The sequence below is a fragment of the Nicotiana tomentosiformis genome, chromosome 10, assembly GCF_000390325.3.
Source record: "Nicotiana tomentosiformis chromosome 10, ASM39032v3, whole genome shotgun sequence".
Lineage (NCBI taxonomy): Eukaryota > Viridiplantae > Streptophyta > Magnoliopsida > Solanales > Solanaceae > Nicotiana > Nicotiana tomentosiformis.
In genome coordinates, this window is record NC_090821.1 from 70743394 (window position 1) to 70804341 (window position 60948).

Genomic DNA, 60948 nt, shown 5'->3' on the forward strand with positions numbered 1-60948 from the left:
ATAGTGTAAGCACGTGCAAAGTCTGCTATCACACTTCAAATCGGAAATAACGCAGAATTAGTAACTATCCCGTTTATTTAGGGAATCATCTTCTTTGTAACCTCAAGTATAGCCCAGATAGTTCTCAACAAAAGTACGAATACGGGAAACGTTATGACTTTACGCTTAACAGTCAACTTTAGGCATATAATAGCCTAAGCATTCTTCCGAGTATGAATGCTTGCTCTAATGACCGCAAATGGGATCAAACCTCACATATATGCGCACTCATAGCGCATAGCTATCACAAATAATTAACACAACTAGTGTCTCCACCGAGTTTTAAATAAAATAGTCACCTCAAATAGGTCGCAACTCCGAAATAATATACTTCTGAGAACTCCCAGTCTCCAAATTCATCGAACACATAAATCATCATAACTGATCCCAACTCCAACACTAAAATGACTAACACATCTTCCATTCACGATAATCCCATGAGGAATACTTTCATAATTCTTCTGTGCCATATAGCAATAATTTGAATAGCAGCAGTCTATCAACCAGGTGAGTACAGCAATACCGATAAACATCCGTAAGTCAAAACATAACGTGCCTTCTGAAATGTGCACTCTTATCAGGAATTACAGAGCAGTTATAACATTCATCGAAATATTTAAAACCGACCATGCTGTTCAACATTCGTTACCTTCTCTTCAAGACTGAACAATCACCTTGTACATGTAAATCCTAATCCCGCACACCACACCACATCTATTATGCCATCATGTGACAAGCACAAGAATCACATTATCAACTCTGAGTCACCAGCAAATTACATACCTGGTTAGTTAGAAAACTTCCTCTTGCTTCCTTCTAGGAGGAAATCATAATACACAATACGTTTCCCACACTAGTAGAAAATATCCGGTTCAAACCATGGTAGAAACCATCAAGAACACTTTGAAATCCATTTGCACATAACCAAGTTATTAGAACTAAATTTCTCTAACTCGACCAAACCACGTAGGTCACCAAAACCCTAGGGTATTGCCACGAAACACTCGTAAGGCCTCATCATAAGACATCTTAACTTAGAACCACACCGCCCTAAGGCTCATAAGCCGTTGTATTCCTTCTTAAGCACCATATAAGTACCACCACCAAGACACCCACTCTGAAGAGACCTCATGTGAACTTAAAATTATTCTTTTACTTTTCTTATACTAAAATGTAGAATCCATAGTCATACAGAATTACCGCGAGTCCCGATACCATCAAACGCAAATCTCAGATTCTATCCATACACAAGTCAGAAAAAGTTTTCAATTGCTATATATAAATCTCGGACCCATTAGAACCTTCTCAGGAGTCACCCACTAGGCTCAAAATTGAATTGCACCGCCTAAACAGGCCAAAAGACACATGCCCCATTAGCACAACATCACTCAAAGAAATAACCATGCCTTAACACCACTGGCCAAATTCATATTCCATGCGCACTACATTCTTCGCATTTACAACTTAATCATTCCATGATTTTTCATATTTTCGTAAGTGCATTATATCCCGTATTCAGGAAATTTCCTTGCTCGAGTCATCCTCGATCTCAGCCTCTGTAGTCATAACTGCTCCACAAGTATGTCTCGGACCAAAACTTAATTTAACCTATAACCATGAAATCGAATTGTCAATAGTAGGCTCCCCCACTTGGGTCAAAACCATAGATCAAGACATTCAGTAATTCACAATACCCATATTCAATTACTGCCATAACACCATAGTGAGATTTAACTAAATTCTTCCTAAGCTCCTGCATCACAACCTATATGGTACCTCAAATCGTCTACTAAGCTCGTCTTCATTCTCGTGACGGTCAGATCAACTTTCTTGACCAATTCAAATTCAAATCCCAATACATCTGTCTTACTGGTAGAAAAGAAGATTCTCCACACAACATTATAAAGACCCCACCTCTGTAGTTTATTTCGCAGGTGATAACCTGCATGTTTAGCCTCAAACTGGCATCTTTCTATACCCTATTTACTGCCACAACTCCTACGTAATCACTTAACCTTCATGAGTTTGAACTCATCAACAAGAAACGAAAATTTAATTTGTTCCACAATTACACCACGTAAAAGATGCTTCAACACATTCATAACTCGAGACTCTATGTCAAATCTAGCCAGAAGTCAAATACCCAATAGTCCCTTTTTACATCCCTCTTTCCCGTCACTTTCAAAACATCTGAATACATCACGCGGTCACAATAAAATCATCATATGGTCACCCAGATCGAGCTACAAATTCTACTCATAGGGACACTACCGGACATATGAGTCCAATTGTACAAGTTCACACAACTGAAACTACCGAGCCTAAGCTGTGATCTAACCATGGCCTCAAGTCCTCCAGACTGGCCCATCACCAAAACACAGAATACACATCTCACATATCATCCCTGAAATCACAAGTCGGCGATACACAGCTGATACCGAGCGCTCATGTGCGCATACGAATGCGTGGGAGGAATTTAAAGAGTTATACTTCAAACTGAATCAATTCCGCACGATAAAGAAAGAAAGATGGGAAATTATCCTTGTAGCCATGTTCAGCCTCTCGAAGATAGGTATGGACGTCATCATACCGATCCGCAAGACTCTACTAGACACTTGCTCATGATTTGTAGAACCTATGAACCTAGTGCTCTGATACCACCTTGTCACGACCCAAAATCCAACTAGTCGTGATGGCACCTAACTCAACCCGTTAGGTAAGCCAATTACCAACTATCTGATTCCAATGAAATTAATGAGGCAATTAATTAAAAGAAAATATCAAAAACTAATACTTTTCACCAAGAACTGGTAGTACAAATCATGAGCTTCTAAGAATAGAGTTTACAAAGTTGGTATGAAATAAATACATCATCTGTTTGAGAAGTACATAAACAGAGTTTTATGAATCTAAGGCTACCATGAACAAGAGGCAGCTACAACCGGAACGTAGATACATCTTCAAATCCAGCTTCCATCGAACACAGCAACATCAGCAGCCAACATCTGCACGTAAGGTACAGAAGTGCAGGATCAGTACAACCGACCCCATGTACTAAATAAGTAACAAACCTAACCTTAGGTTGAAAGCAGTGGCGAGCTTTTACCAAGGTCGGGTCCAAAACCAATAGTCCACAACAATATCCAGAAAACAAATCTCATAACAACAGAATTGAGGCAGCACAATGAATAACTCAATAATAAAGTGCTCAGTTCGTTCACAGTTTCGGAAAAATAAACATTTTTCTTTTCAAATATAATAGTAAAACTCAATTCTTTTCACTAAAATCACCAAAATATGAGTAAGTCTAAAAATTGTGATTTTCCCAAAATCCTTTTAATAATAAATGGGATGTTTCATTTTCTTTCCAAATAACCCGTATAAAACAATTGCATCACTATGCCCATCTGTCAACATGTGTGAGAAATCATGAATGATGTGATATTGTACAGCATGAGAAAAATCCATCTTTATGTCTGTATTTCATGTGTGCATGTCAATGCGATGCAACTGAGTGATAAAATCATATGCATACTCTCAGAGTATCATTTCACTCAGTTCTCCCAATCACTCAGTCCTCACAGTCACTCAGTCCTCACAATCACTCATGCCTCACAGTCACTCAATCCTCTCAAATCACTCGGCACTCGCGGTCGGCACTAGCACTCAGTAGGTACCTGCGGGGGGGTGTACAGACTCCGGAGGGGCTCCTTCAGCCCAAGCGCTATATCAAGTCAATCATGGCATAAATCAATAAATATATTGCGGCGTGCAACCCGATCCATAAATATCCTCACAATTAAGCCCTCGGCCTCACTCAGTCATCAACCTCTCCAGTCTCTCGGTCTCTCAGAAATCACGATAAGCAGCCCAACAATAATGATATGATGCATCAACAATAAATAAGAGAGACTGAGGTATGATATGAAATGAATAAACATGACTGGGTGAAAAATTACAATTTGAACATATTATTCAACCACAAAAATGACCCCAATGGGTACCAACAATAACAACATATGCCTAAGCATGATTTTTAATACGAGTCTCAGCTCAATTTTCTCTAACATGTAGAGAATGTACGGATATCAACAGATTATTCAACTATACAGTCCCATGGAATTTGACCAAGTCACAATTCCTACGGTGCACGCCCGCACGCCCACACGCCCGTCACCTAACATGTGTGTCACCTCCAAACAATTCACATAATACGTATATTCAGGGTTCATACCCTCAGCTCCAAGATTAGAAGAGTTACTTACCTCGAACAAGCTGAATCCAATGTCGAGCAATCTAAACAATGCTTCCAGATATTCCATTTTGCGCATAACTACTTCCGAACGGCTTGAATCTAGTCACAATTAATTTGATTCAGTCAACCCAAATTATAGGAATTTATTCCATATCAAAATACTAATCTTTCTACAAAAATTTGAATTTACACTCAAATATCGCCCATGGGGCCCACATCTCGGAACCCGATGAAAGTTACAAAATATTAACGCCCATCCAACCATGAGTCCAACCATATAAATTTCACCAAGTTCCGACATCAACTGGACCCTCAAATCTTCAATTAAAATCATTGAAGATTTTTACCATTTTCTACCCAATCTTTACCCATTTGAACTCAATAATCTTTCCATAAACTTTATTAATATGTATAAATAATACTATTACACCCAAAAAGTATACTCTTAATCACCCATCTTTACCCAAACTTGAAATTGAAGACTAGGGGTTAGAACCTTACCTTTTGGGTGAAGATCTTGTGATATTTCCTTGTTGGATTTCAAAGCTTGAACAAGATCTTGATGAACAAAGCACTTGAGCTTCTTCCTCTCTCTCGAACACTCTCCCTTCTCTCTAAAAATGTTAGATTTTTGCTCCAAAATGAGTCCCAAAGCCTATTTATCAAAATGGGGTCGGGTTATAAAAATAAAAAAATTAACCCTCCGAAAGCAGGTCTGCGATTGCATAATGGACCGCATAATGTGTATGTGGGTCGCAAAAATTGGTGTCCATAACTGGGTTATTCTGATCCATTCTGCGACCAGTTTGCGGTCGCATAACCACTTCTGCGATCGCATAATGGTCGCAGAATCTCATTTTCCATCATTTGGTAATTTGGTCATAACTTCTTGTAGGAAAGTCCAAATGACGAACGGTTTGAAGAATTAGAATCTAGACTCAAAGATCTTTCATTTGTTAGGTAATACACTATATAATACTTCGTATCATGATATTTATGCTCATTTGAAGTTAGGTCTTATGCGAACTCACTTGACTTTAGTCTATTATGAAATTTCCAACTTCTACATTCGATGCCGAAACCTATATAATCAAGTCCGATTGACCTCAAATTTTGCACACAAGTCATAAATGACATAACAGACCTATTTCAATTTCCGGAATCGGATTCCGACCCCAATATCAAAAAGTCAACCCCCCGGTCAAACTTTCCAAAAATTTAACTTTCGCCATTTAAAGCCTAATTCTACTACGGACCTCTAAATAATTTTCCGAACACACTCCTAAGTCCAAAATCACCATACGGAGCTATTGGAATCATCAAAACTCTATTCTGGGGCCGTTTACACATAAGTCAACATCCGGTCACTATTTTAACTTAAGTTTTCAATTATGAGACTAAGTGTCTCATTTCACTCCGAAATCCTTCCGGATCCGAACCAACTAACCCGTTAAGTCATAAATAAACTGTAAGGCATAAATTGAGCAGTAAATGGGGGAACATGGCTGTAATACTTAAAATGACCGGTCGGGTCATTATAGTATTCGTTCGCGCAAACGAATACAACTAAGACGAAATACAAAAATACAGAAAAATAAAAGGCTATTGTAAAGAGTCGAACTCAGGACTTCCGCTAACTAAATCGGTGCTCTAACCAACTAAGTTACGAGAGCTTGTTTCTCTTTTGTTTCAGTTAAAATTGATTTGGTGAACATGCACTAAAAGCTAGTAATGGTTGTAGATAGCGATGATATTGACCAGCCATGATAGTTGTGATGTGGTGATGGTTAGCAATGGTGGCTGATGGTGATAATTGGTTGAGATGGTTGGTGCTGGTAGTGCTAACTTTTCATTGTTAAGCCTCAAATAGTTACAAAGTTAAATGAGTATACATGATAAATGTATATGAAAGACGTATGCATATCTTTTTCATTATTTTGGTGTAAACACTAGGTAAAATAATATAAGCTTCCCGCTTATACTATTTAGAGGAATTTTCATAAATCACTATAGTTTAGAGCCTAGTCTCTAAGACTAGGTAAGCTGATTTTCATTACATTTCGAAGCCATTTTTTTTTAATATGAATTGAATAGGTAATCAAAACCAACAGTGGGACAAATATGAATATAACAACCTCCCAAGACTGGTAGTACTGAATCACGAACTCTAACTGAATATATGAAATGATCTCAAGGATCGAATACTCAATACCGTTTGAGTAATAATTAACAGTACAATAAAATGAAAAGACTTCAAGGGATTACGACGACCAAGTAGCTCTACCTTGAATCCTTGCGATCACACTTTAACTCTGTCCGAGTCCGATAGCTCCAATACCTCGCTCTGCACAAAAATGTGCAGAAATGTAGTATGAGTACACCACGGTCAGTACCCAGTAAGTATCAAGACTAACCTCAGTGGAGTAGAGACGAGGTACAATCAAGACACTCACTAGTCTAATAGCCTATGCAATACGATATACAAAATAATAGGAAACAAATAACAATAAGTGCAACAAGAACACCATTAATAACGCTCAACAATTTATAAATATAAGTACACCATATTAAATCAAGTATTTCAAATAAATATCTTTCACATATAATTCTTCCGAATAAATCTCTTTCAAATATAATTCCTTCAAATAAATATCCTTCAAGATATAATTCCTTCAAATAAATATACTTCCTTTAATTAAATCTCTCTCAAATATAATTTCTTCAAATAAATACCTTTCGAATGTAATTTTTTCAAATAAATCTTTTTGAATAAAATCCTTCCAAATAAACATTTTGAATATAATTCTTTCAATTAAAAAGTCACCATGTGACACTTAATTTCATAATCATACAACTACGGTGTCTCAGCCCATTCTCATATTTTTCATAAACACGGGTCTCAGTCCACTTTCATATTTTCACGGCACTTCGTGCCTATAATTAAATCATCATATTTTCCCGACATCTCGTGTCCTCATTTCATATCACAACTGCACGGATAATTCACATGCCAATATCATCATTATTTACTCACGACACCTCGTGCCCACATTTCATATCATAATCCGCCTGGCAATGGCCACATACCCCAATTTCAACATAAATCAAACTATTACCAATTTACCAACAACAAGACCAATTGCACAAGATATAAAAATAAACACAATGAAAATCACAACATCACATAAAAATTTCCAACGCAACAACCCCACATCATCACATATCATCCCTGACAATAGCCACCCTTATCTCTCATATAGCCACCCTTATCACTTCTATAATAGCCTCCCTTATCCCTCCGCCCTGATAATATCAATAGCCACATTTATCGCTCTTATAGCCACCCTTATCGCTCCGCCCAGACAATACCCCAACACACATAACAACAGTGAAATGCCTCTTGTATGCCCACATAATATCAACAGTGAGATGTCATCCTTATATCCTCAAAATGATAACTCAATTAACACAATAATTTACACGGAATATTATCACGACAACGTAACAAAAATCAACTCATATCACAATTTGCACAATGGCCACAACCAATTCCAAGGATATAACAAAATCAATTAATTTCACAACAAATAGCCAAAGGCTTCACACAATATATATAAAACCTCAAAAATAATCAACAGAGATAGAAAAATAATCAACATAGGGCACACCTTCATTAATCCAAATTTTGATAATTATATTAATACTTCTTCTTAAGCTTGCTTAATTAATTATTTGCATAGGGAAAATTCATAATGAAATCAAATTCCAAGAAATATCAAACCATCAAACTCACGGAAATAACATAACTATACAAGTAATAATTACATCGAATTGTCATATAAAAACAAGTTCAATAATTATGATTTGAGGCATGACAATTAGATGATTAAATATATACCAACAATTATTCAACTTACTACACAATACGCCCAAGACTTTAACTCAATAAATTTTGCACATATAAGCCTGAGTACGTACTCATCACCTCGCGTACACGGCATTTCACATTTCACAAATGGCACATAAGACTCGATGCCTAAGGGGTAATTCCCCAACTTGAGGTTAAGCAAGACACTTACCTTTTTGAAGTTAGACCGATATTCCAAAATAGCCCTCTTTCTTGAATTGACCTCAGGACAGCTCAAATCTATCCAAATTAGTTGTATAACTTCATTAAAATTCATCGGAAATAATTCTGGATAATAAAACGTCGACTAAAATATTTATTCAACAAAGTCAACAAAAGTCAATATGGGGCCCACCTATTGGAAGCCGACATAATTTTTACGAAATTCGAACACCCATTCCGATACGAGTTCAACCATACCGATTTTATCAAATTCCGATAATAACTCGATCTTCAAATCTTAAATTTTCATTTTTGGAAGATTTTGCAAAAATCTTGATTTTTCTTCCATAAATTCATGGATTCATGATGTAAATGAGTATGAAATCATGAAATATAATCAATATAGGATAAGGAACACTTACCCCAATGTTTTACCGTGAAAATCGCCCAAGAACCGTGCTCCAAAAATCTAAAATGAAATGAAGGAAATGATCATTTTTTGTCCTTAAGTTTCTGCCCATCCGTCACTAAAAGTCCATTTTCCGTCACTAAAAGTCCACACCAAAATTTGCTTGCACCAGCCTTCATTCAATCGATCATAACTTTATGTACAAATGTCTTAATAATAATAATAAATGGTTTAACTTTCAGGAAACTGGAATCAAAAGACTACAACTTTCATGTTTTGATAATTTTTTGATTCCTTATGAATTGCGAGATATAAGCTTCCAAAGTCGGCTCCACGCATCAGAAATTTCTGGTGAAACTGCTCTACAAGTATTCATTCAATACATCATAACTTTCTGTACAAATATCCAAATAATGAATGGTTTAACTTTCTGGAAACTATATTCAAAGGGCTACAATTTTGACATTTAAAATTTTTTTAGATTACTTATATATTGCGAGATATAAACTTCCAAAGCTGGCTCCACACACCAGAAATTTCTCGCGAACAACTCTGCAACTGAAATTTCCAGCAACACTCTTTGTCCAAAATCCATTCCGTTTACCTTCCGAAATCTACCCAAGGCCCTCGGGACCTTAACCAATTATACCAACATGTCCCAAAATACAATACGAATTTAGTCGAGCCTTCAAACCACATCAAACAACATCGAAACGACGAATCGCACCTCAAATCAAAATCTATGAACTTTGAACTTTCAAATTCTATATCTTGTGCCGAAACACATCACATCAATTCGGAATGACTTCACATTTTGCACACAAGTCATAAATGACATAATGTACCTATTCTAATTTCCAAAATCGGATTCCGACCTCGATATCAAAAAGTCAACCCCCCGGTCAAACTTTCCAAAAATTTAACTTTCGGCATTTTAAGCCTAATTCCCCTACGGGCCTCCAAATAATTTTTCGGACACGCTCCTAAGTCCAAAATCACCATACGGAGCTATTGACATCATCAAAATTCCATTCCATAGTCGTTTGCTCAAAAGTCAACTCTCTGGTCAACTCTTTCCATTTAAGCTTCTAATTAAGGATTGTTTCTTTTAATTAATTCTGAATCTTTCGAAAAAATCAAACTCGACCACACCCGCAGGTCATAATACTTATTACGAAGTTGCTCGAGACCTTAAATTGCTGAACGGGGCATTAATTCTTAAAACGACAAGTTAGATCATTACATTCTCCACCTCTTAAACAAACGTTCGTCCTCGAACGTGCTAAGAATTATTCTGAGGTTACCAAATTGATGATTTTACTTTTATACATATACTTACGGTTGATCCCACGTTACTGTATTTGATATAAGCCCGACAATATCATCTCAATTGATATTATTTCTTTAATTTACACTTATAAGCCTTAAAACCAATTTCTTATACTCCAAACATTTTCAGAAGGCCTCATTTTCACATCAACGCACGGTATTAGTCTCAACTGGCTATAGTCACTCGTGTCTACACACACATCAACTTTCTTGATAGTGTTGAAGTATTTCAAAATTATTTCGGGGGTGTTACATTTCCCCCCCCTCCCCGCTTAGGATCATTCGCCCTCAAATACATAGCATAACTTATCTCTTCTTTTGCACGTCTCAATCCTCCAAATTTTTACTAACTCCCAAAATTTTCAGAAATTTCGGCAGAGTCTTCCCTGTAAATGGGTCTATCCATATGCCCGAGTAACACCAAAATAACTTCTAATAATACATCTACAACCCAACAAAGCACCACAATATATATATCAATAACACTAATCTCAGCATTACATGCACCACGTTATCATAATGATATCAGTACATGAAGCACATCATATATATGCCCATCACCACATCTCTGGTCTTAATAGTTGTTCATAATCGATTAAAACATCGCCGATTTGTAATGACCCGACCGGTCATTTTGAGAATTTAAGTCCCATCCGTCGGCATAAGGCCTGAGCAGCTTCGTATTATGTGCCATGACTTGCGTGCGTGGTTGAATTCAATTATCGGGTGATTCGAAGTGAATTGGGACACTTAGTCCCTAAATGAGAGCTTAAGTCTTACAATTTGGACCGTAGTCGGCACTGTGTGAAAATGGATCTGGAATAGAATTTCGTCGACTCTATTAGTTCCGTTGAGTGATTTTGAGCTTAGGAGCACGTCCGGAATGTGTTTTGGAGGTCTGTAGTAGATTTAGGCTTGAATTGGAGAAAGTTAGATTTTCGGCAATTTTAGCCGATAGTGGAAATTTTGATATCGAGCTCGGAATGGATTTTCGAAAGTGGTTGTAGGTTCGTAGTGTCATTTGTGACCTGTGTGCAAAATTTGAGTTCATTCGGACGTGGTTTGATAGGTTTCGGCATCGGTTGTAGGAATTTGAAGTTTCAAGTTCTTTAAGTTTGAATTGGAAGGTGATTCTTGATTTTAGTGTTAGTTAATGTGATTTGAGGGCTCGACTAAGTTCGTATGGTGTTTTCGTATTGGTTGGTATATTTGGTTGAGGTCCCGAGGGGCTCGGGTGAGTTTCGAGTGCTTAACGGATCAAAAGTTGGATTTGTGTTGCTGCTGAAGTCTTCAGGCATCTGTCATTTTTGCACCTGTGGTGGAGAGACCGCAGGTGCGTGATCGCACGAGCGGCGAGACGAGCGCAGAAGAAGATTTGGGATGTGTGGTCAGAGGTCGCAGGTGCGAAGGGAAATGTCGCATCTGCGATGCCCGCAGATGCGCTAAAGACACACAGGCACGAAGGAGATCGCAGAAACGGACAATAGTCCGCAGGCACGCACTCGCAGGTGCGGCCCTTTTTCCGCAGAAGCGGACCCAGCCCTCTTAAGTCGTTTCCGCACTTACAAAGGAAATTTCACAGGTGCGGCATCGCAGGTGCAACCCAAGGTCCGCAGATGCGAAATAACTGGGCAGAAAAGGGGCAGATTCGAGGGTTTGTAGTTCACTTCACAAATTTGATTGAGAGCTTGGTAGAAGGCGGAATTTGGAGAGATTTTTGGAGAAAGTTTTTGGGTAATGATTCTTAACTCCCTTATGGTTATATTCCCCTAATCTATGCTAGAAATCATCGTTTAAATTCGGATTTGGGGTGAAAATTTGAGAAACGTTCTTAGGCCAAATTTTGGGGTTTTGATCGAGATTTTGGTGTCGGATTTTAGTAAATTTGATATGGTTAGACTCGTGAGTGAATGAGCTTTCGGATTTTATGACTTTGACTCGATTCTGAGAAGTAGGCCCCACGGGCAATTTTGAGTTAATTTCAGAATTTTCATTAAAATGTTGATTTCGTTAATTAGATGAGTCCATTATTGTTGTAATTATGATATGTAATTGCTTTTGGCTAGATTTGGGCCATTCAGAGCCGGATATTCGTGTAAAGGGCATTCTTACGGATTGATCGAGCTTTACTCGAGGTAAGTATCTTGCCTAACCTTGTGTGGGGGACTTTCCCTTAGGATTTGAGTCTTCTATGTTGATTGTAGTCCGTGTACATGAGGTGACGAGTGCGTGCACAGAATTATTTGTGGAAAGTTGGCCTTTTTGGATTCTTAGGTCCTTGTATTCATTGAATATGCAGTTGTTCTTATTACGATTATATATCAAAATTTCTAGATTCACGCCTACCTGCTTAATTAGAATCAATTGCTTCATGATCCACTATTATTGTTACTTGATTCATATGTGCCTTAATTGAAAATTGTTATCTCTTTTATAGCCATGCTATCTTTTCATAACTGCTTATCTTTATTTGGAATTAATATTATTTCATCCTATAATTGTTCAGTCTTAATTGAGGTTATGATTATTTTTCCGATGCTTATCCTTAATTGAATTGTCGAATATCCTTCGTAATTTCCTCAACCTTAAAAGAAGTTTAGATATCCTATATCTTAGTCGACTTGTTTTATTTGGAATTATTTGATTTGTGTTAGCTTCACTGTTGTTGAAGTGTATATTGTGGGATCGTTGCTACACATTAGTTTTCCCTTTTGTTGAGATGTTCTCTTTACGCCTAGCAATTTTACTGTGGTTATTCCTTGTGAATTGGTTCTACCGCTTCTTTGTGAATTAAAGTTCTTGAGTTGATTTACTTGTCGTACTTTGTATTATTGTCATTGTTGCTGTTGTACTTGTTGTGGTGATGCACGAGGTTTCTGTCGTGCGGTTGTTATTATTGTGATGCACGAAGTTTTTTCCGTGTGGTTGTTATTATGGGGTTGCATGAGGTTTTTGCCGTGCTATTGATACCATTGATATTTGCACATGCGGTGTAACAAGGCGGGATATGTATATATATATATATATATATATATATATATATATATATATATATATATATATATATATGGATTACGCATGTGGCGAGACAAGGTGGGAACATTATTATGCACGTGTGGCGAGACAAGGCGGGAATTTATGTTACTATTGCACACGTGGCGAGACAAGGTGGGTTGTGTCAGGGATTGATTTGTGATGATTTGTGGCCTGGAGGCATTCTTGTTGTTGATATTTGTGTAGTGGTTGTGAGCTTATCTTGTGAAAGCTGAGAGACAATATTCTACGTGTTGTCCGTTCTTTTTCCTTATGCTTATTTGCTGATATGGACTATGGTAGGACACTTGCACAAGCATACACATAGTTAAGCACTCTTATCGGATAAGAGGTGTTCTTGATATTGTTGAGCATAGATGCTCACCCTTGTTTACTTGCCTTCTATGTGAGATTGGCTTTATTGGCACGTGAGTTGTCAATGCGGTTATGAGGTGTTATGAGGGCACAGAATGCCAAGTGTTAGGGTTCAGGTATTGAGACCCGTGAATTGTGATTTGTCCGAGGTTTGGTACCTCGTGGAGTTATTGACTAAGACTTGATGTAAAAGCGGTTGTAGTTGCTGAGTTATTACTTGTCCTTGCTGTATTTGTGATTCCGGATTTAGGTTGTGTGCCATTCACTTTTCTATGTCATTTTTATGGTATTCCGCTGATACTTGTTGTTTCCTTTCTTATTGCCATTACGGTATTGTGAGCCATATTGCATAGTCTTTATGTAGACATCATATTTCTGTTGTTCATATATTTATACATGTTCAGTTTATTAGACCAGTGGGTGTCTTGACTGTTACTCGTCACTACTCCATCGAGGTTAGTCTTGATACTTACTAGGCACCGCTGTGGTGTGCTCATTCTACACTTCTGCACATTTTTTTGTGCATATCCAGGTATTTTGTTCGTTAGTAGCCGTGCTGGTCGTTGCTATGGAGACTCAAGGTAAACCTGCTGATGCGTTCGCAGGCTTCGTAGTCACCTTCAAGTTTTTGTTTTGCACAGTTTATTCTTATTTGTGGACAGCTGTATTTAGAAGTTTTCTAGCAAACACCCTGTAGAGCTTATGACTTATACTACCGGTTTAGGAAATTATAAATTTTAAGAGATTTCTATTTCAAATTGTTAGATGCTATTTAAATAATGTTGTTGTTTTAATAAATGTTAGGCTTACCTAGTCCCTAAGACTAGGTGCCATCACGATACCCAAACAGAGGGAAAATTTGGGTCGTGACAGTTGGTAACAGAGCTCTAGATTCATATGTGCTACGAGTCATAAGCGAGTTTAGTAGCGTTTTGCGGATCGGTACAAAGACGTTTGTACCTATCTTCGAGAGGCTACAGAACTATTAGGACAATCTCACTTCTTTCATTCCTATCGTGCAAGCTTATTGATCTCGGAGTTTGAACTTTTATCATTCTATTCTCTCACAGATGGTGAGGACACGAGCTACAATTATAGAAGACGTCACTCCCGGAGCAAGTATCGCTAGAGGCAGAGGCAGAGGCCAACGAGGAGTAAGTGTCGCAGCCAGAGTACCTACCAGAGTAGCAGTTGAGGATCCGCCAGTAGTTCTAGTTAGGGAGCAGGTACCGGAGGCGCCTGTTATTACCCCCGAACTTCAGGAGATCTTAGCACAGTTCCTGAGTATGTTTGGTACATTGGCTCAGGCGGGGTTGATTCTGGTTGCACCAGCTACTTCACAGACCGAGGGAGGAACCCAGACTCCCGCAGCCCACACCCCAAAAGCAGGGAGTTCATGTTGGTCAGGTTCCAGGTGTCATGGCGACACAGCCTGTGGTTCCAGTTCAGCCCGTGGTCAGGGCAACAACATCTGAGGAAGAGTAGCTTAGACTTGCAAGGTTCAAGAAATATGACCCTCCTACATTCAGTGGTTTGGCTTCAGAGAGTGCACAAGGTTTTTTGGAAGAGTGTCACAACATTCTCCGTATTATGGGTATTGTGGAGACGAGCGGGGTTGCTTTTACTACGTTCCAGCTCAGTGGAGCGACTTATAAGTGGTGGCGAGTATATGAGTTGGGTAGCCCAGCCGAGTTAGCTTCACTTACATGGGTTCAGTTTTCAGAGATGTTCCTGAGAGAGTTTGTACCTTAGTCCCTTCGAGATACATTGTGCGTGGAGTTTGAGTAGCTGCGCCAGGGCACTATGTCAATGTCAGAGTATGCCGTGAGATTCAGTGATTTGGCCAGGCATGCGCCTGCTTTGGTCGCCACAGTTAGAGAGCGTGTCCGCAGATTCATTGAGGGACTGAGGCATGATATTTGGTTCAGCATGGCTCGGGAGTTAGAGTCAGATATTTCGTTTCAGCATGTGGTAGGGATCGCTCGCCGTGTAGAGGACATGTGGGATCAGGAGAGAGAGGACATGCGGGGCCATGAGAGAGAGTACATGCGAGATCAGGAGAGAGAGGACAGGGAGGTGATGAGGCATCCTAGACCGGAGAGATCTACTGGTCCTTATTTGGAGGCAGGGTACGACATGGTAGAGGTTTTGTGGGTTAGCTAGTTCAATTTGCACTTCAGGCTTCACACAGTGTTTCAGGTGCTCATGGGTCTCAGAGTACCCGTACCGCACAGTTCCCACAGCCACGTCAGCAGAGAGGTTTCTTCGAGTGTGGAGATACCAGCCACAGGGTGAGAGATTATCCTAGACTCCGGACAGGTGTGTCACAACGGAGTATTCAGGCGAGTAGAGGGCGCTCAAGAGGGGAAGGCCCGGCCCGTTGATATGTTTTATATAGTAGGATTGAGTCCACTACACTAGATGATGTCATACATGTATGCTTTTGATTTGTTACAAAGGGGCACTATTCATATTTTGATTCGGTTCTACTTATCGGGGCGAGTTCCCCTATTTGTTGTCCCACCTATGGGTGAGTTCATGACTTAGTATTATGTTTAGGTGTTTACCCCTATTGGGATAATCTATGAGTGGTAACCCGTGTCTATCATTTATTTATATTCATTATCGAAAGTTTCGAGACTAGAAGTGAATTCATGTTGTCCATTATGGAAGGTTTGATGTGATTCCTGAGTAAATTGGTTACGATTTGTGATTTGATACTCTACAGGGGTGAGGGTTTAGTAAGTGTTGTGATTTTATTGGCAGAATTAAATTAGTGAAAGATTTCCATTGGTATGATGTGTATTCAACTTGTGATTCAGAGTTGAGGGTGAGACCCTCGCGATTCCATGTGATTTGATATGTTTGAACCGGGCTGAGTACCGCGGTGGAAGTTATATCAGGATGGGACCCTTGTGATTGTTCATATTCTTTAATTCTTTCCTTGTTATATTGTTTTGTAGGTTAGTATTGATAGAGAGTTGTGCATGTCGGGCTTGTTTGGTAATTTTCTTATGTGTTTCTCTTTTCATATTCAGTCAATTTCGTTTGGTGCTTCTTGAGTTTTAGCTTGCGGGGTGTGTGCCCGGTGGTGTTAGTTGTGACTTGTTGATTCAGGTGTATAGTTAAGAGATCTTCGTGTTTCTTGCATCGTTGTCAGTGTTGTGAAGGTTTGAACATGGTTCTAATGGATATGGGGCTAATTACCGGTGATGGTTTTGATTGCGGGCAACTATGTGATCAGAAATGTTATTATGGGCCTATATGTGGTGCGTCTTGTTGTGTGGTCGTACCTTGTGGATGTAGGCATGAGTTGTTACAGCTGGTTGAGACTGATACCGGTTATGGATTTAGAATCGGGTCTTTTGAAGATAAATGAAAGGTGAGAATTTTGACTCTAAAGCTTATCGGTGTTGGCAGAAAAGATAAATTACAGTTGAGATGGTGTCGTCAGGCTTATGTAGAATGGGGTGACATGGGGTCACCCACGGGTGTATGTTGGGTATGTACTTTCAGTGATTTCAAGACTTCGAGGCGATGCTTAGCACGTTCGAGGACGAACGTTTGTTTAAGAGGGGAAGGATGTAACGACCCGGCCGGTCGTTTTGAGAATTTAAGTCCCATCCGGGGGTATAAGGCCCTAATCAGCTTCGTATTATGTGCCTTGACTTGCATGGGTGATTGAATTCAATTATCGGGTGATTCGAAGTGAATTGGGACACTTAGTCCCTAAATAAGAGCTTAAGTCTTAGAATTTGAACCGTAGTCGGAACTATGTGAAGACGGATCCGGAATGGAATTTCGTCGACTCTGTTAGCTCCGTTGAGTGATTTTGAGCTTAGGAGCGCGTCCGGAATGTGTTTTGGAGGTCTGTAGTAGATTTAGGCTTGAATTGGCAAAAGTTAGATTTTCGGCGATTCCGGCCGATAGTGGAAATTTTGATATCGAGCTCAGAATGGATTTCCAAAAGTGGTTGTAGGTTCGTAGTGTCATTTGTGACATGTGTGCAAAATTTGAGGTCATTCGGACGTGGTTTGATAGGTTTCGGCATCGGTTGTAGGAATTTGAAGTTTCAAGTTCTTTAAGTTTGAATTGGAAGGTGATTCGTGATTTTAGCGTTAGTTGATGTGATTTGAGGGCTCGACTAAGTTCGTATGGTGTTTTAGGATTGGTTGGTATGTTTGGTTGAAGTCCCGGGGGCTCAGGTGAGTTTCGAGTGCTTAACGGATCAAAAGTTGGATTTGTGTTGCTGCTGAAGTCTTCAGGCATCTGTCATTTTTGCACCTGCGGTGGAGAGACCGCAGGTGCATGATCTCACATGCGGAGAGGCGAGTGCAAAAGCGGATTTGGGATGTGTGGTCAAGGGTCACAGGTGCGAAGGGAAATGTTGCATCTGCGATGCCCGCAGATACGCTAAAGGACACGCAGGCGTGGAGGAGGTCGCAGAAGCAGACAGTAGTCCGCAGGCGCGCACTCGTAGGTGCGGCCCTTTTTCCGCAGAAGCGAACCCAACCCTCTTAAGTCGTTTCTGCATCTGCGAAGGAAATTCCGTAGGTGCGGCGTCGCAGGTGCGACCCAAGGTCACAAATTTGATTGAGAGCTCGGTAGAAGGCGGAATTTGGAGAGATTTTTGGAGGAAGTTTTTGGGTAATGATTCTTAACTCATTTATGGTTATATTTCACTAATCTATGCTCGAATTCACCGTTTAAATTCGGATTTGGGGTGAAATTTTGAGAAAAGTTCTTAGGCCGAATTTTGGGGTTTTGATCGAGATTTTGGTGTCAGATTTTAGTAAATTTGATATGGTTAGACTCGTGAGTGAATGAGCTTTCTTATTTTATGACTTTGACTCGATTCTGAGAAGTAGGCCCCACGGGCAATTTTGAGTTAATTTCAGAATTTTTATTAAAATGTTGATTTCGTTAATTAGATGAGTCTATTATTGTTGTAATTATGATATGTAATTGCTTTTGGCTAGATTTGGGCCATTCAGAGCCGGATATTCGTGTAAAGGGCATTCTTACGGATTGATCGAGCTTTACTCGAGGTAAGTATCTTGCCTAACCTTGTGTGGGGGACTTTCCCTTAGGATTTGAGTCTTCTATGTTGATTGTAGTCCGTGTACACGAGGTGACGAGTGCGTGCACAGAATTATTTGTGGAAAGTTGGCCTTTTTGGGTTCTTAGGTCCTTGTATTCATTGAATATGCAGTTGTTCCTGTTACGATTATATATCAAAATTTCTAGATTCACACCTACCTGTTTAATTAGAATCAATTGCTTCATGATCCATTATTATTGTTACTTGATTCATATGTGCCTTAATTGAAAATTGTTATCTCTTTTATAGCCATGCTATCTTTTCATAACTGCTTATCTTTATTTGGAATAAATATTATTTCATCCTATAATTGTTCAGTCTTAATTGAGGTTATGATTACTTTTCCGCTGCTTATCCTTAATTGAATTGTCGAATATCCTTCGTAATTTTCTCAACCTTAAAAGAAGTTTGGATATCCTAAATTTTAGTCGACTTGTTTTATTTGGAATTATTTGATTTGTGTTAGCTTCCATGTTGTTGAAGTGTATATTGTGGGATCGTTGCTACACATTAGTTTTCCCTTTTGTTGAGCTGTTCTCTTTACGCCTAGTATTTTTACTGTGGTTATTCCTTGTGAATTCGTTCTACCGCTTCTTTGTGAATTAAAGTTCTTGAGTTGATTTACTTGTCGTACTTTGTGTTATTATCATTGTTGCTGTTGTACTTGTTGTGGTGATGCACGAGGTTTCTGACGTGCTATTGTTACCATTGATATTTGCACATGCGGTGTGACAAGGCGGGATATATATATATGGGGAGGTTGCGCATGTGGCAAGACAAGGTGGGAACATAATTATGCACGTGTGGCGAGACAAGGCGGGCATTTATGTTACTATTGCACACGTGGCGAGACGAGGTGGGTTGTGTCAGGGATTGATTTGTGATGATTTGTGGCCTGGGGGCATTCTTGTTGTTGATATTTGTGTAGTGGTATATGTACCTGTGTGAGCTTATCTTGTGAAAGTTGTGATACAATATTCTACGTGATGTCCGTTCTTTTTCCTTATGCTTATTTGCTGATATGGACTATGGTAGGACACTTGCACAAGCATACACGTAGTTAAGCACTCTTATCGGATGTTCTTGATATTGTTGAGCATAGATGCTCACCCTTATTTACTTGCCTTCTATGTGAGATATGCTCTATTGGCACGTGAGTCGTCAGTGCGGTTATGAGGTGTTATGAGGGCATAAAATGCCAAGTGTTAGGGTTTAGGTATTGAGACCCGTGAGCTGTGATTTGTCCGAGGTTCGGTACCTCGTGGAGTTGTTGACTAAGACCTTATGTAAAAGCAGTTGTAGTTGCTGAGTTATTACTTGTCCTTGCTGTATTTGTGATCCCGGATTTAGGTTGTGTGCCATTCACTTTTCTATGTCATTTTTATGGTATTTCGCTGATACTTGTTATTTCCTTTCTTATTGTCATTACGGTATTATGAGCCATATTGCATAGTCTTTATGTAGACATCATATTTCTGATGTTCATATACTTATGTTTGTTCAGTTTATTAGACCAGTGAGTGTCTTGACTGTTCCTCGTCACTACTCCACCGAGGTTAGTCTTGATACTTACTGGGCACCGCTGTGGTGTGCTCATTTTATACTTCTGCACATTTTTTTGTGCAGATCCAGGTATTTTGTTCGTTAGTAGCCGTGCTGGTCGTTGCTGTGGAGACTCAAGGTAAACCTGCTGCTGCGTTCGCAGGCTTCGAAGTCACCTTCAAGTTTTCGTTTTGCACTGTTTATTCTTATTTCTGGACAGCTGTATTTAGAAGTTTTCTAGCAAATACTCTGTAGAGCTTATGACTTGTACTACCGATTTTGGGAATTGTAAATTTTAAGAGATTTCTATTTCAAATTGTTAGATGCTATTTAAATAATGTTGTTGTTTCAATAAATGTTAGGCTTACCTAGTCCCTAAGACTAGGTGCCATCACGATACCCAAACGGAGGGAAAATTTGGGTCGTGACACGAAACCTCATATTAACCAAAACCTCGTTTCGAATTATTCACAACACTGATACCAAAATGTGAGGCATGAAAACCTCATAACTATTTACCCGACTTAACGAGTCACATTTAACGACACCTGTACACTCATCTCGTAGGCTAAAACTCAATAACTACGGCACAATTATGTATAAAAATATATAAAAGAATTATCACATAAGCCTATCAGGCATAACTCCCCATTAGTACTTTAGTACAAATTAAACTTCACAAAGGGAGAATTTAAACTCATAAATATTTCACCACAAGGACCTCGTCCTTATATAACTTTCACTATGGCTTGTAGCCTGATTTAAATATTTCACATCATATAAAAATGCGAGGATCTCGTCCTCAACTCCGAATCACAAGTATTTTGCACATTGTGCCAACTGAAATTTCAATTTTCTTTCTTTTTTCTTTTCAATAAATTTCGTAAATATTTTTCATAACACATAATGAACCCTCATATCGGTAGGGCATATAATTCATAAAATTGGAATCAATTATTCCGAAACACATCAAACCCACTATAGTGAATAATAAAAATTACCTTTGGACTTATAGCCCTCAATGGTGCCCAAAAATAAAATGGTAGACACGGGCTAACATCATCAAACCTCCCAACATGGATAAATATATATGTAGTTCACAAAATTACGATGTTCACCCATAAGCGGAGCATAATAAGAGGACTCGCCTCAATATTTAGAGCCGAATCAAATTAAGGAAAAATATCCTTTTATAACAAATCAGGATCATACATGTAACGACACCATCTGGTGTATCGGCCTCATCCAAATCATAGCGATTATATCAATGGGTCGGGCCTCCACCTCTTAGGCGCCCTCTAGCCGTCTATCCTCCACCCCTAACTGGTTGTGCACGTGGGGTAGTAGCTGCACTGGGGCCCATAGTATGAGTGTTCTGATAAAATCCACTCCTCCCAAGTCCGGGATAATCTCTCATAATGTGCCTAGTGTCACCACACTCATAACAGCCCCTCTGAGGTCGCAACTGCTCGTACTGAGTCTGTGCCGGATAATTAGAATAACCACTGTAAACATTTTATGTCGGTGGTGCACTATAAGAACTTATTGGGGCACCTCGAGTAATCTGATGTGCGGATTGAGCTGGCCGACTATTCGAACCTCCGCCATAATGGGTCATAGCTGAATAGTAAAATCCACTGAACCCTCCAGAGCTTCGAGACCTTTTGGCCTCCTTAGACTCCCTTTCTTCACCTAAAATATCATCAATCCTCCTCGCAATCTCCACTACTTGATGAAATGGAGTATCAATTTGCAACTCTCAAGCCATGCATATTTTAAGATCATAATCGAGCCCCTCAGTGAATCTGCGGACCCGCTCACTCACGGTAGGAACCAAAGTAGGTGCACGACGAGCTAACTCACTGAACCTGATGGCATATTCTGACATTGTCATGGTGCCCTGATGCAACCGTTCAAACTCTGTGCGCCACGTATTTCGAAGGGTTTGGGGAACAAATTCCTTCAAAAACATATGTAAAAACTGAGCCCAAGTATGTGGTATTGCATCGGCTGGTCTACCTTCTTCATAGATTTGCCACCACTGATACACTGCGCCAGAAAGTTGAAATATAGTAAAGGCAACTCCGCTCACTTCCACAATACCCATGGTGCGGAGAATACGATGATAATTTTCTAGAAATCCTTGGGCATCCTCTGTAGCTGTGCCACTGAAAGTAGGTGGATTGTCCTCTTAAACCTCTCTCAAGTCTTTTTTGTTCTTCTTCTTATGCCTCAGGCCTGACCTCAAGCCGAACCGGAATAACAGGTTGTACTGGTATTATACACGGAATCTGACCAACGTGAACCTGCTCCTCTGGAGTCGTGGTAGGAGTCTGAGCTACTCCCCCAATCTACGAAATATTTGGTGCAACAGAGATCAATCCCGCCTGAGTTAATGTACCAAACATACTTAGGAACTGTGCTAAAGTCTCTTGAAGTCCGAGGGTAACAACATGTGCTTCTGATACCTGTCCTCCGACTGGAGCTACTGCGGCTCCTCAACTGTTGTTCTGACAGGTGCTCTAGTCGCGGCACGTGCCCTTCCTCGACCTCTACCTCGGCCCTGGCCTCTTGCAGCCCTAGCAGTATGTGTGGATGCCTGCTCAGCTAACCTGATAGCACGTGTTTTCACCATCTGTGAGAGAATAGAGATACAAAGGCTCAAATTCCAAATTCAACAAATTTCGAACGACAGGAATGAAAGAAGTGAAAATTTCCTAACAGTTCTGTAGCCTCTCGAAGATAAGTACATACGTCTTCTTACCGCCGCAAGACTCTACTAGACTCGTTCATGACTAGTAGAACCTATGAACCTAGAACTTTGATACCAACTTATCACGACCCAAAATCCCACCACATGCGTCGTGATGACACCTAGTCTCTAAGACTATGTAAGCCGATTTTCATTACATTTTGAAGCCATCTTTTTTTTTTGAATATGAATTAAATGGGTAATCAAAACCAACAACGGAATAAATATGAATATAACAACCTCCCAAGACTGGTAGTACTGAGTCACGAACTCTAACTGAATACATGAAATGATCTCAAGGATCGAATACTCAATACTGTTGGATTAAAATTCAACTTTCGGCATTTCGAGCCTAATTCCACTACGGATCTTCAAATAATTTTTCGGACACGCTCCTAAGTCCAAAATCACCATACAGAGCTATTGACATTATCAAAATTCCATTCCGGAGTCGTTTGCTCAAAAATCAACTCTCCGGTCAACTCTTTTCATTTAAGCTTCTAATTAAGGATTGTTTCTTTTAATTAATTCTGAATCTTTCAAAAAATCAAACTCGACCACACCTGCGGGTCATAATACTTATTACGAAGTTGCTCGAGATCTTAAGTCGCTGAACGGGGTATTAATTCTTAAAATGACAAGTTGGGTCGTTACACTAATGTTCAATTGTTACTAACTTTTATCACTTAAATACAAATGCACAACGAATACAACTTGTATCAATTGCATTCATTCGTACAACGAATACAACATGTATCAACTGTATTCGAGACACAATTGTATTTATTCGTGCAACGAATACAATACGTATCATTGTAACCAAGGCGAAATATAAGGGTGTATACAAAGGATACAACCTGTATCCACTGTATTCGTTCGCTCAAATGAATACAACTAAGGTGAAATACAAAAATACAGAAAAATAAAAGGCTCTTATTGAGAGTCAAACTTAGGACCTCCGCTAACTAAGCCGGTGCTCTAACCAACTAAGGTATGAGAGTTTGTTGCTCTCTTGTTTCAGTTCAAAATAATTAATCCCTTATTTCATGGATTTGCTATAAAATTCAAATATAGCTACGGATGGTAAATTTATTGAAAGTATAGCTACAGATGGTAAATATAGTGTATATATTTGATGTGTTGCGAAATTTTCCCAAATTTCAACTACAACAGCATAATACATTGGGTTGAGCAGAAAGAGGCCATGGAAGCATATACTAAAAAGAAATAGAAATGACATCAGGTAGCCACTCTAAAAGGGATGTTATTTAAGAATTAGTCATTGTGTCATGAATTTTGATTTTCTAATTCAATTTTTTGGGATACAAATGTCCTGAATTTTCATGAAATTCAAAATTTTAATTTAAATTTTATGAAAAAATAAATATTGATTGATCCCTAAATAACAACCCTAAAAATGGTTGTTTGTGCATTTTGCCCTAAAAAGAATCTTACTTTTCCTGGGCTTTTTCTGATCATTCCTTGGGTTCATGTTGAAAGCAACGAGAAAACGATAATGTATAGCCGCTCTCAAAATAATAGTTTATATATATATATATATATATATATATATATATATATATATATATATATATATATATATACTCACACAATATGTATGTTGTATACAAAAATTATACAAAATTTACAAACTTTTTCGACTATCAAATATAAATAGTTTCTAGCACAGGTTAAAAATAAAAAAGCCCAAAAGCAACGGCCTGCTATTGTGGCCCATCACGAGATTTTGCTGTGGCGCATAATTGTGCACCTTCTAAGTTTCTTTATGATTTATCCAGTAGTCCATTTCGTACTCTTGTTCTTCAAGTGGATTTATCTATGGGAGTAGGAAAGTTTTCAACCTATTAGGGGCGTTTGGTTGGTCTTTTAAAGGAGTTAATCCATATATAAAATCCAGTATAACTTTACATTGCCATACCAACATTTCTAATAGCATGTTTGGCTAAATTTTTAAAGTTTACTTATTTTGAAAAATATTTTTATTAATAAAGTAAAAAGTATTTTCTTTTATTTATGTGGCACAAATTTTAACATTTTTTTTTGCGTGAAAAAGTAAAATAGGACATTAGTCCCTTTAGGTTTGCATGAAATTTACAAGAATAATTAAATTCTTGAAAAAAATAAAGTACTCAAAACGTTGGGTATTTGTAGTTTGGGGGACGGGGGAGAGATATAGAAAACATGTGGATTTGGGGGAAGGGGTTAAGGAAAGTAGCATACAAAATTATTTACCTAAAAAATATTTTCTAATCTCTAAACAAACACTAAAAAATATTTTTCGGAAAAAGTTTTTCACTCGCCAACCAAACAAGAAAAAATAAGTGATAAAATCACTCATTTTCCAAAGAAAATATTTCCCTTCATGCCAAACACACCCCAAGTGTAGACTTTTGAAAGAGTTTGTATCACTTTTATGGCTTCGGATGCCTCGAGTTTGTACTTCAGGCTCATGTATTTAAGTCGCAATATGTTGATAAAACTCTGCCTTATGATATCTGAAACTATTATTTTTTACCAAAATATTAAAGTTTGTTTTGGACATTGATACAATTTCCTCAAATAAGTCATATGTAGTCCTTATTTCATCTGTTGATTAACATACTGCTAGTTCGGTTATAAGTGGTCGTGCTCTCACTATCGATGCTACGAAGTATGACATATGGATGCAAATATGTATGTCATTTGATGTATTTTTCGTCTTGATAGGAGGTGAATATGTAATAGTTGTTGTAATATTTATTTAGTTATAATTTTTTTGGTTGATAGATATCCCAAATTGTAATTTTGATGAATCAAAGGTGTCTATTTATAGTATGAAATAGTACAAGAAGAGCAAGAATGGAATCCCTATGGCCTCCTCTCGTCCGCGAACTTCTGGATTAGGTAGAATCCTTTCCTCGTATGCTTGCTAATAAATTAATTTTTTTTTGTAAAGGTATCTATAATTAAAACAAATACATATTGGCTCACCTCTTTGATAGACTTTCCAGTCCAAAACGGGTTACGTGTCACGTAGTCATTGGCATATCTATTTAATCTCCAATACCGACAATAAAATATTAATCATAGAGTCCACCAATTTTCCAATCCATTTAAAAAACACATTATCCATTTTACCTTCTGTTTCCTTTTAAGCAAAAAGCACAATCCTCACTGCATAATATACAACACTTAACAGCTCTCTCCTAAAAACAAGTCGATAATTACAGAACAAAAAATAAAAAAAGCAAAACAAAACGCCGTAGTAATACCAAAAAACCCTACACACAATAATTTCTCCGCCATCTTCAAGCTCCGAGTCAACTCTCTCTTTCTCTACTTTCTCTCTCTAGATATATTCAGGTATATGTAATTCTGAAGTAGAAATTTAGGAGTTATGGCGGCTGCGGCGGCGACGGAGAGTTCATCGGCTAGATCTACAAGTGGAGGATCATCGGCTGATTCGTATATTGGAAGTTTAATTAGCTTGACTTCAAAGAGTGAGATCCGTTATGAAGGCATTCTCTATAACATCAATACTGATGAGTCCAGTATCGGTCTTCGCAACGGTACTTGTTTTTTTTTAATTCTCTTAATTTCAGTATAATTTTGGTTATTTTGTCGATTTTTTGAAATTTAGATCCTTATCAACTCTGATGAGTCCAGTAACGATCTTCGCAGTGGTACTTTTTTTGCTTATTTATAATCCGGAACTATTTTTGAATTATCTCTTTATTTTAGTATACTTTTGGTGATTTTATCGATTTTTTTTGAAACTTAGATCCATATTTATCTGATTGATGATTGATTTCAGCTGCTACTTTAGGCGGAGTTATTTGCTTAGGGCGAAGCTGGTTGTAATTTAACTTTTTTTTTTCCTTGTAAGAGAAAAATAGAGCTGAATTACGTGCTTTCATGAAAGCTTACTGAAAATTGACATTTTTCATTTTTAATTTTTCTGTTAAAGAGAAAACTTGAGTTGAATTGATGCCTAATTATCTCTTAATTTTATAATTTTGGTGAATCCGGTATTCTTTTTGAAAAAAAATAGATTTTTATTTATTTGATTTATGATTGATTATGCACCCAGCTTAAAGTTCATAGAAAGCTGAGATTTTTATTATTGTAAGAGCAAAAATGATTTGAATTAGGTGCTTTGATGTGTTTTTCAGAATTCGTATATTGCTATTTTTTTGGATATATTGGTGTAAGGATGTGAATATGTATGTTGAGTTGATAGTAAATAAAGTTGGAACCTTAGTTAAGATGAGGGAATATTACTGCAACAGGTTAAGGGCAGGCGGTTGTGTATTTGTAACAAAATTGAACTTGTAGTAGATGAGTTAAGCTAATTAGTTGCAGAAAAATTGGAAATTCATTTTTATGTGCATTTGTTGTTTAACTTGTTCAAAGTAGCATTGTGAAAAATGAAAATTGATTCCTATGCTGAATCATGTCTGTAGTTTTACTTTCTTAACTATCATGATATTGATATGACAATGTGGTGAAGCTATTTTGAACATCAAGGAAAAAGGTGATTGTACTTATGCCATGATGGAGTTTTCTAGGTTGAGCTTCTGTTGTTAATAATGTGTTCGCTGAAATATAAAGTGATATAGGATCTCGCAATTGATTATGATTTTTCATTGCAGTAAGATCATTTGGAACAGAGGGAAGAAAGAAGGATGGTCCTCAAGTACCTCCGAGTGACAAAATTTATGAATACATACTTTTCCGTGGAAGTGATATCAAGGTAATATGCTCCGCTGTGGACTTTTATGTTATTTTGGTTCGTTGTAAACTTAAGTGCCATCACGTAGTTCTTTGTGAGATCTCTCTCCTTTATTTTGTGAGATCTCTCTCATTTTTTTTTAAACGTAATAGTGTTGTAGATATCTTGAAGTCCATTTATAAGTTCGAAGAGTTTCTAGTGTTTTAATTGTTCAAAAGCTTATTTCAGAAGTGGGAGCAATCTTCTTCTCTTTAGATTTATGGTACTCTGGTATACAATTTTCTCCATTACAAGAACTTAACTTTGGGGTTTATGTCGGAAAGACAAAAGGCACTTAATAAAAAGTGTGAACTTGTTACTCAGTGCAGCACTTACCTTTCTTTTGATCTTCGTGATCAAGAAACAAGTTCATTACACTATGTATCCCAGCATTTGATTAGATGACCCTTAAGTTTGAGTCTTTGTTTTTTTAGCATGGCCCTTAGGTAAGCGAATAGTGCTGATATCCTTTTGATGTGATTTTCTGATTAGCAAATCATGTTCTCTGCTTGATTGCACTAATCTGGTGAAGGTGCAAAGGAGAGGCTATGTGCACCGAAATTCATTAAGTCATATCCTCTGTTTGTATCATTTTGAGTTGGCATTAGTTCAGGAATTGTGTTGGTTGAAATGTAGAAGGTAGATATACTTCTTCAGGAACCTGAGAATTTTTTGGTGAAAAAACTTGGTCTCCTTACTTAAAGAGGTACCTTACAATTGAGAAACATAAGAGGTAGGCAAAGGATTTTCGCTGATGAAAGTTAGAACACTCAGTGATAGGCAAAGGATTTTCGCTGATGAAAGTTAGAACACTCAGTGATAGAGTGAGAGAAAGTTACTTTATCAAAAAGGGTGAGAGGAAATTATTAATCATATCGTGCGTGATATTGGCATCTATTTACTTGTTGGGCCAGTAGCTTTAAATGCAGACATTAGGTTTTCTTATAATTGGCATATGTCTGGCCGTGATATTTGCATAATTGGTGTTTCATAAATGAGTTGCATTTTGCCCAAATTTTCTTTAAACTGATACACTGAGCTAAATGTTGATATGTATTTTGCTTCTTGCAGGATTTACAAGTCAAGTCTTCGCCACCTCTTCAAACTACACCACCAATAAACAATGACCCAGCTATTATCCATGTAAGCATAAAGCAATTGCACAAATGTTTAATATTGTGTGTGATTGAATTCTAATTCTTCTAACTAACCTTCAGTCACACTATCCTCGACCACCTACAACATCAGCAAGTTTACCTGCTCCTGTTGGGGGATCTTTGACGGATCTAAGTTCCCATTCTGCACAGCCGGGACATCCTGGCTCAGCATTCCAAAGTGGCCTGCCTTTGTATCAACCCGGAGGGAATTTAGGATCTTGGGGTCCATCACCTCCTCCTCCAAATGCGGGTGCTGGTGGACTTGGTATGCCAATGTATTGGCAAGGTTTTTATGGGGCACCCAATGGACTACCACAAATGCAGCAACAATCTTTGCTTCGTCCTCCTCCTGGACTTGCCATGCCTCCTTCCATGCCGCAGATGCAGTTTTCTGGTTTCAATTCGTCTTTGCCAACTGGAGGATCAAGCCTACAGGCGTCAAACTTGCCAGAATACCCTCCTTCATTGATGCCTACAACTACTAATCTAGGCGCTAGTTCTTTATCTGCTGCTACTTTGCCTTCAACTGTGCCTCCCCTGCAACCTGTGGCACCTGTGCCTGAAACAATATCCAGCACACTTTCAAACAAGGCTTCTGTTTCTGCTATTGCCCCATCGACATTAAGTGCTAGTTTACCGACTTTGCCTCCTTTGACAACCAGTCCTGATGTAAATCCTGTTGTACCGCCAATATCTATTAAACCCAATCCAGTACCTAGCCCAGCTTTGTCTCAATCTGTATCTACTGTCATGGGGCCATCCAGTTCTAATCTAGTGGATACACCCACACCTTCGCTGGTAACTCCGGGGCAGCTGCTGCAATCTGGACCAATTGATGTTCCATCAACTCAATCTACTCAGACAGCTCAAAAAGATGTTGAAGTGGTACAAGTATTGCCTGCACCATCTTCAGAAACTCCAGCTCCTGTTAAAACAGAAGCTCAGCCACCAATATTACCATTACCACTTCAGACACGTGTACAGAAGGTGCTCTTTTATGATTATTCATTTAGTTCTGAGTACTTGAAAGTTTTATTTATTTGCGCATTTATTTTACATTCTTGATCTTCCTGAGTGGACAATATTAGGCTAATCATTTCCCAGGGTATTATAATCTTGTTTGAACTTTTAATTTGGAAAAAGTTGAATTTAGTGGATGCTTGTTCCTTAGGACTATCTGTAATTAAGTTGGAATACTTGATGAAGTACTTGAAACTGCCTATCCTGGCAAAAGTTTCCTACTTGAGAGGCCTTTTTCTTTGAAATTTTTCAAAGGATATAAAGGCTTTTATTCCACGGTTTATTTATTTGTAATATTTAAAAAAGGAGATAATTCTATCAAACATCTGGCGAATATTGCTAGATGTCCCTATAGGTTGCGACGTTGCGTTGCTATGCAGTCTGCTGTAGACAATAACACCATTTCTGTATCTTTTATATGATTTCCTGTGCTCCACACATTGATACATGATATGATGACTATTAACAGTGTAAGGCATGGTAAAATGTTTGTTATGAGAAGGAAGTTTGGTGCCAATTTTGTTAACCACACTATATGCTACCTTATGTATATTTGATGTGTTATGACTGGAGCATGTTAATAATATTCCAAGGCTGCTTGGTTATGAAAATACTTTACAGTGACCAGTCTTTGGTCAATCTTTGTAGTGTAATCTCTCGATACATTTACTTCCACTTTTGTTTTATTGCTGCTATCTCTTTATCATGGATCTTTTGCAAAGAAAACTTTAGACCCATGACCGAAGGTCACCAGGAGAAAGAATTGTGGTGATTCACTTTAGCTACGTAGTATAAATTCTAGTTTACCTTTACCTTTATCAAAATAAATAAATACTTTTCAGTGGCCAATTTATTAATCAATCTTAACATTGCAATGCTCTCAACAGCTTTATTTTTGCTTTTCCTTTATTCCTTCCATCTCTTCATCGAGGATCTTTTGACAACAAAAATTAGACTCCTGACTTCAAAAAAAAAGGGGTAGACTCATGATGTACTTCATGGTGATGTGGTTGCGGGCATTTAATTATACTTGTGTCATCCTTTGCATTATACATATGCCAAAAATCTCCTTACTGCTGGCAAAATCCTGTGGTATTTATTTGGAAGCTAATAATCTCCCTTGATTTTCTTTTCTTTTAGACAAATGGAGCTCCATATCAGGCACGTTACAACAACTACAGAGGGCGTGGCGGAAGAGGAATGGGGGTAATCGATTATGTGCATATTTAAACCATTATAAACCTAGATCTGTGTAATTTATGGTATTATATTCATATTTATTTATATCTATATCTGACGTCTTAAAGTTAAATCTTTATATTCTTTGTAAAAAGTTTTAGTCTGGAGTTATAAGTCCTTTTATGGCCGTAACAAATCTAAATCTGGCCCTTTCTGTGATGAATGGCTGAAAGGGGGTTAATCCAATATTTTTGCATTCAATTTAATCCTTAATAGTTGACTAAATGGTTGTGGTGTATATAATGCAAAGCTATGAATGCGTTGTAAGGAACTTTGTAAGCAGAGTATTTCTTCGAAACTGATTTGCTAGTATTTATCAATTCTGGTCGTGTTACCAAAAGTTTGAGTGTGCATGACCATACAAGTAGCATAGGTAGGTTTGATTAAAAAAATACAATGAAGGTAGGTACATTATGGCCTCATTTGTTTTTTTTTTAAGATTAAGACATCTAAATCTGAATACACATCTGAATATCAAGATGTGTATTAAGATTAAGACATCTAAATCTGAATACACATCTGAATATTAAGATGCATATTAAGATTTGAATATTAAATGATTAAGACTGTTTGATTTTTAATTTCTGAATGTATAAAATTTATCTTTATTTGAAAATTAATAAACATAAAATTCAAATGAAATACTAATTAATCTAATATTCTATCAATAAAATATATAATTTTTTTAAAATATAGTATTTGCTGGAGGTGTTGGCTAACAGTGGTGCTTGTGAATGCCGACTAGAGGTGGTGGTTGGTGGTAGGTTTGGTTGGTGGTGGTTCAAGGTAGTAGCTAGTGGTGATTAGTAGTGCTGGCGATTATGATTTAGGATGGTGGTGGTGAGTGGTGATAGTTAATAATGGCGGGTGGTAGTGGTAGTTGTGATTGAGGAAGGTGGTGGTAGGTGGTGGTAGTTTATAATGATGGGTAGTGCCGGTTATGATTGTTGATGGTGACTGGGTGGTTAGTTGTGGTAGTTGAGGTGGACGAGTGTTTGTGGTTGAGAATGATGGTGGTGGGAGTGGTGTGGATGGCGGGTGGTGGTAGTCGATTATGGTGGCGGCTTTGATTGAGGATGATGGTGGTGATGGAGGTTGAGTATGGTGGTGGTGGCGTGGTGGTACTTGATAGTGGTAGGCGGTGACGACAATTAATAATGAATATGGATGATAGCATCTTAATGAAATTAAGTCTATGTTATGGATCTTAATCCATTAAGTGATTGTGAAGTAAAAAAAACAAACACACTTAATGATTAAGATCTGAATAATTAAGATTCAAACTTTAAAAACAAACGCACTTAATGTCTGAGATCTGAATGATTAAGATTCAGACCTTCATTAATTGCAAACAAATGAGGCCATATGACCAACTTTGTCTGATCGCTTGAGTTTCATTGTCATTTACCCCATTTTACACTTGACGTAGCTGTTATAATCGTGAGATTTGTATGTGCCTTCAAGTTACTGCTACATTTATGAACATGTTCAGCTAGCTCCCATATATACAATTCTAGGACTAGGTCTTGATATCAGTGTTTTGACTGCCATTCAATATTTTTATGTAATTGTACATGCAACCTTACATTGAAGGATGAATCTTAAGTCCACAAGTTGTGCCCTCCAATGAATAATCTGACTCGTTGCTTAAATGAATATACTAAGGTTAATGTTACGGTATTGGAGCGGTCCTTTTATTTTAATTGACTTTTGAATGCCTGAATTGTTTGGTTAGGATTATGATTTATAATAGATGACCTTTTCTTGAGTAGTTAATGATGATAGATTGATTAACTTCCTCGTCAGGTTTCAAGACCAGTAACAAAATTCGAAGAGGATTTTGATTTTATGGCCATGAATGAGAAGTTCAAGAAAGACGAAGTGTGGGGTCATCTTGGCAAAAGTAACAGAGAAGGAGATGGAAATGGCAGTGACGAAGATATCTCTTTCAATGAATATGATGATGATCTTCCTAAGATTGATGTCAAGGTGGTTGTTTAAATTCTCTTCGACCTCAATTCTTATGCATACCCCTTGTTCACGTATCTTGGACCTAGCTTTGTATTTATGTTTAAGATCTTTTCTTTCTGCAGCCTGTTTACAATAAGGATGATTTCTTCGACTCTTTGTCAAGTAATGCACTTGATAATGACCCAAATCATGGAAGGACCAGGTTCTCTGAGCAAAGGAAGATTGACGTTGAGGTATATCTGATTCTTATGCACTACTTTCCTAACTATGGCTCTTTTTCAATGAGCTAATTTGTTTTGTGGGTGCAGACGTTTGGAGATTTCTCAAGATACAGGGGTGGCCGTGGTGGTCGTGGTCCTGGACGTGGTGGACGTTCTCGAGGTTCGTATTATGGAAGAGGAGGATATGGAGGGTACGGAGGAAATGGAGGAAACGGGTATGGTTATGGTTATGGTGGTAGAGGCAGAGGCCGTGGTATGCCATCCCGTGCTTTGTAAAAGCATTTGCTGTATTATCTCGAGCTTGAGCTAGAAGCAAATATCTGCCTCTTTTAGGCAGGACAGTGTTAGTACTATCCGATCCTGTAACGTTTGTGCATCTTGTCTACGTTTTAAGGAATAAATTCAGGCTGTAAAAGTATGTTCAGTTTTCCTCCTTGGGCTAGAGCTCATTTATCTAGCTGCTAATTATACAAGCACAATGGCTAGAGTCCTATTGTAGCCTGCTTGGCGATTGCAATGTGAAAATTTGGCACTTACCATTTTCCTTTAGTAGTGTTAATGTACAATTCCAACTTTGAAGAAGTTTATTTACTTTAAGAGATTTGTTTGTGTAGTTGAAATTGCAAATATTCTCATATGGATACAATTTCAAGTTGTGAATATTTCCAGGTAGCATTCTTTTAGCAAATCTTAGTCCAACTTGTGGAAGTCACATATACAAAGCTAATCTGGGACAAAGTTTTCGGCGAGATAACTTCATTATATTTGTGGTGAAATTCTTATGCATTTAATTTCAAACTCACAAATGAAAGCTTGGCATTGCATAACTGCAAAAGGAATGAAACAAGTGCACACATTAACTAAAACCAAACTAAAGAGACTACTGTCTTTTATCAAATTGGTAAAATGACACCTGAAGCTTACTATAACAGCAGTTCTTTCATTATATATACAAACATATCCACAAATCCTGAACTCAAATCTAAAAGGAATGAAGTAACACACATTGAGTAAAAACAAACTATACAATAGCTATCAAATTGGTAAAATGACTCCTGACTATTTGAAAGAACACTACTAAAAGAATGCAGCTAAAATATGGTTTACTGAGTTAAATGGCAACTAGCTAGTTCTATGATTAGTGAATCTGATTATCCAATTACTGCTACTTTTCTGATACAAATTCATCATTTAAATCACCAATGGACTTGAGTAGAAAGGTTTCAGAGAGTTAACAATTTGTAATAGCAGTTGTTTCCAGAGAGTAGAATCTGATAGCCTTCACCACAGGGACACCTAAAATGCAGAATCAGAGAATTCCCCATTCTTTCCACCCACACAGCTTCCTCACACGACGCTTCTGTTTCAGTTTCAGTCTCTGTCTCATTCTCCTATTTGTAAACAAGCAAACCCCATCAGTTAACAGAACTAATGCCAAGTGTTCAAAAGGTGAATCTCTTTTGCTTTATTATGAATATTAACAAAAAAGCAAGAACTCCATCGCAGTAAACAAAACTAATTCTGAGTGTGTAAAAGGCAAATCATTTTTTGCACTATTAAGAACATTAAATGAAACAGCAAGAATCCCATCACAGTAAACAAGACTATTTATAAGTGTTTAAATGGTGAATCTTTTTTTGCTCTATTATGAATATTAAACAAAATATCAAGAACTCCGTCACAGTAAACAAAATTAATTCCAAGTGTTTAAGAGGTAAATCTTTTTTGCTCTCTTATGTACATTAAGCAGAAGAGCTAGAACCCCATCACAGTAAACAAAACTAATTCTGAGTATTGAAAGTGTAAAATATTTTGCTCTATTATGAACATTAAACAAAACAGCAAGAACCCCATCATCAGTAAACAAAACTAATTCTAAGTGTTTAAAAAGTTAACCTTTTTTGCTCTATTATGAGCATTCAACAAAACAGCAAGAACCCCATCACAGCAAACAAAACTAACTCTAAGTATTTAGAAGGTAAATCTTGTTTGAAAGGTAACAAGGCTTCTTTTCCTAAGAATGAGATTTGACAGATGAGTCCCATTGGTTTATGTTTTACATGGATAAGGATGTAAATCTATTTTGTTCCATGATATCTGAAAATTTCTCTAAGTTCAGAATCTTTATACAAAATGTCTGAGAAATGATTACGCCGCAGCAAGGTACATAATACTGAAACATCAGATAGCTTGTTTATCAATCAACTCTTCAATATGTCCAAATTTCCATAAATTATAGAGTCACAGATCAGTGTGAACCTCAAGAAATGTACCCATAATGGTCTATATGATATCAAGCAATATGATATCTGCTGTAGTTGCAAGTAATATAATATCTGCTGAGGTTAAAGAGTAGATCATATGGTCTCGAATACAAAAAATCCCATATAATCTAATATTAGTGAAACTCTAAACTTCAACACATTCCAGTTCAACAAGCTCAAGTTCAATGTTTAAGAATTACTGTTAATTTTTTGCACTACAACATTTAAGGGTACCGCAAACAATGAAAGAATTAAATAAAACTCTTTAGAGAAACTGTAGATCTACACAAAGTTTTTGTGATAAAAGTTCCAAACCTTTAAACTCTTGTTTTCTTCCGAGGAAGCTTTTTCTACTTGAGCATCTTCTTGAATCATAAGATCACACCATTGTCTCATTTCTTTCATTCCTTGCTTCATTCTCTTTAGCCTCTGCAAATTACACCAAAGATAAAGTAAGACTTCCATTTCTGTGAAGAAATTGAAATTGTAAACCAAAAAGAAGAAAATGAGATTGAAAACAAACAAACCATTGTAGTAGGAGATTCTGCATTGTTAACAGCATCACTTGATTCTTGAACATTTTGTGAACAGCTACCTGTTCTTGCAAGTGCACTTTGACTCGGTGATTTTCTCTGCAAATTTAAAATGAAGAAAGACAAATACATCAAACAAAAATTTTAGAGACAAAATTACCCCACCCCAATATTCCAATGAGAAACAAAATTTCATGAACTCAAAACCTAATAAAAAATTTTAAAATGAAAGAAGAAGAAGACTCATGTTTTAGAAACAAACCATAGCATTAGGAGATTCTCCATTTTTGTTCAAAGCTCCACCACCAAATTCTTGAACATTATTTGGTGACGAACTAGCTGTTCTTGACAGTGCACTTTGTGGTGGATGAGTAGTGGATTTCTGTAAATGAAGAAAAAAAACCAAAACAAAAAAAGGCACCCCATTAAGAAAAATTGAACTAAAATTTCTGGAAACTGAAAATGAAGTCACACACACACACACACACACACACACACATTCAAGCCAAAGGGAAAATACCCCAATATTTAGGACCAAAGAGAAACAACATTTCAAGAATATCAAAATCCCAATAAATAAAAATAAGAAAGGAGAAAGACCCAAGTTTTAGAAAACCAAACCAAAGCAATAGGAGATTCTCCATTTTTGTTAAAAGCGCCACCACCTAATTCTTGAATAGTATTTGGTGACCAGCTTGTTGTTCTTGGCAGTGTACTTTGAGTAGTAGCTGATTTTCTCTTATTAGAACCACAACCAGAGCCGCCAGTGGGATCAGATAAAGTCCGATAAAGTGGTGTAGGAAACTGAGCTGGCACTAACGGCGGCTTCGCCGGAGACGGCGAAGGTGACGGAGTTCTTGAATTTACGATCAGCTGAGGTTTAAGGAAAGTAGAATTAGATTCTTGGTGGTTGTAATTTTGAAGTGGGAGTTTGGTGAACCCTTCGAGGATATGGGGGTGGCTGTTGGTGTCGCCGCCGGCGGTGGAAATGGGCGGTGGTGGTAGAGGGGTGGTGTCAGTGGCGGTTCTTTTAGGGAATGGTTCTTCAAGAGATGAAGTGTAGTTACAGTTTGAGTATCTTTTTGTTTTTGTAGTGGAGCCACCGTAAAGGGTGGTTTTTTCAGGTGATGGGTCGCCGGAGAGTTGTTGGTCTGTGGTGGGGTCAGCGGTGGAGTGGTGGTTGAGTGCGGCGGAGCTGAGGTGGAGCATGGCTAAGGGAGAATCAATTGGAGTTGAAAGGTCTTGCAGTTCTTGAAAACTCATCTCTTTCCGAAAACTGTATTAACTGAATTTGGAAGATTTAGGCGCGAGAGAATATTAGGCTACATTTTGGATTATAGAGTACAACTTTTTTTGGCTTATTTTACTTTCTTTTGGTTCCGGGGGGTGGGGTGGGCGTGGGGTGGGGGATAGACTGGTTATCAGTTTTTCTTTTTGTTGATTTATCTCTAAATCTTGAATTTAGTTGTGGTTATATTCAAAATTTTATAACTAGTTTTTTTTTTCTCCCCTTTTTAATATAGGTCACAAGTTCAAGGGGTGAAAATTAGGGGTGGGCGTTCGGTCGGTTCGGTTATTTGGTTTTCGATTTTGTAAAAGTAATAATCGAAACGGAACTGAAATAAGTTCGGTTCAGTTCGATTTTCTAATTTTGGTTCGTTTTATTTCTAATCGGTTTTCGGTTTGAACATTATCATATTGGGCTCTCTCTATGTAATAATTGGACTGGCGAATTTGTTGGTTTTCTTTTAAAATTTCGATAAGTTAGAATAAAATAATAAGTTTGGATTGAGTCTTTGATGGACTTCAAAATTGAGCCTATATTATTACTTATGGGCTTAACCTATATATAACTTAAAGAATCGATATGCTAATCATTCGGTTTTTCGGTTAACCGAACCAAATAAATTAATAACCGAAAACCGAACCGAAAAACTGAAAATTTAAAATTTTAAACTGAACCGACCGAAAAAACCAAATAACCGAAACCGAAATAAAAATATTTTCGGTTCGGTCGGTTTCTTCGGTTCGGACCGAAATATACCCACCCCTAGTGAAAACAGTCTCTTTCAAAAATGTCGAGTAAGGTTACATACAATAGATCTTGTGGTCCGGCTCTTCCCCGAACTTCGCGCACAGCGGAAGCTTAGTACACCATGCTATCCTTTTATTGATTTCTCTTCATGCATATCATTTTTGTTTTTGTATATGGTGTAGTATATATTGTATTTGTATATATCTTGAAATTGGTTGAAAATTTGAGAATAAGTTACCAAAAAATGCATATCCTAGTGTTACAAGTCCTTAGTTTGAAATAGATTAGTATCAATTAAATAAATTAAACACCAATATTGATTGAGATAAAAATGAGTTGAATGTCATGATATACTCCAATTTGCCCAACTCAAAATCACTTCTCAAATTCATTCTTGTTACAAGGGTCAAAAGGTGTTTCTCCCCTTACCCATTTATTCATTCATTATTTTATTTTCAGATAGAGAAGAAACTATTTAACCAAATTAGAGAGTTGGGAATCAACCTTTGTGTAATATATATTCTTTTAGCAAGTGATTATCTTAAGGCTCCGATTACGTAAAACTCGATTAATTTTGACACAATTAATTTGAATACAATGAGCTAATTAGGATTCCTCTAGTTTAAATACATAAATAAATGACTTCATATGTTACAAATTCTGGGAGGATTTTGGTGAGATAACAAATAATACATCTCCAAAGTTTACTTCATTTATATCGAAATTCTACAACATTTTAATTCAAACTTATAAAGAAAAGCTTGGTAATACATAACTTCTAGGAAGAGAAAGGTGAGATAAGAAATTAGATTTTGTTGAAATTATATGACTAACTCATCTAAAAGCGTATAAGCTATTAGAGAGAATACATTTTTATTTACTTAATTCTGTTTTTAATGTCCCTCGTGAAAATTCTCTCATCAACTAAGAAAATGATCAACTTATTTTTTCAACACTCCTGTTAATATGCGGGCATAATTATTTTTTATGGGCTAAACACGTGAAAATTCTCTGTTCTGCTCAGAAAATTAATTTACTTGCAAGTAGCAACAAGGACCTTCCTAGGTGGAAGAGAAGGTCTTCTAGCATGAAGTGTAGCAAAGTTATCAAGGAAGAGAACATCATTTTTTTGCCACTTGAATTGTATGCTTTCTTCTTCAATTATCTCTTCACATCTTTTTACAAAATTTTCTGGTATTTCTGTTCCATCAAACATCAAAGCTGAGCTTATGTCTTTGCCATACATTCCAACCAATGTATTGAACCACATCCTTCTTCCCTTTCTTCCTTCAAAAACCCTCGTTAAATATCGCGGTCCTAAGATTGTTTTTACACCTCCATTTGGTAGCCATTCCATCTCCATTCCAAGTGCTTTAGCCCTGTAACAAAGATTTTTCATCAAGATTATAGTTATAGGTCACGAGTTCGAGCCGTGTAAGCAATAACCAATGTTTGTATTAGGGTAGACTGTCTATATCACATCCTTAGGTGCGGTCTTTCCCCGAATATTACGTGAATATGGAAGACTTTGTGCACCGATCCCCGAACTTTTTATTTTAGTTATAGAGTTCGAAGAATGAAAGCTTGCTTAGAAATTTTTTGTTGTGCAATTGAATGTACACTATGTGCTTATTAGTGTCTTACCAAATAATGTAATCAGAAACTTATTCTTTTACTTTTAAGGACAAGTTGTTATAGTTATAAAAATATCATAACATGTTTACAATTATAAATTTTAATTATTTTTTCTTATTAACTTTGTGTTTATAAGACAAATACCGTAATAAAGTGATATATATACCAAAATAAATTATATTGGTCAATTCGTGTATCAATCTTCGTTGATGCTATCTCAACTTGATAATGTATGGGGGGAATGAATAAGGCAACTTTTCTCGGAAAAGCATTGCTTATATTTCCTAATATCAGTCTTTTATTTGTTTCATAAAGAAAAAAGCTTCATTTTCTTTTCCACTTTTTGCCAAACTACTCTTTCTGAATTTCTCCACTATTGTTTTTAATAAAAAAATGTTCTTAAATAGCTAGACTTTCAATTAAATATGATATATTTGATAATGCAATTTTATATTTGTCATCAACAATCACAGACTGCTAATTCACGCTATATACTTTTCCTGATATATAGTTTGAGTCGAAAATAATGCACGTATTCATGCCACTGCCTTAAATATAGCATTTTACTACTATATTTTACAACGATGAGAACCTTTATTTCCACTATTATTTCCTTCTTTTTTAAATCAAAGCTAGATATAAAATTTACAATTGTCCTCAATAATATGTTTACCACAATTTGATAAGGGTAAAAATACGATATAATTAAAGAACAATATTTACATAAGCTAGTCATGTTAGTACATTTACTTTCGATCTGATTTGTTAGGAGTCGTTTAAGTTTTATTAAAGATTTATATGCTGATAGAAAATATATAAAACTTATAATGCTAGGGAAACTAAGTTTATATAATATTAATTACCTTTTTTCAGCTTCAGCAGGATCAGAAGTACCAAAAGCATCTTCCCAACCTCTACCTCTCATTGAAGCTTTGTCATTCTTACTTGGAGCAGTAAATGTGTATTTCAATCCTTTCTTTTCTATTTCTTCAACAATTTCTGGGAATTCCTCTATCATTCTTTCTGTTACTCTGAAGCTTGGTACAAATGGTGTTTCTCCACCTTCTGGTGGTGGTATTTCACAATACAGTATCACTTTCTTTGGGAATTCCTTTATCTATAGCATGTCACAGAATTAAAAAAAAAAGATTTGTTTTAATTAATCGGATTTTATAATTTATATATTTTAACAGCCAAAAATAATGTTTACATTATAAGTATAATTTAACATGTTGTTGTATACTTGTCTGCCTTATTTTTAACTCACTAGTCTCACTTAGTATAGACAATTACTTGTAGTTATCTTTTAAATAGTCAAAACTGACAGTTTCAGTCGGTCCTTTTTTTAAAATGATTAATAATTAAAAAAAGCACCATCGGGGAATCAAACTAGTGTCTATACTATTATTTATACTCGTTAATCGCATTTTTACGCGAAAATAACCGACCGAATTTGTTTGGTTTTATTAAAAAATAAAGTTACCAACCGCAATTGATCGATTTTTTAAAATGACCGATCGAAATAACCGACCGATATGGTTGGTTTTCTGAATATTGATTCAAATTTATTTTAAATAAAAACCAGTCGAAGTTGGTCGGTTTCTTGAAAAATAAAATTCCCGAGACGCAAAAGTAATATTCGGTATTTTGGCGCGAAAAATAAAACGACTGAATTCAGTCCATTTAGTAAAAAAATGAAAAAAATATATTTTCAAAAATCGACCGAATTCAACCGTTTTTTTGCCTGACCGAAGTAAGTCGATTTTTTGACTGAACGAAGTCGGTCGGTTGGCCCTAAACGGGTTTGACCGAAATTCTAGTAGTGAATTAGTTGAGTATTAATCAGCAAGCGATTAAGGCCGAGAGATAAAAGAATAACTTAAGTAAATACTCTTACGATTAAGACTATTGAAATGAGTTTCTTAAGGGAAGCGTTAAAACTTTAAAAGACAGATAATACGAAGTAAAATGAACAAAATTTTGAGAAGAAAATACTTACAAGGACCATCTCGTGATGAAAATATATGAATTCAGAAAGGGGTCCTTCATTAGCAGTCCAAACTCTCTTATAAATATGTGTTCTCGGTGCTGGTCCAACATATCGAATATCTTCCCAACCAAAAGTTTCAACAATATCATTAAAATTTTGTGCATTTTTTACATCAAAACCTCGTAAAAGAACAGCACTATTCTTAGTAATCATATTGTCAAACCATTCTTTGTTATTGTCCAAAGACTCAAGCAATGATTTGATGTCATTCTTGTTTGGTTCTATAGGGTTTAAAACTAATGGCATGATTTCACCATCTACAATTTTTTCTCCTTCGCATTTGCCTACCTTAAAATCCTTGCAACTGTATTCAGCCATTTCTCTCTTCTTAATTTGCTTTTTTTCTTTTGGTTTAATTTTTTGAGGCTATGGTATTTATAGATGAAATGGAGGTGAGTTAGCTTGTAGAGAGTTTTTGTTAATCGCTAATGCACATATGAATAAAAAGATAATGAGTTGGTGAATAATCAGAGGCGGATTCAGGATTTAAATTTAATAGGTTCAATCTTTAAGATTTTTACTATTTAACTCATTATACTAATAAAATTATGGGTTCAGATATTATAACTGTTGATATTTTAGTAAGTTTTTATATATATATTAATACCCTGTGTCGAAAGTTATATGTTCGATTGAATCCGTAGCTAAGGCTATATCCGCCCATATTGGTGACGGCCAACTTTGGGTTTCTCTTAATTTGTCTTTGTGTGGTTAGTTATTTATTACATGGTTTGACGTTTTGTTTGTGTGAGTTTACTAAATTAGCTCGGTATTCACGTTTCGCTTGGTAAACAACTACAACACTAATTACAAAAGGGAAAAAAGAACCAAAAGAGGTAATCATGCTAATTATATATTTTCTTAATACTAATCTTACTTTTCACGTCTCTACCATACTCATCTTGTGGATATCTTGGATATTATTGGACCTATAAAAGTCCAACATATCTAGCATATCTACAAAAATGAGTGTCGTGGAGATGCATACGAACGGTAAGATGGAGATATGTGATCGTACAAGATTACAAAAGTTAAAAAATTACCACATAATAAGGTGCAAGTAACATATAAATTAAAGATACTAGTATAAGTTTAAAAAAGCCGTTTGAGTGATATATCCTATTTCTAGTCATCGATCATCAAATATACCGGTCCATAGGTGTGTGAAACCAGTGAATAAAGATATTAAAAAGAAGATAGGCCTAAAATCACATTGAAGAAAGTTGTTATCGAAAGATTTATGGTTCTTGTAATCCATGTAGACTTAGCGACAAAAAATAGTGTAATGAAAAAGGAAAAAGATCTCTACAACACCATTTAGTTAAGATAAAATTTAGCCATGTCAGATATTTTTAGGTCCAATATTCGCTAAAAAATCTTTTAGTGTCGCATTTTAGCAAAGCCTCGTTAGTGTACTATGAGAAAGTTAATTATTAGCTTATGAATAGCTATCTCTTTTGACATAAGAAATTGAGGTCCAATTTGTCTTCATCCAAACCTTGTAATTAATTTGCTTGACTTTTACCTGAAAAACAACTCAGTAACGTTGTTAACATCGAACTGTAACAAAGAAATGTGATGAGAAACCTTTATAGTTTATGGTAACGCAGAAGTTCTTAGATCTGCTCGTTAATTAATTAACTTATGGAATCAAGTCCTCCTACTTAATCCTAAGTATTACTCCCTCCGTTCCAATTTACGTGAACCTGTTTGACTGGACATGGAATTTAAGAAAAAATGAAGACTTTTGTAATTTGTGGTCCTAAACATGTCAGAAAGGGGTCCAGAGTATTTGTGTGGTTATAAAAGCTTTTCATTAAGGGTAGAATTGAAAATTTAAGCTAAATTGTTTCCAAATTTAGAATGGGGTCATTCTTTTTGGAACGGACTAAAAACAAAATAGACGGAGGGAGTATATGTTATTGAAGAAAAATAACAAAAAATAACAAGAATTAATAATATATACTTCTTTATCTCATAGATCATGAGAGAAACTCAAAGACGGCGGCATAGCCATAACAAAATTACTAAGAACTTAGAATACTAGCTAACTGCTCCATTGAATTGGTTGTACTGCAACTTAGCTTGTTTTTATTTACTTTCATTGTCACATTTTATGTGAGGTACTTTTCTTTATAATAAGTCCAAAAAGGAAGGAAATATTTTTATTTTTAGGAACAATTTAATTTAAAATTTTTATTTTACTTTTAATAACATGATTTAGAACCACATATATGTCTGTGGCTTGTTGTAGACTATAAATTTTAAAAATAATTTTTTTCTCGATCAAACACCATCGTATAAAATGAAAAAGAGAAGGAGAAAGTAAAAGGACATGTCTCTTATTTCTTAGCCTTTGCATCCAGTAATATTTTTAATTTCGTTTTTTGGTATTAAGGTGACCTATAGGTCACGGATTCGAGCCGTGAAAGCAGCCACTAATGCTTGCATATGGTAAATTGTTTACGTCACACCCTTGGGATGCGATCTTTCCTCGAACCCTACATGAACGCAGGATACTTTGTACACTGCACCGCCCCCTTTTTTTCTTTTTCTTTTTAAAAGCGACAATGCTGGTTAATAGTGAAAGAGGAGAAGCTAAGGGGTCCAAGGATATTGTTGGGATTGAAAGAGGTACATCCCAAATTCTTTTCATTCTTCATTTTTATTTCCGCTTCTTTTTCTCTTTTTTCTACTCCTTTCGTTCACTTTTACTTGTCCACTATTCACTTTGCACACCCCTTAAGAAATAATAAATGAAATACATAATTTATCATGATACTCATATTAATTTATGCATATTTTTAATGGATTTGAGAAAAATGATTTGAAATGAGTAATTAATAATGTGAGTATAACAGAAAAAAAAAGAAATTGTCTTCTCTTGATATGCTAAAAGTGATAAGTAAAAAACTATTTTTAGAATAGTGGACAATTAAAAGTGAACGGATGGAGTAATTAAGTAATCCATCTGTCTCATATTATCAGTCGTGGTTACTAAAAATAGTTATCTTAAATTATTTGTCACTTTAGAAGTTCAAGAGAAAATTAATTATCTTTTTCCTTTTTTACCCTTAGTAATAGTTATCCTTGAAAACTATAAACATCTCAATTATAAATAACTTTGTTCAAATATCAATGAAAAAAGATTAAATATTAAGATATTAATAAAGGTAAAATAATCAAAATCTCATTCTAATTAATTTTTTTTAAAGAGCGTGTACAATAGAATAATGACACAGATAATATGAGACGGGGGAGTAAGAAGCAACAAGAGCAAAGATTAGGACATAAAAATCGTAAGAGTGAGACAAAAGACAGTGAACATTAAACATTGGTATATGCTGCAAAATTGGGGGAGTCGACAGTATATTAGTGAGGCACTCGATCTTTATAAACGCCCTTCGCACTTTATTCCAAGAAAATACTACTCCACTTCTCAATTAAAGGGAGCTTGCACTAATGCGACTAGATTCATTGATGGTAAATACTTATCCGTTTTCAATATTTTTAGACAACTAATTAATACAATAGAAGTCCTTTCTACGCATCTTTTTTTCACTTAACTATGATTAAGTTATGTTTTTCAACTGTAATTCTTAAAGTGTTATAGTTAAGTTACTTGTGTTCGTATAGATAATGAGTACGAATAAGTTTTTACTCTTTAAGAGTATTTTTGGAAAGATATATGAGAGTTGAATTTGAGCCTAATTACTAATTACGAGTAAATGCGCAATTTAGTTTATTTGTCTGATTAAATTATTTTTCTTAAATATGATACAGTTTCCAATTCTTAAGGAGAAGGAGTATAAATTACTAATAATTACATGATATAACTAAAATCCGAAGGTGACTTTTCAGTTTTTTTTTGTTCTGTTTTCATCTTCATTTTCAATAGTAAATTAGTCCTCGAACCTTCAGATAAAAAGATATCAGAAATGTTAATGGAGGAAGCAGAGAAAGGAGAATGCATTCTTTCTAGTATCAATATTGAGCTACAAGACTGGAAATGAAAATACAACGAACAATTTATACACACGACTAACTAACTAACTAATTTGACTTAATTTAATCCTAACTAACTCCAGCTCATTGACAACTGGCTTCTTGCTGCTTAACAACTTCTAACTAACTGTCTCAACACTACCCTCAAGCTGAGGGGTGAAATATATTCTGTTTATCGTAAAAATTGAGTAACAATTAAACTTGTATTGTGGTTTTAAGGATATGTGATTTAACCCAAAACCAATTGATAAACAACGAATTAAATAGACAAATTGAATAACAAAATAAATCAAACCGGTCTGTAAACAATGCCTCGACCTCGATGCGAGATAGTTTCGAGGTTAGTTAATAAGAACAACAGAGGATGGAACAAACAATGATGAACAAATAAAGCAGCGTATATGTATATTCTTATCAGTGAATAATGATCCCCCTTACAAATGAATGTGATCCCTCTTTATATAATAGATGAATCCTAAATAAGGTACAACTCTAATAATGGAAGTAGATCCTATGATTGGCACTAATAACCGCTTTGATTTGATCTGTTCCGGGATTTTCGCCGTGATCTTCGACCGGTTACTGATATCTCGCCATTCCGTTATTACGCCTTACTCGAAGTTAGTCATGCTTAATCTCGATTGTTGTTGGCCTCGATCTTAATGAACACTTCGATCTCCAGGCGTTATGCTCTATCTTCGAGCTCGAGCCCGATCTATTATGAGGTTACCCTCGAGGCAACTCCCCTGCCAACGAAATCGGGTATGCCCGATTTCGAACGTATATAGATAGTCCCCTCGTTTTTTGGAGTGTAACGAGAAGAAACAAATTTGAGACTTTGATTTAATACCTCGATCAATTATGACGTCAACATCGTGACGTAAGCGACAGAAGCGATTGAAGCGTCGCGTCTGCACAGTTCCCAAGGTCATTAATTAACGCAGTTGATGGTCGGCCACCTGTGCTTTCAAACCATCAAAGTGGCTGTTATAAATAGACCACCTTCATAATCTTCTCAAACTTTACTTTCAAACTTCTTCCAATATTCAAAAGCTCTTCTATTCTCTTTAAGTTCATCAACTTTGCCGGTTTCCGTTTGCCAATCCCTTATTAAAACACAAATTCTGCTCTCTTCTTCGTTAAACCTTATATAGTAATGGCAAAAACATCAAAGTTTGTTTCTCAAGAAGAAAAGGCCTCCTCATCGCAGTCGGCCGGTGATAAAACACCGGTGGAGCCACGTATCGAAGAGTGCATCCCCGGGCCATATGAACTTACTTCCGACTTTAAAGTCGAAAAACCCTCTTCGGTTCCTGGCCAATGCAAGCCCATGTCTAGAAACATCTGTTCGATATCCGAAGGCGATATCGAGCAGGTGAAAAAAGACTGCCACTGGGAGAATAAAGAGGTGGTGATTCCTACCCCCGAGGAGGACATCACCACTCATGTGAAAGGGTTCTTAAGTGTGTATACTTATCCTTTCACATTGGGTTCCATCGATCCTATCATAATCGACTTCCGCCGCTAATACCGGGTAACCCTAGGCCAGATCTACCCCTCTTTTTGGCGCATTGTCATTTTGCTCAGATTCTTCTCGAGCAAGGTCGAGGGGATGTCTTTCACCCTCGATCATCTTATTAGGATATATAGCCCCCGTCTTTATCGGGGCGGACTGGTAAGGCTTCAGCACCGGGCCACAAAGGTGCTGTTCTCGAGCATAGATGAGGACAAGGACCGAGGATGGATCAGCCGATTTGTCCGAGTCAGGACCTCCGACTTAATCCCCGCCGAGAAGATGCCATTCCCCGAAGAATGGAACATGAAGCGTAAGTAGAACCTCATCGATAATGTTTGATTACTTGTTATGTTTCCTTTATCTCTTCTCATCTATATTCTTTTTTATGGTGCAGCTTCCCCCTGGTTTCCTGGTGCAGTCCCGGACCTTGCAGGTTAGGTTCGACAATTGGTTTCAACCTCTTCGTATGCTGAGCGTTCGTGGCGCGATTTTGCCAAAGGCTGATGGGAGGCCAAAAATCATGGTAAGTTCCCCTGTCCGTGTTTGATGCTTTCTTGTGAAATACTTCTTTTTAACTTGATTTCTTCTCATACAGGTCTTGGAGAAAATATCGTCATGAGGCTGCCTCCCCTCGGGGAAGGGAGGCCCCAAATCCGACCAAACACAAGAAAAGGAGAGGGGCATCGACTCCAGATACCCCAAAGCCCAAGAAAAGCAGGGCTCGAAAGTCGAAGACTGATCCCTCCGTTCTATCTTTCGATGTAGTCCAAACACTACGAGATGAAGACGATGAGGGAGAAGACATCAACTGCCTGATGGTGGCTCGGAAGAGGGAAGGCATTGAAGCTTCGAGAACTGCTGAGCCGGTGACGGTCGAGGAGGTTCAGCCGCAAATCGAGGTGATCTTGGGGGAAGGTCCGAGCAGGGTCCCCGAGTCATCGGGTGCTGATGATGCCTCCTGCCGTGATGAGAAATCGGCGGGTGTGCCCGAAGGGTCTAGTTCTGAGGCCCTTCAAAGAGAAGAGAATGCCCCAAGTGACTCGTTTGGGGCAATTGACGTTGGTAATTCGCTGCCCGATCCCACATTCTCGGAGGGGCAGTTTCGGGATGCCCGGTCTATGGGGACTCCCGAGGTGGGGACGGCCCCCGAAGGGGATGATATATTTCGCGGCTGCTTCACGAGGGTCGATGATGTTCCCGAACTAGATGCATCACTCATTTTTGTTGAGGCTCAACGGCTTCTGAACCAAGTGAGTTTTAGCCCATGTTACCATGCTCGCGTTTGTTCATATTTCTTTAAGTCTGATTTCCTCCCTTTCTGTACAGGCTATGACGCTCCATCGAGAAGCGTCCTCCAAATATCGAGTTGAGCTGGCCCGATGCGAGGCCGATCTCAAAACTCTTACGGAGAAGAGAGACTCCCTCAAATGCCTCTATGTGCATAAAGAAGAGGAGATCACGAGTATTCGAGCCGAGCTGACAAGAGCTCATCAAGATCATACCGAGCTCATTGAACGGGTAATGTAAATTTTTGGGAGCTTGTTATGTATTAACTTAATATTGGCGACTAACACTTTGATACTGCAGGTTCAGGAGAAGGCCGAATTAGTTGAGCAGCTTCGTGAGAAGGCCAAGATGAAGGAGGCAGAGACTTTGGGGTGGAAGCAGAACATGGACCGTCTTGCCTCGAAGAAAGAAATGGTTCGGGCCCAACTGTCTTCGGTTGAGCGTCAACTCCAAAGTGTGAAGGAGGAGAACTTGGCCCGAGCCCAGAAGGTTGAAGAGCTCGAGACTCGGTTGGCCGCTGAGCTTGCAAGGACCACATCCGAGGCAGAGGTGCTCGTGGCCTCCTAACGAGCTGATGCCGAAGTCGCTAACACTCGGGCAAAGGAATTTTCTGATACTGTTGAGGTTAGATTGTCCTGTGTTGCCGAGCATGCTAGGTGCCAGTCTCTAAGAGAGACTCTTGAGGAGGTACATGCTCGTGGCTTCGACCTCACAGCTGATATCGAGAATGCGAAGGTTTTGAAGGACGAGGCCGAAGCTTTGCTTTCCGATGAAGAAAGACTCTGCGAGTGGATCCGAGAGCGAAGGAGATGAAGATGAAGCTCCCGAAGATGCGGCTCCCGAGGCGGACGAGGCACTTGGGATTTTTCTCCTTTTGTTTTTTGTGTAAGACCCTGTGTGGTCTTTGTAAATACTTTGCATATATGAAAGATTCATTTTCTTTCTGTTTCATCTCTGATTTTTGATTTATGATAAATTTTGATTTGCCTTTGCCTTGTGAAATCTTTATTGCAATCGGGTTGCTGTAGCCTCTATAATCGAGTGAGCAATAGCTCGAACTTAGAGTAAAACAAACCCTTAGGTTTTTTAGTTAAGCGAGGGCGAGTCCCCGAGCTTAACAACATGTTCGGAATTTGATTTTGGATGGCTTGATCGTAGCCGTAATTGTACTATTTTTATAGCCGAGTTCGAGTAAGTTTCGAACTCACAGTAATATACCCCTTAAGGTTTTATATCAAATAATGATGAATCCTCGAGCTATATTCAAGTCAGTTTTATTTGAGCTTGGAATAGTGGAACCTTAGATCCGAATTGAGTGAGAACAAAATCTCGAACTCTAACTGTATTGGCCCTTAGGCTCTTTAGATTGGGCCGATATATTCTCTAAAAGATGGCTATTTTTTCTCTTTTTCGGCTTAGAAGACTTAGTAAAAAACTTCTTTATGCCTTAACACGTATTCTTTACCCATTGGATTTTTTGAGGGTTCGATGTCGATTGAAACCCCTTTGCTTTTTGTGCCTTAGCACGTTTGTGTTAAGATAATTTGATACCTCTTAAGGTTTTTTGAGGGACAATTTTATCAAAGCCCTTTTTATTACTTGCCGAGGATAGCCTTTTTAACCGGTTTTTCAAAGAATTCGAAGATGTATTTTTATTGCGGGATTCGGACGTCTCCGAGCCGCCTTAATTTGGCCGTAGCCTTTGGGTATGCCTCTTGGGCTTATTTTCCAATAACACTTCGAACTTGTTTGAAGTATTAGTCCCCGATAATGATGGCCTTGGCCTATAGATCGAGGGGTGCCTCTTTGAGGTCTTATGAATTTGAGTTTAGATTACTCGAATATGTTAATCGTCAACGGCAATCCCCGAGTGTACGAGGTATATTGGCACTTGGCCCTTGAGCCATTTCTCACAAAATCATAAGTATGGAGCTTGTATAGTAGAAAATTTTCTTTGAGACACAAGATGTTTGATATAAAAAGAATGCTTCTTTGTATAATTTATACATGCATACATGTTTTGCCATCGGGGCTCGACTAATCTATACGGACACGGTTCATTCGACCGTTTGGCCCATTACAAAGTTTCTCTATCGAGACCCTTTGACACAGTATTTTCCTCGAAAGTGTAACATCCGAGGGTGATGCCCCCCAGTATTTGAGATTGATTGTACAGAAGCCTTGGATACTGTTGAATTGTCCTCAGGTAGCACATAATTGTTGTCTCGTTAAAAACCTCGCCGTAAAAACCCACTTGGGACAAAAACCGATCTAAGGAAAAAAGAGTGCAACGCGTGCTTTAAAACCTGAGGTCTCGATGTCTTCGATTGATCACCTGCAGTGAGTTAGTGTAGAAAATGAAAAAAGGGAATAAAGTCATACCTTAGCAATAATACCGTTTGAGAAGCGATATGTTCCAATTATTTGGCAGTTGTTCGTCGTCCATCGTGCCGAGCTTATAAGATCTCTTTCCGACGATGTCGAGGACTTGGTAGGGTCCTTCCCAGTTTAGGCCGAGCTTCCCTTCATTAGGATCTCGAGTGTTGATGGTGACTTTCCTCAGGACTAAGTCCCCGACTCTGAAGTGGCGAAGGTTGGTTCTCCTATTGTAGTATCTTTCGAGTCGTTGCTTTTGTGCAACCATTCGAACGAGTGCGGCTTCTCGTTTTTCATCCAATAATTCGAGGCTAGTATTCATAGCCTCGTGATTTGACTCTTCTATTGTATGTCAAAACCTGGCACTGGGTTCCCCGACTTCGACTGCAATCAAGGCTTCGTAGCCATATACTAAGGAGAACGGGGTTGCCCCTGTACTGGATTTTGACGTTGTTCGATATGCTCAAAGGACTTCGGGTAGAATTTCTCTCCATTTCTCCTTAGCGTCGTTCAACCTTTTCTTTAGGTTTTGAATGAGCCTTGTTCGTCGATTCGGCCTGTCCGTTTCCACTAGGGTCATACGGCATTGATAATACCTTTTTTAGTTTGTGGTCTTCGAGGAATTTCGTCACTTTGCACCCGATAAATTATTTTCCATTGTCACACACTATTTCGGCAGGTATCCCAAATCGACATATGAGATCCCAGATGAAGTCTATGACCTCTTTCTCTCTCACTTTCTCGAACGCCTATGCTTCAATCCATTTAGAGAAATAGTCAGTCATAAATAAAATAAACTTGGCTTTACTTGGGACCGATGGCAGAGGGCCGACGATATCTATCCCCCATTTCATGAATGGCCACGGGGATAGGACTGAACGAAGTTGTTCTCCGGACTGATAGATCATCGGTGCAAACCTTTGACATTTATCACATTTTCGAACAAACTCCTTAGTGTCTTTTTCTATGCTATCCCAGTAGTATCCTGCTCTAATGATTTTGTGAATCGGTGATTCGGCGCCTGAGTGGTTCTCACAAGTTCCTTCATGGACCTCTCGTAGAACATAATCGGTGTCTCATGGTCCTAAGCATACTGCCAATGGTCCATCGAATATCCTTCTGTATAATGTTCTATCTTCAGCCAATGTGAATCGAGCAGCTCTGGTTCGTAGGGCCCTCGACTCTTTAGGGTCCGATAAAAGAGTCCGATGGGAGCTTTCCGTTCTGCAAGTATTCAATATATTTATTCCTCCAATCCCAGGTTAAGCTTGTAGAGTTTATCTCGGCATGACCTTCCTCGATCACAGATCTTCAGATTTGGACAACAGTCCCCGAGCTAATCTCATCTTCCTCGACCGATGACCCCAAATTTGCAAGTGCATCGGCCTTACTGTTTTGTTCTCGAGGTACATGCTGTAAAGTCCATTCCTTGAAACGGTGCAAAGTCACTTGCAGTTTGTCCAAATACCTTTGCATTTTATCCTCTCAAACTTTGAAGGTTTTGTTCTTGGTTCACCACCAGTAAAGAGTCACACTTGGCTTCAGTGACTTCTGCTCCCAAGCTTTTAACTAGCTCGAGACCTGCAATCATGGCCTCGTACTCGGCCTCATTGTTAGTCAACCTAGAAGTTTTGATAGATTGCCTAATAGTGCTACCCGAGGGCGGCTTCAAAACGATGCCTAGCCCAGCCCCCTTCGCATTTGAAGCACCGTATGTGAAGAGGGTTCATACCCCCGATTATGTACCTGATTTTAACAAGAGTTCCCTTTCAACTTAGGGTATGAGGGTTGGCGTGAAATCGGCCATGAAGTCCGCTAAAATTTGAGACTTGATGGCCGTCCAGGGTTGATATTCGATATCGTACCCACTGAGTTCGACGGCCCATTTGGTTAATCGGCCCGATAGTTCGGGTTTGTGTAAAATATTATGAAGTGGATAAGTGGTTAATACGCATATTTGGAGACATTGAAAGTATGGTCTTAACTTTCTAGAGGCACTTATCCGTGCAAGTGCCAATTTTTTCAAGAGTGGATATCTAGTTTCTGCTTCTCCTAAGGTTCGACTTACATAATAAACGAAAAATTGCGTACCTTGCTCTTTTTGAACTAGGACACCACTTACTGCGATTTTCGATACTGCCAAGTACAAGTAAAGTTTCTCATATGCCTTTGTAGTGTGAAGTAGTGGTGGGCTTGATAGATATCGCTTCAATTCTTCTAATGCATGTTGGCATTCTGGGGTCCAGGCGAAATCGTTCTTCTTTTTTAGTAGAGAGAAAAATTTGTGGCTTCGATCTGACGACATCGAAATGAATCGGCCTAAGGCAGCTATCCGTCCAGTTAGCCTCTGCACGACTTTTACACTGTCCACGATGGTGATGTCTTCGATGGACTTGATTTTATCGGGGTTGATCTCGATCCCCTGATTCTATACCATGAAGCCAAGGAACTTGCCCGAACCGACCCCGTAAGCACATTTCTTGGTATTGAGCTTTATGTTTTATTTCTTTAAAATCTCGAACGTTTCCTGCAAATGAGCCAAATGGTCCTCTGCGCGCAGGGACTTAACTAGCATGTCATCAATATAAAATTCCATTGATTTACCTATTTGTTCTTCGAATATTTTATTTACTAGGCGTTGGTAAGTAGCTCCTGCATTGTTTAGCCCGAAGGGCATTACATTATAACAATATATTCCATACTTGGTGATAAATAAAGTCTTTTCTTGGTCTTCCGGGTTCATTTGAATTTGATTGTACCCGAAATAGGCATCGATAAAAGTAAGGATCCCGTGGTCGGCCGTGGCATCGATCATGCGATCGATGTTAGGCAGTGGAAAAGAATCTTTGAGGAACGCCTTGTTTAAATCCTTATAATCTATACACATCCTAAGTTTGTTCCCTTTTTTAGGGACTAGAACTACATTGGCTAACCATTCGGGATATTTCACCTCCCGAATGGACCCTATTTTGAGAAGTTTAGTTACCTCGTTCTTTATGAATGCGTGCTTTACCTCGGACTGGGGTCTACTCTTTTGCTTCACCGGTTTGAACCTATGGTTCATGCTTAGCCGATGCGTCGTTATCTCAGGTGGGATCCCTGTCATGTCTAAATGGGACCAAGCAAAATAATCTATGTTATCAATAAGAAATTGAATAAGCTTTTTCTTGAGTTCTGGGGTTAATCCCGTTCCCAGGTATACCTTTCGCTCGGGTAAGTACTCGATCAATATAACCTGTTCCAGCTCTTCGACCGTTGATTTGGTGGCGTCAGAATCTTCGGGAACAATAAAAGTTCGAGGGGTCAGAAAATCCTCCTCTTCTTCTTCTATCTCCTGCTTCCCCGATTCAGTCGAGGCTGGTGGCTGTGATTGCTATTTGTCTTCCTGTTTACCTTTGATGCTCGACTTTTCCGAGGTTGATAGTGTCGATATCGGCGTTACCTCATCGACCACAAATATTTCCTTTGCAGCATGCTGCTCCCCGTATATTATTTTTACATCGTCCGACGTCGGAAATTTTATCATTTGGTGGAGAGTCGAAGGGACTGCCCTCATATTGTGGATCCAAGGCCTTCCGAGTTAGGGGTGGGCGTTCGGTACTTCGGTACGGTATTTATGAATTACGGTTCGGTACTTCGGTATTCGGTATATCAACTGTGCATACCAAATATCGTACCAAAGTAGTTTGGTACGGTTCGGTATTTTCTTGTTTGGTTCTGTATGGTTTCGGTTTCAGCTTCCTTCTCAGTACATCTCTGAAGATCAACCACCTTTGTCTATTGCTATTTCCCACATTCCTACTACTGTTTATTATACTCCAAATCATTTCATTATATTACTGAATGTAACGACCATTTCAAATTGTCAGACAAGGGAATTGCACTTGATGAACTTTTTCACCAAGGGGACTTAAATTTTATTGAACATTCAGATAATTAAATTGAAGAATGTATTTTCTCTTCCAAATTAAACAACACATAAAAAGAAAATTAAATTAAAGCATACTTGAATCAAGTTAACCAAAGCTATAATGTCAAGTCACTTGATAACATGTTTCTTTGTAATCTAGTAGTTAATTACAAAGTTCACGAGCAATTCCCACACGAGAATTTGTAGTGTCAAACAAAATCCTGAGGTTCTGCTGCTGCAAATTGGCTATCACATTCATCACTGAGTTCACATTGTTTGGTGCTGCAAAAGTATTGTTAGACAGTTACAGTGCAACAATTGGTCTAAGCCTAAGGGTAAGGGATTAGGGAATTAGGGGTTTTGGACTTTTGGGGTTTGGGCTTAAGGTTATTAGGCTAAAGAATAAAAATAAAATTGGGCTTGGACTAAACTATTTCGGTATACCGAAATATCAAAAACCCAATACCGTATACCGTACCGAACTACCGAAATACCGTAATTTCTGTACCGAAATAAACCGAAATACCAAATTAATTCGGTTCGGTTCGGTTCGAAATTTGGTTTTTCGGATTTTATGCCCACCCCTATTCCGAGTAGGGCATTGTACCTCATGTCTCCCTCGATTACGTGGAACTTGGTATCTTGAATGGTTCTAGCCACGTTCACCGATAGAATGATCTCCCCTTTTGTTGTTTCACTGGCCATATTGAAGCCATTTAAGACCCGAGCTGTGGAGATGATTTGATTTTGTAGGCCGAGCTGCTCCACGACCCTCGATCGGATGATATTCGCCGAGCTACCTGGATCCACTAAAACACGCTTAACTTGAACTTTATTTAATAAGATAAAAATTACAAGAGCTTCGTTATGGGGCTGAGAAATGCCTTCTGCTTCTTCGTCGTTGAATGATAAAGTGCCTTCGAGCACATAATCTCGGGTTCATTTTTCCCTAGTGATTGATACCTTAGTGCGTTTGAATATGGGTCCATGTGGAATGTCGACCACACTGACGATCATATGAATGACATGTTGGGGTTCCTCCTGTTCATTTTTACTGTTGGCGTCCCTTTCTCTGAAATGATTCTTGGCTCGATCGCTGAGGAACTCTCGAAGGTGGCCATCATTGAATAGACGGGCTACCTCCTCCCTTAATTGCCTGCAATCCTCGGTCTTGTGACCATGCGTGCCATGATACTTGTACATCACATTTGGGTTTCTTTGGGAATGATCGGTTTGTATGGGTCTAGGCCACCTAGTATCTTTGATCCTTCCAATTGCCAATACAATGCCCGATGCATTGATGCTAAAGTTATATTCCGATAACCGAGGTGCCTCTGTGGGATCAGCATACTTGTCAAAACCACTTTTGCTCATAATTTCCCAAGAAATCTGTCCTCGATCACTTCTTCAATCGTTCCGGGCGAAATTGCGTCCTGAACCATTGTTCCTTCGATCTGCGGTATATGGTTGATATCGATATCTGTTCGATCTTGTCTCCCTGTCGATGTCCCTCTGGTTTTTAACTGCCAACCTGTTTGGATGTACTGAACCAGAAGGGGCTCCTAATTGGTCGTCCTAGACCCTGATCTTCGATTGATATCGATTGTGCGCATCTGCCCAAGTTACAGCTGGATACTCGTTCAAATTTTGTTTCAATTGATGTGATGCTATCGAACTTCGCTCGTTCAACCCTTGGGTGAAATCTTGAACGACCCAATCATCTATGACCGGTGGCAACTCCATGCGTTCCATTTAAAATCGGGACACGAACTCCCTCAACATTTCATTGTCCCTTTGTCTTACCTTGAAAAGGTCTGATTTCCTCGTTGCGACCTTATGACCCCGGCGTGTGCCTTTATAAAAGAATCTGCTAACATGGCAAATGAGTCGATGGAATTTGGTGGCAGGTTGTGATACAAAATCATTGCTCCCTTCGAAAGGGTCTCTCCGAATGTTTTCAACAACACAGATTCGATTTCATCATCTTCTAAATCGTTACCCTTGATGGCGCATGTATATGAAGTAACATTCTCGTTGGGATCGGTGGTCCTATTATACTTGGGTATGTGTGGCATACCAAACTTCTTTGGAATAGGTTTCGGAGCCGCACTTGGAGGAAACGGTTTTTGTACAAACTTCTTCGAATCCATCATTTTCAAGATTGGCGGTACCCCCAATATCTGATCAACTCGAGAGTTGTATGTTTTCACTTTTATATCGTTGGCTTCGATTCTCTTCTACCTTGATTCAATTGTTTTGGTGAACTCCTCGAGCATTTTCATTACCGTAGGATCAGTCCCCGATTCATTACCATTCGACTTTTTTGGTACTGGCTCGGTACAACGAGTAATTTCCGACTCGACCCTATTCGGAGCTCTATGTTGATTTTGTAACTGAGCAATAGTGGCTTGCTGAGCCTGAAGCATCTTGAATATCACTTGGAGACTGACTCCTTCATCTCCTCTGCCATGTGTTCCATGGCCACTAGATCGGCCTTCTCTATGTACACTCCCATTGAGACCTGCGCCTAGGTCCGCGTTTAGAGCAACGTGCGAACTGACATCAACTGGGTTGGCAACCGGTGCTCCCCCAGGATTAGCCTGTGGCACCTCGACTCCTGAAGCAATCACATTTTCGTTTTCACCGTGGAATCCGAGGCCATTATCACCATATGTGGATGCGCTTTGTGAGTTTGATATGTTTTAACCTGAAAAAAAGATACTTGACAAGAACAAGCGTAAAATAGTGTGTTTTACCAGAATCAGTACTGAACAATTACTATTATCCTTAGCCCCACGGTGGGCGCCAAACTGTTTACCCTAAATATTGAGTTACAACTAAACTTGTATTGTGGTTTTAAGAATATGTGATTTAACCCAATATCAATTGATAAACAACGAATTAAATAGATAAATTGGATAACAAAATAAATCAAACCGGTCTGTAAACAATGCCTCGACCTCGATGTGAGATAGTCTCGAGGTTAGTTAATAAGAACAACAAAGGATGGAACAAACAGTGATGAACAAAGAAAGCAGCGTATATGTATATTCTTATAAGTGAATAATGATACTCCTACAAGTGAATGAGATCCCTCTTTATATAATAGAGGAATCCTAAATAAGGTACAACTCTAATAATGGAATTAGATCCCATGATTGGCACTAATAACCGCTTTGATTTGATCTATTCCGAGATTTCCGCCGTGATCTTCGACCGGTTACTGATATCTTGCCATTCCGTTATTATGCCTTACTCAAAGTAAGTCATGCTTGATCTCGATTACGCCTTGATCTTAATTAACACTTCGATCTTAATTTCGTTATTAAGATCATTTTGTTATTAAGTCAGTCATTCCGTTATTACGCCTCGATCTTATTAACACTTCGATCTCCAGGTGTGATGCTCTATCTTCGAGCTCGAGCCCGATCTATTATGAGGTTACCCTCGAGGCAACCCCCCTGCCAATGAAATTGGGTATGCTCGATTTCGACCGTATACATATTCTTCATTCCCAACTTGCTCACCAGATAATCATGTTGTGGTATGCACAAGCTTTTTGTAAGTAAGTTAACCAATTGATCCTTAGTTCCAATATGTTGAGTTTGTATATGTCCTTCTTAAATCTTCTCTCTTACAAAGTGGCGATCAATATCAAAATGTTTTGTCCTTTCATGAAATATTTGATGAGTTACAATCTGAATTACGGCTTTACCGTCACAAAATAGCTGCACAAGCAAGCTTACTTCCACTCCAAGCTCCTTAAACATCCCAATTAACAAAGTGATCTCATCCACAGTTGATGCCATGCTCTTGAACTCTGCTTCAGTAGAACTCCTGGAGACAATGCTTTGTTGTTTTGATTTCCCGTACACCAAAGCCTTTCCAAACTTTACCATATAGCCAGTTACTGATTTCCTGGTTTCTACACATGCTCCCTAATCTGAGTCACAATATGCTTTCAATTATGTGCTTTCACCTGCTGGCATAAACAATCCAAAACCTATTGTGCCTTTAATGTATCTAACTATTCTCATGGATGCATTCATATGAGACTGCTTAGGGGCATGCATGTAATAACTAAGTACTTGGACTACAAAGGCAATATCAGGCCCAGTCATTGTCAAGTATAACAGACTGCCAATCAGCCTTTGGTAGATGCTTTTATCTTCTAATTCTTTGTCAACTGAGCCATCATTAGTATGTAGAAACTTGTCTAGTTCCACAGAATAGAGATTATGATTGAACTCAAGAGGAGTAAAAGCAGTTCTACTGCCTGCTAATCCCATTTCAGACACTAGCTCAAGTGCATACTTCCTTTGATTCATCAGAATCCCTTCCTTGGATCTGGAGAACTCAATACTAAGGAAATACTTTAGTTCTCCAAGATTCTTCAACTTAAACCTAGCTTGTAGATCTTTCCTTACTTTCTAAATGAGTACTAAGCTAGTACATGTCACCAATAGGTCATCCACATATACTAACACAACTACAAGATCACAAACTACCTTATGTGTGAACAAAAAATAATCATAATGAGACTGAACAATCCCCATGCCAATCAATGCACTGGTAAGCTTCAAGTTTCACTATCTGGGAGCTGTTTAAGCCCATACAGTGATTTATGGAGCCTGCAAACTTTTTGTTGCAGTTGTAACTCCCCCTAGCTGGCAAAGCCATCTGGGATGTGCATGTACACTTCTTCAAGTAGATCGCCTTGAAGAAATATACTGTGTACATCTATCTGAAAAATTTACTATCCAGATGCTACAACCAAAGCCACCACAGACCTCACAATAACCATCGTAGCCACAGGTGAGAAGGTCACCTTATAATCCAAACCTTCTAGTTGGCGATACCCTTTGTCAACTAGCCTAGACTTACACCTCTCCACCTCACCAGTAGACTTGTACTTCACCTTGAACACCCATTTACACCCTATAAGGACCTTGCCCGGAGAAAGATCAATAATAGTCCAAGTTTTATTAGCTTCTAAGGCTGAGATCTCAACCTTCATGGCCTCAATCCATTTTGGATCTGCCTTGGCCTCATTATAGGACCTTGGCTCTACAATAGTTGAATAAGCTGCAAGAGAGGCCTTGTAGGCAGGTGACAAATGATCATAGGTAACACACTGGGATATAGAATTAGGACAGGAAGAAGGCTTGGTTAGTACTACATAATCCTCCATCCAGATAGGAGTCTTAGTCAGTCTAGAAGATCTCCTCACAACAGAAGTAGCAGTAGAAGGAAGAGGAGGTGAAGATGAAAGAAATGGACTAGTGTGGTCACTTAAGGGAGGTAAAGGAGTACTGAAAGTAGTAGAAGAGTGGATAAGAGAGGGACATGGTAAATCAAAGGAGCTAAGATCATGTAGAGAAGGACCCTCAAGATCTCTGAATTCTAGAACAGGAAACAAAGGAGAAGAAACTGTGTGCATATATTTGAAAGGAAAAATATCCTCTTTGAGCACAATGTCTCTACTAACAAAGAAGAGTTGAGAACTCAGATCATAAAGAACATAACCCTTCTGAAATGATGAGTAACCTAAGTGAACAGCAGGAACAACTCCAGAGCAGAATTTATCTGTTTTCTTCAGGTTAGTGGCATAGCACAGACTGCGAAAAACTCTCAAGTGTTGTAAAGATGGAGCCTTGTGAAATAACTTCTCAAAAGGACATGCACCCTTCAATACAATAGTAGGAAGCCTATTGAGAATATAGACATCAATTGTAACATATTCTCCCCAAAATTTGAGTGGGACAAAGGACTTAAACCTCAAGGCCCTAGCCATATCAAGAATGGACCTATGTCTTCTTTCAACTCTTTCATTTTGTTGAGGGTGTATACACAGGAACTCTGATGAACTATGCCATGATCTTATAACAAACCTGTGACCTGTCTGTTAAAGAACTCAGTGCCATTGTCTGACCTTAGGCACTTAATACTACTATTGAACTGATTTTTGACCAGCAAAAAAAATTTCTCAAGATCACAATAGATTCTACTTTATCATTCATTAAGAATAGCCAGATAAACCTTGAGTAGTCATCC

The 60948-nt window shown here is 38.0% G+C and overlaps 3 protein-coding genes across 3 annotated transcripts; 1 reads left to right on the forward strand and 2 right to left on the reverse strand.

Annotated features, from left to right (window-relative positions):
• Positions 1-26177: 26177 nt before the first annotated feature.
• LOC104092860 (protein decapping 5) lies at positions 26178-33896 on the forward strand. The gene is made up of 8 exons (XM_009598543.4): positions 26178-26473; positions 27557-27657; positions 28747-28818; positions 28893-29819; positions 30993-31058; positions 32898-33080; positions 33185-33295; positions 33371-33896. Exons 1-8 carry the CDS (start codon positions 26302-26304, stop codon positions 33557-33559), a joined length of 1821 nt encoding a protein of 606 aa, XP_009596838.1. The 5' UTR covers positions 26178-26301; the 3' UTR covers positions 33560-33896.
• Positions 33897-34226: 330 nt separating this feature from the next.
• Positions 34227-37343, reverse strand: LOC104092861 (flocculation protein FLO11). The gene is made up of 5 exons (XM_070187103.1): positions 36702-37343; positions 36343-36462; positions 36075-36179; positions 35863-35976; positions 34227-34674 (listed from the first exon to the last, which is right to left on the reverse strand). The coding sequence occupies exons 1-5, from the start codon at positions 37341-37343 to the stop codon at positions 34507-34509; spliced, it is 1149 nt and encodes a 382-aa protein (XP_070043204.1). The 3' UTR covers positions 34227-34506.
• Positions 37344-38793: 1450 nt separating this feature from the next.
• Positions 38794-42148, reverse strand: LOC104092863 (clavaminate synthase-like protein At3g21360). Its single transcript, XM_009598545.4, has 3 exons — positions 41750-42148; positions 40614-40867; positions 38794-39494 (listed from the first exon to the last, which is right to left on the reverse strand). Exons 1-3 carry the CDS (start codon positions 42116-42118, stop codon positions 39149-39151), a joined length of 969 nt encoding a protein of 322 aa, XP_009596840.1. The 5' UTR covers positions 42119-42148; the 3' UTR covers positions 38794-39148.
• Between the last annotated feature and the right edge of the window lie 18800 nt (positions 42149-60948).

Bases quoted from the DNA above. Each gene is read 5' to 3' on its own strand.
- LOC104092863 (XM_009598545.4), bottom strand. From the start codon at position 42,118: ATGGCTGAATACAGTTGCAAGGATTTTAAGGTAGGCAAATGCGAAGGA. The intron at 40,868-41,749 runs GTAAGTATTTTC...GACATGCTATAG, and splicing joins TTCATCACGAGATGGTCCTT to ATAAAGGAATTCCCAAAGAA. The intron at 39,495-40,613 runs GTAATTAATATT...TCTTTGTTACAG, and splicing joins CCTGCTGAAGCTGAAAAAAG to GGCTAAAGCACTTGGAATGG.
- LOC104092861 (XM_070187103.1), bottom strand. From the start codon at position 37,343: ATGAGTTTTCAAGAACTGCAAGACCTTTCAACTCCAATTGATTCTCCC. The intron at 35,977-36,074 runs GTTTGTTTGTTT...TGTAATTTGCAG, and splicing joins CAGAATCTCCTACTACAATG to AGGCTAAAGAGAATGAAGCA. The intron at 34,675-35,862 runs GTTTGGAACTTT...GTTTACAAATAG, and splicing joins AAGAAAACAAGAGTTTAAAG to GAGAATGAGACAGAGACTGA.
- LOC104092860 (XM_009598543.4), top strand. From the start codon at position 26,302: ATGGCGGCTGCGGCGGCGACGGAGAGTTCATCGGCTAGATCTACAAGT. The intron at 27,658-28,746 runs GTAATATGCTCC...TGCTTCTTGCAG, and splicing joins TCCGTGGAAGTGATATCAAG to GATTTACAAGTCAAGTCTTC. The intron at 33,296-33,370 runs GTATATCTGATT...TTGTGGGTGCAG, and splicing joins AAAGGAAGATTGACGTTGAG to ACGTTTGGAGATTTCTCAAG.